Genomic DNA, 58,039 nt, shown 5'->3' with positions numbered 1-58,039 from the left:
ATGAATATTCAGACACAGCTGTCTGTGACATGGAGATAGCAGCTGGTGTGCTTGGGCCCCACAGATATCCCAGTGCCATGCCTGGACAGAAGCCGCTGCATCTGGGCCAAACCAGGCCCAGCCGGCCCTGGCAGGCCCACCCAGGCCCAGAATATCCCCAAATCCCACCAGCGACACCCACTACTCAAGAGTGGTCAAAGACACTATAAACACCGTTAGCAGCTTGCCACAGATACATGATGACATTTTCATTACGTCCCAACTATGGTGATGAAGTAGATAGATATATGGCACCAACATCATATCAAGCTTACAGTTCAGTAAGACTCTGCATATGGTTGGCAACATGGTTTTCATATAACTGCTGTTAAAAGCAGGTGTTGAAACAGATGGCATTTCTTTGTGTATCGCATTTAATTTACCATTTAGGCCTTTGTTGAGCACTCCTGACAAAGAAAAGTAGTTGAAATTGAATTTCATTTTACTCAATCATACAGACAGGCACTTTACTTCAACCAATAATGGGACAGGGTACAGAGAATGTAACACCCCACCAATAGCTTCTTAATATAAACACATGGTCAGATTTTTCATTACGGTTAAATGTCATAACCGGCTTATTTTAGAATGACATTATACATTCCCCGATGACATGAATGTAATTTGCCCTTTTTAATTACTCAATTTAATCTCATACTAATCCAGCGATATTGCCATAACAAGCAATGCAAGTATGGCAAGCTGGTTGCAAGACAAAGCCTGCTATGGTGAAAGAGTTTGTGTTTGGTGTGTCTGGCGTTGCCGCTTCCATAACAGTCTGCTGGTCGGCCCTGACAACACCATGCCAAAGTGCCAGGCTGCCAGCGTGCCAGGCCCAGAGAGCAGCTGCCAGGCAAAACCAGCGGGCACTAATTCAGCCAGCCACAGGGAGCCCCCTCCACCGCTTCACTTTCTAGGCCCTCCCTGTGGCTACAACTACCCCTCATCCGTGCATGCACACACACACACACACACACACACTTTACACAATGCAGGCTGTAATTATGACAAACTTGCCAAAAGCTAATCTCTCATCTTTTTAATCAAAGACATTTATAGATGAGGAGACTGCCAATATTCTAATTACTAATTACCAGAAATTCTGGTGAATAAACACGTTTTCCTTTGACCAACAGTGGCCTTTCTCAATCAAGCAAAGCCTGAAAATCTCTCAAAATCAGAGATGAAAAAAAAATCTGGAGGACAGATTTTGTACTGATGCTGTTGCAGAAGATTAATTATAGCCACACGGACACTTTTTTAGATATCCAAAGTTACCATATAGACAATAATTTAAACCCCAAACTGTTATAAAAATTGAAATCAGCATTATTTCTGAACATTAGAAGCTTTCCAGGGTGAGTTTGGATCATTAATTTGAAACATGTCCATGTTCATTGCACAAATCATTAACATCCCGCTCGTTTTATCATTATCTCCTATGAATGTGAGTGTAGTTGCAGAGCCCCAGGGACTAAGGTCGAGCCAGTTACTCTGTGGTTGGTTAAGTGATAGCCAAAATGCTCAGAAGCGTTCAGCTGCTATTCTGATGTGATAGTTTCAATGGTTAAATCCTGCTGTGTCCTCACACTTCTGCCCTGAGCTAAGCTTTTGGTTGGAAGGACAAACTTTTTCTTAAAAAAAAACAACTAAAAAGGATGGATTAAAACACTCTGGTGTCTCAGGCCAGCTGAAAGCCTGACATTCCTAAGAACTGCTCTCTCCGCCTCTAACACATTCTCATCTCCTTCCTCCACTGTCACTCATCCACTATCTGAGCTCATCTGTTCCAGCTGAAGGTCACAATATGGCTGATTCCTTTGGAGAGGCCCTGTAGGTCCCGATGCTCCATGCTGCCTGAGTAAATATGGCACAGCAGTTCATAAAGATGCATATTGTGTGCCCGCATCTGTTTGGATGCATGTGCACATTTTTGGGCGTCTTCCTGAGTGGGGTTTCCTGACTGCAGGGATACATACATACATACATACTGTTAGTAAAGGCCGGCTGAAATATGGATGCTGTGTTTTGTTTTCATTTTTGCTGTACTTGAGAGGCCATCTGGATACGTCTGCCTTTCTCACGTTAAATATTCATTCTCCTGTTGAATATGACCAGGGGAGAGTAAAGAGGGTCATTTTGTAATGTGAGAGAAAGAAATTGGGAGGAGGTGGTGAGGGTGGGGGTGCTGAGTAGGATTCAACAATGGGTTTTTCCTAACAGATGGAAGATTGGCTGCAGGGATATAGTTCAGTGTCACAGAACAGAAGAACCTGATATCTGATTATATTTCTCCCACCTCATAAATACAAAGGGATTACATGTGGTTACATGAATAATGAAATTGAGATTATTTTGTTGACACACGCCTAATTTGTTGTGCCGAAGTTGTGAATTGCTGAATACTGCCCATCACTCTGTCTCTTTGTACAGGCACTACTCAGGTAAGATCATGTTCTTCCAACAAGTCAATCAAATAAGTCACCTCTGGCCAAGTCTGCCACCTAAGGCCAGAGCAACTCCCAGATGAAACAAAGCGATTAATTAACTGAGAAATGCCGATGTGGCAGGGCTCAAAGAACTCATGAGTACAAATTTAAGAAGTTCACAAACAATGTGATTATTGATGGTCCAGTGGTCGAAACCGTGCTCAGCTTTTCCTTCCCTAATAGAGAAATGTACCGTGATGTGAATGTGCATACATGGTCTGCAAACTCAGCAATTCATTTTAATGATGTGCTTCGCTGTTCAAACCAGCAAACAGCACAACAACTCTGACAAGGTGCCATTAAAAGGGACCGGTTTTCAGGTACATCATCCCTCAGTTCTTAATAATTAACGAAAGCCTATCAATTATGAACAAATCTGTAGCCTAACACTCATCAAGAGGAGGGATGGTTGCCTAGGAGCATTGGCCTGTTCTCAATACCTTGTCGCTTTGGTGTTGTTGGTAACTGGAGACCCTGCAGTATGACAGTAATATGGCGGAAAGTAAATAAGGTGGTGGAGTAGGGGGACACAATACTTTTGTTTTGGATGCTGTCACATGGGTGCCACAAATCTATGTGATCAATAATGCAGTTTTTTGTATAGTGCTACTGACATGCTTGTATGTGGTTTGATAATGGTACAGAATTTAAACTTTTATTGATAAAAAATATCTGTCTTTGTGTAGTTTAAAACTGTCAATAGGAAAACCTGTGAGTCATTTTAAAGTGATAATAATTGTTTATATGTAACCTATTTTCATTACACCTTGAGCAAACAGCAGGTCTCCTCGTTCCCACTGTTCAGTCAAAACAATAATTGGCCTTACACAGTCAAACCTCCATTTTCAGATGCTAAATCAACACAGCTGGACATCCTAAAGTTTGTGTTTATGTCTGTACACTACCTTTCCGACTTGCCTCTAAAAATAGCTCGGCAGCATCCTGCTGTGATGCTGAAGGTGCAGTCATCTTTCCCCCTGAAGGACACAACAGTGTCTGAAGTTTGGGAGCGGGGGGGAGCGAGAGGGAAGAAGGAAGCCGTGACTACCGTGTGACAAGCGCCCTGTTCCTTCCTCCCAGGCCTGAGAAACAGGAAGTGCTGCACATAAGGCATTATTGTGACGGAGAGGAAATGCAAGGTCCTCTAAAATAAGCGCCTCAATCTGGTTGTCAATGACAGGGGCCTGTCCTCCACAGCCCTATAGAGACCTGTATCCCACACACATTGCCCCCCTTCACCACGTCACTGTTGAGTGACGCAGATATAAATATAAAAAAAAAAACAAGACCCATACGGAAATGTACATGTGACAAATTGCAAAACACAATACACACAACACAAGTCTACACATAAAGTCACTCTAAAGGCATTGACTTTGGGTAGATTTGTGTGCAGCAGCTCAAAAAGAGCGTGAAGAGAATCAGCTTTAAGATGATGTGTAAAAACCTTTGTTCCACACTGAACCCACCCACATACAGACTATCAAAGGGTTAACGGAGGCATATGGGTAGGATCCATCCTGCTTGTGTTTAGCAGAAGCTGAGGAGGAGCTGGTTGCTAAGAGAGATGCAAGGCTTTGTGCCGGGTTGCCTCCCAGTTAATTAAAATCCTACTTTATCTGTTTCATGCTTTCAATTAGAAAGCTCTGGAAAGGGCCCAAGCCTCTGCATGTAGATAACCATAGCAATAAGATGTGATTAATACAGGAGGCCCATTTGCGCTGCAGGCTGCAGCAATGCCCTGCTGTCTGCAGCAATGCCCTGCTGTTGTGTCCATGCCTTGTTTTGATCTGAGATACCACCTCTGATGATCCAGGCAAAATGGCTGTGCAGTAACCCCCTTTTACCCTGCAAATTCTGCAAGGCACCTCAAGCAGCAAATTAGATGGATTTGCTTTTTGTGCCTGTGTAAGACATGGCAGGTGTTGGCCACCTGTGATCACTAAACTACAGCGATGATTGAAGCTGCAGAGGTTCAGTTTCACTTTTCTGCCTGTGCCAAGTCAAATGTTTTTTTGGTCATCAGTAATAAAGAAAATGTTTTTGCTCAATTACCAGCAGATCCATCAAGGGTCATCTCTGCTTTTCACAATCAATTAACTGCAACACGGGAGTCAAGCTGTACAGGTAATCAATCACGCTAAGCTTAGCACATTAAGGTTTAATGGGCATGTGGTGCTGTTTTTGGTTATACTTTGTGTTCCAACAGTCAAAGCTTATTACTTGTTGGCACTCAGGCAATGTGATAAGCTATCAAAATAATTTCCATGTCAAAATGGATGCTTCTTTTTCATCTCAGAATATGATTTGAGTTGATATGTTTTAATTATCTAGATTGAGAATACAATCAATTACCACTCAATCAAAACAAAAGCGAGTAGGGTTTGATGTGATAGAAGTAACATAATACAAATACAGGAACAGACATGAAAGCTTTTAGTTGCAAACAATGCAAATATATAACCTGTATACAGAAAAGTAAACTGTCCAAAGTCAAAACAGAATATTTTTTTCAAACATAAATGACTTTTGTTAAACAGCTGGTATCAAACAAACCTTTGCACAAAACACAAGATTTACTGCCATCTACTGGTCACTTTAGGAAATCATAAAATGTGGAACAGCAAACATTAATAAGGCATGCCCTCATAGGTTTAGTGCAACTTTCAGTATCTGAAAGACCTGAATGAGGATAAGAGCAACTTGGAACTCTCTGAGGAACGGTCTCCTCTCAAGCTAAAAATGTCCTTAGGTAAGTCAGTAGCACTAGTGTGAGGCTGGGGCATTCCTGCTTGGGAGGGCTTGAGGCTATGGCATGAAGGACCCACTTCCATCCTACCAGCAACTTTCATGTCTCTATTGCGCTCTATGGGGATCTGAGCTGGTGGTATTTGGAGAAGAAAGCCTCTTCCTATGGCAGGCAAGGTCTGAATGCATGACTGCTCTTTCCCAAAGGACCTTCCTCTACCTACTGTTTCCATCACTACCTCTGTGCGTCCTCTGCCTACACCCAGAGACAGGCCAGACACTTTTTTACTGAGGTCTGACTCAGTGGCAGGGACTGGATCCTGAGTTGTTGGGGCATCCACAGACTGGGCAGAGGAAACATCAGTGACCCTCGAGGGCCTCGTGGGTGGCCGTTGAAGGAGAGAGTCCACTTGTGTTGAAGGTGACTCCACAGTTGCAGGTCCAAAGGAGTCTGGCTGTGCATCTCCTGCAGGCGAGGTGTGAGATGGAGTCTTATTGGTTCTGGGATAGAAGCGAGCCAGCAAACCCTTCTCAGTGACAGGGTATTGGTCGGCAGCCCACTCCTGGCGCTCACAACGCATCTGCTCCAGCTGCCGGAGCTCTCTGGGCAACTCCAACACACTTTCCTGTGGATCCAAACAGGTGGACATGATGCTTCAGAACTTCTGTGTATTATTTCAGACTGACCATAAAACAGTTTAATTGAATATTCATGAACCAAAAATGAGAAGTTAGTGTACTTAAATGAGCTTCAGCAAGATTTTTATGAAAGCATATGCCATTTGTAATCATACTCAGTAAACACGCACATTGAAGGCCTTATTATAAATTAGAGCTGCAATGAATAATAACTTATTCAATCAACATAAAATTAATCACCAAATATTTTGATAAGCGATCACCGTTTTAAGTCATTGTTTAAAAAAAATCTCGTTCCACCTTCTGAAATGTCAATAGCAGATTCATCTTTTCTCTTTTGTAAAAAACACTGTGAAACACTTTTAGTTTGTCAGTGTCCAACAAACAGTCAGGATTAACATTTGTGGGGTGAGGATTACAAATTCAGGGAATGTGTGCATTTTTATGTGTCACAATATATCAATATCACATATTTTTGTTCACGTCTCAACGGCTAACTTGTAAGTGAACCCACCATGCTTACGTGCCCCAATTCATCAGGCGCGTAGTGGCTGCTGTTGAGGTAGGAATCCACCAGCGCCATGTAGTCCATCATCAGAGCATCCAACAGCACCAGTCTGAGTGGCTGCAGGTGGATCACTGATAAAGCCATCACCTTCAGCAGGGGTATGGGACACGGACGTGTGTACCACATCTCCATTTCCTCCTGCAAAACCGTATCACACCACATCACAGATACAAGTATACGATTAAAAACCTATCCCATTGTCCCCCCGAGGAAGAACCTGAACCATACCTTGGTGAGTTGTGACTTCATCTTCAGGGATAAGAGCTGAGAGGAGGGTACCTTCAGATGGAGACTCACCACCTCCTGGAGAGTACTGACTCTATCGGGGAGGAAACCTCCCGTCTCTGAGTAGAAGCACATGACATCTGCCACCTTAACATGTGCACAGACAGAGAAAGAACACATGAGTACTGTAAGTGAGGCATATGACATGAGCGATTGTAACTTCTGAAATGTACTCTGCAAACATGTACCTGTGTGTCAAAGACGTTGGTTAACTTTACTCCAAACTGGGTATTCAGACATCCAGCAATTGCTCTGCAATCATGAATGACCTGCACCAAATGTATAGTGAACAAAGACATAATGGTAATATCCATCTGTGTGACTGAACAGAATTTATAATCTATTTGCGCTGCTCACCTTTAGTATGTGCTTACTTTCCAGGATCATGGAGAGACCGTTCTTAAAGGCTCGGGCTCCAAGTAACAGGATATCAAATAGGTATACCTTGTTTTTAGTGGCAATCTGCATTAATGAAAATAAGTCAGTCATTTATCATTTTTTAGAAATGGAAGGAAGGACGAGAGGAAGAGGGAAGTAAAGGAGGTCAGAAGAAAGAAACCAACAAAGCAGGAATTTAATTTAAGTGTGTGTTTCACAGCTGTTTCTCACCTGCAGCCAACACAGTCTCCCATGCTCATACACCTCAACTCCATCACATCCAACACACATATGTTGAGCCAGTTTGTGACAAGGGCGAGCCCCCACTTGTCACAAACTGGCTCAACATATGTGACATGGAGGAGAGACAAGTGATGCTGCACACCAGCGGTTAAACTGGGAAGTCAAATCACGGGCCAATTCAGTGTAGGTCTGATCATCCAGTCTCTTCCTAGATCTGAAACGCTGGCGATATGCCTCTGGCACCAGTTCATACACTTTTAACACCGCTGCCTTCACTGTGTCATAAACCCTACTTTCTGATACACTTAAAGCAGAGTAGGCCTCCTGAGCCTTTCCAGTCAGAACACACTGCAGCAGCATTGTTCTGTCTGAGTCCGGCCAGTCTCGAGCATCTGCTATCCTCTCAAACAGAAAAAAATGAGTCTGGATCAGACTCACTAAACCTGGGAAGCAGGCGGAGATTATCCAGGTCACACTGAGAAGACTTGCCCCCTGAGGCCTCGAAACTATCAGCTCTGCCCATACCTGAAAGCTTACCCTCCTTTACCAGCTGTAATTGATGCTGTTGCACTTCTAACTTTGCACACTCAGTTTTATGCTTTATCGTTTCCAACTCTACTTCCTTTTCAAATTTCAACCTCTCCAACTCTAACTGCTGTTTTAACTGTAACTGCAGCAGCTCCTTCTGCTGTTCGAATGTTAGAGTTCCAGGATTAGGCACTACACTGGACACTGGACTGCTAACTTGTTGCCGGCCCAAAACTCCAGCCTCAAACAAACCATCCCTTAAGCATGCCTTCACACTCTTTTAACTTCCTATCTGAAATGTCAACTTCATAGTGCTCTGCTATCCTGAGAAGCTGTTCCTTTGTGCACTGCTCCAGCAAAGACTCTGAAGGATCCTGGATGAAACTCTCCACAAGGGAAGCCATCCTCAAAACAATCAGCCTAACAAGTTACAAACCTTTGACTGGGACACACAGAAAACCCAAACCTGAGGTAACAGGTGAACAGGAGCCTCGCCCCTATACTGATGTTAACTACAACCATTAAACTAGCTAACTAACTCTTCCCTAGTCTTCGTGCAGTTAATGGTGGGGGGTACTTATGCACGCTAAACCAGCGGTGTGAAGAAAGCAACCAGAAAACTGGCCACCCTCTCACAACCACGGAGATGCTCCCGAGCTAAAAGCTCTACCCACCTTCGCCGCCGCCTAAAGAGATCACCAAGAGCCCCCTAGAGGAACCCGCTGCCAAACCTAACAGGGGAAGGAACTCCTGCTCAAACACACAACATACCCCAGATAGGTTCTACTGCAAAGCCCCAGTCAAATCCAATCACATTTACAACAAACAGATGGACCAAATACCTCTCCCAAATCTCCTACAACCTTCTCATACTGGAAGTAACCAGCACTAACGACCTGACATATCCCCTCCCAGAACCGTTGGTGAACAACCACAACACAGTCAGCTAGTAGTACACTTCAACCAGGCAAACCAAAGACCATTGTCTGCAATAGGAGGAAACATCCACCAACCTAAACCGAGTCAATTTACCAGTACAGACCAAATTCAAGCTAATTTAATTCTCATACTGGATCCCGGACGAGCCCCCACTTGTCACAAACTGGCTCAACATATGTGACATGGAGGAGAGACAAGTCAGGTGCCAAAAGAAAATGTTTTATTGTAACTAAAACAACATGTATACAAAAAGCATGAGGTGTGGAGTGTAGTGGTGTCAGTGGTGAATGTAGTGTGTGGATGAGTGAGATAATTGTGTGTGGCTGTTGAGTGTAAAAGGAAAAACGCCAAACGAACCCAGAATCTGTAGCAGCGTGGAGCCTAGGAGAGAGAGAGAGAATGAGACCAGGCTGGCATTTATCTCCTTGCTAGAGGCCTAGCCAGGTGTCAGCACCTTGCCTTAACGACCCTCCCTGACTACCAACTCCTGCAGGAAGTAATCAACTGCATGATAGAGAGCAGAAAGGGAGGGGTCGTAACAATGTGCTTAATTTCCAGGATCATGGAGAGACCGTTCTTAAAGGCTCGGGCTCCAAGTAACAGGATATCAAATAGGTATACCTTGTTTTTAGTGGCAATCTGCATTAATGAAAATAAGTCAAAGTCATTTATCATTTTTTAGAAATGGAAGGAAGGACGAGAGGAAGAGGGAAGTAAAGGAGGTCAGAAGAAAGAAACCAACAAAGCAGGAATTTAACTTAAGTGTGTGTTTCACAGCTGTTTCTCACCTGCAGCCAACACAGTCTCCCATGCTCATACACCTCAACTCCATCAACTCCAACACCAATCACACGCTGCCTCTTGATGTGCATCACCTAAAGGACAGTTCCAGCATTACAGTTTTTAAGACTACATGTCTCTGTACACGCCTGTCTTCGCCTTCCTCAAAAATATATTCCAAGCATGTGTGCCAACATGAACTCTAACTTACAGCAGGTCCAAATTTCTCATGAAACTCGTCGATGACTACAAAATTGATAAATTCCTCATCGTCTTCATCATCATCATCTATAAAAAGAGAGATCATTTCAACAAATATTACGGATTTCACCGTTGGAGCATTATAGAGAAAACTATGAAAATATATCCCATGATGACTCACCCAGTGTGATTGTGTTCTTGTATGGCTGAAACTTTTTCACAGTCAAGTGGTCTTCAAGTGTGTGCTCATGAATATTTCTGTGCAATATATTACATCTTACAATTAGTGATTCAGAGCTGGCACATTGTGTTGTTGCTAATAGCTGACAACAGACACTATAAATAGTTTGTTGATAACTTACCCACTGTCAGAGTTAGCTTCACTGGTAAATTCCACTGTAAATAAAGTAAGAGATAAAGTTATTTCTTATACCAAAACATTATGTGTAATACTTGTACATTTTAATATAGCTACAGTATGGTGTGTTACAGCTGAATGTGTAAATGCAGCCATAATTTCTAATGAGTGAACTCACCATTGAGAATCTCATGCCCAAAGAACATTTTGGATCCAGGACATTTGCACCCATTACTGCCACTTACAACTGAAACACAACACATTTAACGTGAGGAGACTAGTATCAGTGTGTGTTTTAATAAGGCCTTTTGACACTCCCAAATATGTACTGCGCAGTTTTACATTTTTATGGGGAAAGGATGGTTAAACCATATACATTAAGATAAAAAAGTATATCTAACCGTCCGCCAATATCAGCGTTTTGTTGGGGTTGATACGTTGGACAACGCCGAGGTAAGATGCAGTCTTAAGGGTCAGTTTGATGCGTTTCCCCTTCAGGATATTCAGGAACTCGACGTCGCTCACAACCATTTTATAAACATGTAACTGTTGTTTCAATAAAACAAAACCCAACAACAACAAAGCAAACAGTTAAAGTGCTAGCTTTGATAGCAACATTCACCAGTCTACACACTCGTCCGTTGGCCACGGCAGTCTCTACCTACCGAGGCCTGTCACGTCAGTCAGGGAAGCGGCCTAGATTAGATATGACGTCATCACGTAATTAAAAGTACATGCATTTTAAATCATCTAAAATTTAACTAAAGGGAGGCCTACAGCCCTATGTTCCCCAAGCCTTATGTTCCCTCAAGGATTTTCCACCAAAATAGACCTCATGGTTCCTCTGTGTGTGTGTGTGTGTGGGTTGGACAACACAAACTATTGTCATTTTTTTCAACTTTATTTATTTAAACCTCCACTCCATTTCTCCTCTAACCTCTTACTCTAATCTGAATTTGAAATAATTGATTAGAATAGATTATATCAATTTAGATTATGTTATGATAGATTTAAATCTAGGCTATAATATTTGATTTTGTTAGATCTGTAAAGATTGTGTTTAACAGTGTACTCCGTATACTTCTTACTGTTATGGACAGTAGATCATATTACATCAGTGTAGAACATGTGTGTGACCTGGTAATCAGTCTGACTGCCTGAGGGAAGAAAGGGGAGTTCCAACTATATGAACCTCTGAAGCAGAGAGTCAGGATGTCTCGGCTGTGCATTGGCAGAGAGAAGATTAATGTGTTTTGGTGCCTCAATGGTTATTTTCCCAGCCAGAGCTGATGGATCAAATCTATCTATCTATCAAAATCGACATGGTAGAAAATAAGATTTTAGAAATACAAAGATGATTGCTGCATGTAGATTCACCTGTAAACAGTAGCCCAATTTTTCTGGTTTCCAGCAAGTTGCTTTATTTCTCAATGCTGAAACTGTCCATATAGCTGTCATGGTGTTGAGGGTAAAGGCCATATGTTCCCGGGTGGTCAGTAGATAACTCAAAATATCCACAGGTGAGGCCACAACCCCAGGTTTTTCACTCTTTTAGCTAGAACTCAAATGTCATGAAAATGACAGTTTTCTGACAGTATTCATCTGATGATAACGATCTACATAACATGCCCATTAACTCTATTCCACAACTGTGAACATATGAGCATTATCCAACCATACACTGCCTGTATTTATGTATGTGTGCTTATTGTGAGCCTGTGGGTGTTGTCAGTGCACTATGTGTGTATGCCTGCAGTACATTCCTAGATCAGTATACTATGACTGTAGATGTCTGAATGCAAAATAAAAGACAATGACTTAAAGATTATTATGTTAAATAATGAGACTTAGAATAGAAATGTTGAAATTAAAACTCTATCACTCACACAGAGATGATTGACTTTGCACAAAGGACTGCATGAAATGCTGAATAGGATTTACAGAGTGATATTACATGAGAGATAAGATTAACAAGATTGGAATATGTTGAATTAAATCTCTCCTTGAACAGAAGTACAAGTCATTTCTCCTACTCTACCATTAAATTTTCCTTATCAGACTGGATTTGTTGTTTGTTAAAGGTGCGGTGGAAACTCACTCGTCACAAGAGGAAATGGTCAAAGGTACACAAACCGAAAGTGGTAATACTGTTTTACTGTATCTTTTGAAAACTCATACAAAATGTGGCAATCTTTATTTTGACTTCAGCAGTAGATTTCTGTTAGCCTCCTGGGCTGGGGCTCAATGTCATGACAAAAAAACATGATCTCAGATTTAGATGTGCCTGTAGCCACATGGGGGCAGGCTTAAGGCATCACTGTCAGGCCTGATAACAACAGTGACACAGAGAAGGGAGCAAAACAACAGAATATTTTTTTCAAACATAAATGACTTTTGTTAAACAGCTGGTATCAAACAAACCTTTGCACAAAACACAAGATTTACTGCCATCTACTGGTCACTTTAGGAAATCACAAAATGTGGAACAGCAAACATTAATAAGGCATGCCCTCATAGGTTTAGTGCAACTTTCAGTATCTGAAAGACCTGAATGAGGATAAGACCAACTTGGAACTCTCTGAGGAACGGTCTCCTCTCAAGCTAAAAATGTCCTTAGGTAAGTCAGTAGCACTAGTGTGAGGCTGGGGCATTCCTGCTTGGGAGGGCTTGAGGCTATGGCATTAAGGACCCACTTCCATCCTACCAGGAACTTTCATGTCTCTATCGCGCTCTATGGGGATCTGAGCTGGTGGTATTTGGAGAAGAAAGCCTCTTCCTATGGCAGGCAAGGTCTGAATGCATGACTGCTCTTTCCCAAAGGACCTTCCTCTACCTACTGTTTCCATCACTACCTCTGTGCGTCCTCTGCCTACACCCAGAGACAGGCCAGACACTTCTTTACTGAGGTCTGACTCAGTGGCAGGGACTGGATCCTGAGTTGTTGGGGCATCCACAGACTGGGCAGAGGAAACATCAGTGACCCTCGAGGGCCTCGTGGGTGGCCGTTGAAGGCGAGAGTCCACTTGTGTTGATGAAGGTGACTCCACAGTTGCAGGTTCAAAGGAGTCTGGCTGTGCATCTCCTGCAGGCGAGGTGTGAGATGGAGTCTTATTGGTTCTGGGATAGAAGCGAGCCAGCAAACCCTTCTCAGTGACAGGGTATTGGTCGGCAGCCCACTCCTGGCGCTCACAACGCATCTGCTCCAGCTGCCGGAGCTCTCTGGGCAACTCCAACACACTTTCCTGTGGATCCAAACAGGTGGACATGATGCTTCAGAACTTCTGTGTATTATTTCAGACTGACCATAAAACAGTTTAATTGAATATTCATGAACCAAAAATGAGAAGTTAGTGTACTTAAATGAGCTTCAGCAAGATTTTTATGAAAGCATATGCCATTTGTAATCATACTCAGTAAACACGCACATTGAAGGCCTTATTATAAATTAGAGCTGCAATGAATAATAACTTATTCAATCAACATAAAATTAATCACCAAATATTTTGATAATCGATCATTGTTTTAAGTCATTGTTTAAAAAAATCTCATTCCACCTTCTGAAATGTCAATAGCAGATTCATCTTTTCTCTTTTGTAAAAAACACTGTGAAACACTTTTAGTTTGTCAGTGTCCAACAAACAGCCAGGATTAACATTTGTGGGGTGAGGATTACAAATTCAGGGAATGTGTGCATTTTTATGTGTCACAATATATCATTATATCATCATATCATTTTTTAGAAATGGAAGGAAGGACGAGAGGAAGAGGGAAGTAAAGGAGGTCAGAAGAAAGAAACCAACAAAGCAGGAATTTAACTTAAGTGTGTGTTTCACAGCTGTTTCTCACCTGCAGCCAACACAGTCTCCCATGCTCATACACCTCAACTCCATCAACTCCAACACCAATCACACGCTGCCTCTTGATGTGCATCACCTAAAGGACAGTTCCAGCATTACAATTTTTAAGACTACATGTCTCTGTACACGCCTGTCTTCGCCTTCCTCAAAAATATATTCCAAGCATGTGTGCCAACATGAACTCTAACTTACAGCAGGTCCAAATTTCTCATGAAACTCGTCGATGACTACAAAATTGATCTCGTCTTCATCATCATCATCTATAAAAAGAGAGATCATTTCAACAAATATTACGGATTTCTCTGTTGGAGCATTATAGAGAAAACTATGAAAATATATCCCATGATGACTCACCCAGTGCGATTGTGTTCTTGTATGGCTGAAACTTTTTCACAGTCAAGTGGTCTTCAAGTGTGTGCTCATGAATATTTCTGTGCAATATATTACATCTTACAATCAGTGATTCAGAGCTGGCACATTGTGTTGTTGCTAATAGCTGACAACAGACACTATAAATAGTTTGTTGATAACTTACCCACTGTCAGAGTTAGCTTCACTGGTAAATTCCACTGTAAATAAAGTAAGAGGTAAAGTTATTTCTTATACCAAAACATTATATGTAATACTTGTACATTTTAATATAGCTACAGTATGGTGTGGTAGAGCTGAATTTGTAAATGCAGCCATAACTTCTAATGAGTGAACTCACCATTGAGAATCTCATGCCCAAAGAACATTTTGGATCCAGGACATTTGCACCCATTACTGCCACTTACAACTGAAACACAACACATTTAACGTGAGGAGACTAGTATCAGTGTGTGTTTTAATAAGGCCTTTTGACACTCCCAAATATGTACTGCGCAGTTTTACATTTTTATGGGGAAAGGATGGTTAAACCATATACATTAAGATAAAAAAGTATATCTAACCGTCCGCCAATATCAGCGTTTTGTTGGGGTTGATACGTTGGACAACGCCGAGGTAAGATGCAGTCTTAAGGGTCAGTTTGATGCGTTTCCCCTTCAGGATATTCAGGAACTCGACGTCGCTCACAACCATTTTATAAACATGTAACTGTTGTTTCAATAAAACAAAACCCAACAACAACAAAACAAACAGTTAAAGTGCTAGCTTTGATAGCAACATTCACCAGTCTACACACTCGTCCGTTGGCCACGGCAGTCTCTACCTACCGAGGCCTGTCACGTCAGTCAGGGAAGCGGCCTAGATTAGATATGACGTCATCACGTAATTAAAAGTACATGCATTTTAAATCATCTAAAATTTAACTAAAGGGGGGCCTACAGCCCTATGTTCCCCAAGCCTTATGTTCCCTCAAGGATTTTCCACCAAAATAGGCCTCATGGTTCCTCTGTGTGTGTGTGTGTGTGGGTTGGACAACACAAACTATTGTCATTTTTTTCAGCTTTATTTATTTAAACCTCCACTCCATTTCTCCTCTAACCTCTTACTCTAGTCTGAATTTGAAATAATTGATTAGAATAGATTATATCAATTTAGATTATGTTATGATAGATTTAAATCTAGGCTATAAGATTTGATTTTGTTAGATCTGTAAAGATTGTGCTTAACAGTGTACTCCGTAAACTTCTTACCGTTATGGACAGTAGATCATATTACATCAGTGTAGAACATGTGTGTGACCTGGTAATCAGTCTGACTGCCTGAGGGAAGAAAGGGGAGTTCCAACTATATGAACCTCTGAAGCAGACAGTCAGGATGTCTCGGCTGTGCAGTGGCAGAGAGAAGATTAATGTGTTTTGGTGCCTCAATGGTTATTTTCCCAGCCAGAGCTGATGGATCAAATCTATCTATCTATCAAAATCGACATGGTAGAAAATAAGATTTTAGAAATGCAAAGATGATTGCTGCATGTAGATTCACCTGTAAACAGTAGCCCAATTTTTCTAGTTTCCAGCAAGTTGCTTTATTTCTCAATGCTGAAACTGTCCATATAGCTGTCATGGTGTTGAGGGTAAAGGCCATATGTTCCCGGGTGGTCAGTAGATAACTCAAAATATCCACAGGTGAGGCCACAACCCCAGGTTTTTCACTCTTTTAGCTAGAACTCGAATGTCATGAAAATGATGAATGAATGTCATCTGATGATAACGATCTACATAACATGCCCATTAACTCTATTCCACAACTGTGAACATATGAGCATTATCCAACCATACACTGCCTGTATTTATGTGTGTGTGCTTATTGTGAGCCTGTGGGTGTTGTCAGTGCACTATGTGTGTATGCCTGCAGTACATTCCTAGATCAGTATACTATGACTGTAGATGTCTGAATGCAAAATAAAAGACAATGACTTAAAGATTATTATGTTAAATAATGAGACTTAGAATAGAAATGTTGAAATTAAAACTCTATCACTCACACAGAGATGATTGACTTTGCACAAAGGACTGCATGAAATGCTGAATAGGATTTACAGAGTGATATTACATAAGAGAGATAAGATTAACAAGATTGGAATATGTTGAATTAAATCTCTCCTTGAACAGAAGTACAAGTCATTTCTCCTACTCTACCATTACATTTTCCTTATCAGACTGGATTTGTTGTTTGTTAAAGGTGCGGTGGAAACTCACTCGTCACAAGAGGAAATGGTCAAAGGTACACAAACCGAAAGTGGTAATACTGTTTTACTGTATCTTTTGAAAACTCATACAAAATGCGGCAATCTTTATTTTGACTTCAGCAGTAGACTTCTGTTAGCCTCCTGGGCTGGGGCTCAATGTCATGACAAAAAAACATGATCTCAGATTTAGATGTGCCTGTAGCCACATGGGGGCAGGCTTAAGGCATCACTGTCAGGCCTGATAACAACAGTGACACAGAGAAGGGAGCAAAACAGAATATTTTTTTCAAACATAAATGACTTTTGTTAAACAGCTGGTATCAAACAAACCTTTGCACAAAACACAAGATTTACTGCCATCTACTGGTCACTTTAGGAAATCACAAAATGTGGAACAGCAAACATTAATAAGGCATGCCCTCATAGGTTTAGTGCAACTTTCAGTATCTGAAAGACCTGAATGAGGATAAGAGCAACTTGGAACTCTGAGGAACGGTCTCCTCTCAAGCTAAAAATGTCCTTAGGTAAGTCAGTAGCACTAGTGTGAGGCTGGGGCATTCCTGCTTGGGAGGGCTTGAGGCTATGGCATTAAGGACCCACCTCCATCCTACCAGCAACTTTCATGTCTCTATCGCGCTCTATGGGGATCTGAGCTGGTGGTATTTGGAGAAGAAAGCCTCTTCCTATGGCAGGCAAGGTCTGAATGCATGACTGCTCTTTCCCAGGTTCAAAGGAGTCTGGCTGTGCATCTCCTGCAGGCGAGGTGTGAGATGGAGTCTTATTGGTTCTGGGATAGAAGCGAGCCAGCAAACCCTTCTCAGTGACAGGGTATTGGTCGGCAGCCCACTCCTGGCGCTCACAACGCATCTGCTCCAGCTGCCGGAGCTCTCTGGGCAACTCCAACACACTTTCCTGTGGATCCAAACAGGTGGACATGATGCTTCAGAACTTCTGTGTATTATTTCAGACTGACTATAAAACAGTTTAATTGAATATTCATGAACCAAAAATGAGAAGTTGGTGTACTTAAATGAGCTTCAGCAAGATTTTTATGAAAGCATATGCCATTTGTAATCATACTCAGTAAACACGCACATTGAAGGCCTTATTATAAATTAGAGCTGCAATGAATAATAACTTATTCAATCAACATAAAATTAATCACCAAATATTTTGATAAGCGATCACCGTTTTAAGTCATTGTTTAAAAAAATCTCGTTCCACCTTCTGAAATGTCAATAGCAGATTCATCTTTTCTCTTTTGTAAAAAACACTGTGAAACACTTTTAGTTTGTCAGTGTCCTACAAACAGCCAGGATTAACATTTGTGGGGTGAGGATTACAAATTCAGGGAATGTGTGCATTTTTATGTGTCACAATATATCAATATCACATATTTTTGTTCACGTCTCAACGGCTAACTTGTAAGCGAACCCACCATGCTTACGTGCCCCAATTCATCAGGCGCGTAGTGGCTGCTGTTGAGGTAGGAATCCACCAGCGCCATGTAGTCAGTCATCAGAGCATCCAACAGCACCAGTCTGAGTGGCTGCAGGTGGATCACTGATAAAGCCATCACCTTCAGCAGGGGTATGGGACACGGACGTTTGTACCACATCTCCATTTCCTCCTGCAAAACCGTATCACACCACATCACAGATACAAGTACACGATTAAAAACCTATCCCATTGTCCCCCCGAGGAAGAACCTGAACCCTACCTTGGTGAGTTGTGACTTCATCTTCAGGGATAAGAGCTGAGAGGAGGGTACCTTCAGATGGAGACTCACCACCTCCTGGAGAGTACTGACTCTATCGGGGAGGAAACCTCCCGTCTCTGAGTAGAAGCACATGACATCTGCCACCTTAACATGTGCACAGACAGAGAAAGAACACATGAGTACTGTAAGTGAGGCATATGACATGAGCGATTGTAACTTCTGAAATGTGTAGGCTACTGTGCAAACATGTACCTGTGTGTCAAAGACGTTGGTTAACTTTACTCCAAACTGGGTATTCAGACATCCAGCAATTGCTCTGCAATCATGAATGACCTGCACCAAATGTATAGTGAACAAAGACATAATGGTAATATCCATCTGTGTGACTGAACAGAATTTATAATCTATTTGCGCTGCTCACCTTTAGTATGTGCTTACTTTCCAGGATCATGGAGAGACCGTTCTTAAAGGCTCGGGCTCCAAGTAACAGGATATCAAATAGGTATACCTTGTTTTTAGTGGCAATCTGCATTAATGAAAATAAGTCAAAGTCATTTATCATTTTTTAGAAATGGAAGGAAGGACGAGAGGAAGAGGGAAGTAAAGGAGGTCAGAAGAAAGAAACCAACAAAGCAGGAATTTAACTTAAGTGTGTGTTTCACAGCTGTTTCTCACCTGCAGCCAACACAGTCTCCCATGCTCATACACCTCAACTCCATCACATCTAACACACATATGTTGAGCCAGTTTGTGACAAGGACGAGCCCCCACTTGTCACAAACTGGCTCAACATATGCGACATGGAGGAGAGACAAGTGATGCTGCACACCAGCGGTTAAACTGGGAAGTCAAATCACGGGCCAATTCAGTGTAGGTCTGATTATCCAGTCTCTTCCTAGATCTGAAACGCTGGCGATATGCCTCTGACACCAGTTCATACACTTTTAACACCGCTGCCTTCACTGTGTCATAAACCCTACTTTCTGATACACTTAAAGCAGAGTAGGCCTCCTGAGCCTTTCCAGTCAGAACACACTGCAGCAGCATTGTTAAAAATTAATCACCAAATATTTTGATAATCGATCACGGTTTTAAGTCATTGTTTAAAAAAATCTCTTTCCACCTTCTGAAATGTCAATAGCAGATTCATCTTTTCTCTTTTGTAAAAAACACTGTGAAACACTTTTAGTTTGTCAGTGTCCAACAAACAGCCAGGATTAACATTTGTGGGGTGAGGATTACAAATTCAGGGAATGTGTGCATTTTTATGTGTCACAATATATCAATATCACATATTTTTGTTCACGTCTCAACGGCTAACTTGTAAGCGAACCCACCATGCTTACGTGCCCCAATTCATCAGGCGCGTAGTGGCTGCTGTTGAGGTAGGAATCCACCAGCGCCACGTAGTCAACATGATTTTACTGTACAGCAGACCCCCTCCCCTCCCCCACCACCCCTTGGCTTTACTATGCTGTTTTGATTTAGTGGCTGGCAGCCATTTTGTGAAACGCTACTTTACTGTACTGTTTTCACGTTTTTCTACTATACTTCTGAATAAGTTGGTTAAGTTACATCTCAGCAGACTTTTGGTTAAAATAGAACACACTTGTATTGAAGTGAGAGTTTATTGGTTTAGTTTTAGGACATAAGTTTGTATCTTTCTTTGTTACTCACCATTCTTACATGTGCTCAGGAAACAAAGGGAGGAGGCGGCCTATGTCTCCTGAATTTATAGACTGGTGACATCATTAGTGAAGTCACTAGGGAAGAACCATGTGGAGGGGTGGCTGGTGAATTGTTGTGTTAATATGTTAAGACTGTTTATGATTTGATTAGGTTTTTGGTGGCAGAGGTAATGGAGATAGGCAGGATAAAAGTAATGTCAAGTGAATGTTGTTGAACTGCTAATCTTCTTGTTACTTGTTTCAGGAAGGGCTCAGGACTTACCTGAGGAGTGGTATAGTCCACTCTCATTTGGAGGGCGGGCTAATGGAGGGCTCTATAAAGGAAGGAGCTGTGAGACTGTGCAGAGGTTCTTTTGTTCTGCTAGAGTGTAGCCGTGTACACGTCATTTTAATCTTATTTCAGTTATACTTATGAGTTAAGTTGTTTGTTTTGTTCTTTTTGTTTGTACAACTTTTTGTTACCTTATATAATTTATAAGAATAAAAACTCCGGTGGCCATCTGATTCAGCCTTCTGTGTCTGCCTCCTACTTTGATTAGACCACTTTGGTCGGCCTGTACCACACACCACATCACAGATACAAGTATACGATTAAAAACCTATCCCATTGTCCCCCCGAGGAAGAACCTGAACCATACCTTGGTGAGCTGTGACTTCATCTTCAGGGATAAGAGCTGAGAGGAGGGTACCTTCAGATGGAGACTCACCACCTCCTGGAGAGTACTGACTCTATCGGGGAGGAAACCTCCCGTCTCTGAGTAGAAGCACATGACATCTGCCACCTTAACATGTGCACAGACAGAGAAAGAACACATGAGTACTGTAAGTGAGGCATATGACATGAGCGATTGTAACTTCTGAAATGTGTAGGCTACTGTGCAAACATGTACCTGTGTGTCAAAGACGTTGGTTAACTTTACTCCAAACTGGGTATTCAGACATCCAGCAATTGCTCTGCAATCATGAATGACCTGCACCAAATGTATAGTGAACAAAGACATAATGGTAATATCCATCTGTGTGACTGAACAGAATTTATAATCTATTTGCGCTGCTCACCTTTAGTATGTGCTTACTTTCCAGGATCATGGAGAGACCGTTCTTAAAGGCTCGGGCTCCAAGTAACAGGATATCAAATAGGTATACCTTGTTTTTAGTGGCAATCTGCATTAATGAAAATAAGTCAAAGTCATTTATCATTTTTTAGAAATGGAAGGAAGGACGAGAGGAAGAGGGAAGTAAAGGAGGTCAGAAGAAAGAAACCAACAAAGCAGGAATTTAACTTAAGTGTGTGTTTCACAGCTGTTTCTCATCTGCAGCCAACACAGTCTCCCATGCTCTGAAAGGACTGCATGAAATGCTGAATAGGATTTACAGAGTGATATTACATAAGAGAGAGTCATTTCTCCTACTCTACCTTTAAACTTTCCTTATCAGACTGGATTTGTTGTTTGTTAAAGGTGCGGTGGAAACTCACTCGTCACAAAAGGAAATGGTCAAAGGTACACAAACCGAAAGTGGTAATACTGTTTTACTGTATCTTTTGAAAACTCATACAAAATGTGGCAATCTTTATTTTGACTTCAGCAGTAGATTTCTGTTAGCCTCCTGGGCTCGGGCTCAATGTCATGACAAAAAAACATGATCTCAGATTTAGATGTGCCTGTAGCCACATGGGGGCAGGCTTAAGGCATCACTGTCAGGCCTGATAACAACAGTGACACAGAGAAGGGAGCAGACATCTTATCAGAACTAGACAGCAACAAATACATGTTCTCATGACTTTACTCTGCCTGGAAACAGATGAACCCAAACTGCTGTTCATGTGTGGCCAACACCCAATCAAAAGAGTGCACTGTGGAATTTTATCTCAGACTGTATGCACCTTATATGCTTTGGCCTTCGGTGGGTATTGCTCTCCCTGAGGTTATACTCAATAGAATAATGGAAAAGGGCAAACATAAAGCTCCAGAACCAATTTCACAAAATTTCCCTTTGGGTAATCTGGACGTTTAATGGCCAAAGAAAAGCTGTATGTCCAGTTCCAATGGTGGGTTTAAACAGTTTTACAGGTTTTTACATCTATTGCAGCAATTAGCTACAGGACTGCATTGAAACTAAACACACACACACACACACACACACACACACACACACACACAAAGAAGAAGAAGAAGAAAAATCATCTAAATCCCATCATTTAATCAAAAAATATTATTTCTAAAATTGTGTTTCAGCATCTTTCCATCCTCAGATATATACACCAGCAAAAGACTCAGCAGATTCCATAAAGTAATTGTAAGACTAAAAAAAAGAAAAAGCACCCCTATGTGGACCACCTATGGTACAGTTTATCTCTCATAATGGAAACTACATCTTCAGAGGAAGGTCCACCCTTTTCCTGTTCTGCAAAGTGAACAGAAAAAGTAAACTACAGAATGAATCACATTTCAAAGTTTTACACCCCCCAAGAGCCCCCTGCATGATTATAAGTGAATTTAATGGAATATTTGGTGAATATGATTTGATATGGGACAACATAAACGTTAAAATGTGGAGTAGGGAGTTAGAAATATGATCAAACTAATAATCCAAAGTGGGGTAAAATGATGATAATAGTTATACTTTTAACTGCCTCTCATTTTATTGGAACCCCCCACAAAAAAAAAAAGAGAGAGAGAGACCAAACCACATTCCTGATTACAGGTGTAAGAAGAACATGTAAGAGCATGATTTGAGAAGAAAAAAGGTGACTGCTGGTGAAGTACATAACCCATTCTGAGTGACAGAGCCCGACAGCGCGGCCGCCCACTCACGGCCAAAACGGTGTGAATCTTAATTGTGTAATGTTCATTGACGAGTCAGCACAATGCTAGTGAGACCGCGGAGGCGCACCGAGCAAAGCAGAACGATGAAATGCTCCCATCGAGGAGAACACAGATGGACAGCTTAGTTCAGCCGCTCGTCGCCCAGTACCTCGCCATGGGATGTCAATCAAAAGAAAACAGCCAAAATGAAAATGTAACGACTGACGAAAAGAGAAAGGACGATGCGTAAGTAACAATTTCTTAATGTGTTTTTTTTTTTTTACTGGGGACTTTCTGCTTTGGTTATAGGAAACACGCGCATACTCGGGCTGCTGATCAGTAACTTGGTTGTTTCAGCTGTCAGAGTTATGTTATTTTGTATTTAGCAGAAAATATATAAGTGTTTGTCTGAATTCGTGTCAAAACGGTAAAAAAAAATGAACTGGTGTTATTTTACGTACAACAAAAATAATCTACATAACCTAATTTGTCGTTATTTTCTAACCTGCTACACTTAACTGCATGTGTTTAAAACAAAGTGTTTACTGGTCACTCAACAGAATAAACTGGATGTCCGCAATCAACCGGTATTTCCTTAAATTAAAGGAAGGAAATGAGAACAATGAATACCACAATCCAAGGGGGGTTTCTTAAATTCAAACAATAGCGCTACTTTTTTATGACTATTTAACAAATACATTGACATTGATGTGTAAAAATGTAATATGTTGTCTTGAAAATGACCTGAAACGCTAAAGAAAGCATAAAAAGATAAATCATTATACATAAACTGAGAAGTACACACTTTCATTAAAAACAAGCCCTCCTGTCAGCCCCTCCTCCCCCCTCACTCTTCTTGTATTGGTGTTTTCTAAAGGAGAGTGACTCCAGGATGCAGCTCCAGGTCTAGAGTTTCTCCACCAGGCCGTCCTCACAGGTTCCACAAACCCAGTTCAGCCCAGACCACCCCTGGTAAATCCATGATGTCCCTGGGACCCCTCACCAAGGGGGCAAGCTGGGAGGAGCTCATCCAGGCCTGTTTACGGGTCTTCGGTAAGTCCACGCTGACCTGCCTTGGCACCACAGTTCAGTTTGAAAAGGTGAAATACTGAAGTACACAGTAGGAGCACAGATATGTTTGTACTGATGCTGCCTGCTGAAATCTTGGAATGATACGGATGTGAATTGATTTTTTAAAATAGATTTTTGCTGCTAATCTGTCACTGGGAAACAATAAGATTACAAATAGAAAAGCCAAACCTTAGTTGATATAAGATCACATAATTCTGTTGTAATTTCTCAGAAGTCTCTGGTGTTTCCCCTTTTCTTGATATTTTCCTGCAAATCTCTAGTTTGCATAGGCCTCTTAAAAAATTGATTTTTGAAACTGAAATGGATAGTTGATGTTTAATGTATTTTGTGATTTAAAGATGAAATCCATCCTATTAATGTTTGACACTCTGGTTTTGTATTATTGCTTCATATGATTTAAAAATGTGGAGGATTTCTTTGAGGATTGCTTATTTTATAATTGTTTCCACAATCATATGGTGCACCAAATATGTCAATCAATGCAATAATATTTCACTGCATGCAAGCTGTAATAATTTTCTCATATTGTGGAGGGTGTTTTTTAAGAAGAAAAAAAAGAACAGCAGTGATTGAGTAGGCTGTAGCTGTATCAATCAAGCAAAGATCATTGGCTTCATCAAGTTGTCTGGAGTGCTCTCAGAGTTATAGTGATTGCGTCTCTGAAGAGAGAAGCTTTCAAATTGCAGTTGCCTGGTTACACAAATGGAGCAGTGGAGAGGTGTTACAATGGGCTGCACATAAAATGACATCCCATAACTACATTTATCAGTAGAGAGCTAGAACTGGGTAGTAATGACAGCCTGCTGCTCATTTCAGATGTACGAGTCATTGTGATAAAATGAGGAGAATAGAATTCACCAGAAGAAGATCTAAAAAATTGTATAATGCAGGCAATATCATACAGTGGTCTGAACACTTGGTTTAAAAAAGTAATTTTAGTGTCACTATGCAAAACATGAGATCAGTGTCCACATGCTCCAGATGACTGTCAGGTTTTCCTTGAATGGCTTGTCCTGATAAAAAGGAGCACACTCTAGCTCCTCCTGGCCCACATCACAAGCGAACCCCTAAGGTCCACAAGTCCTGCCACCTTTTCAAATGTGAGAGTGCACGTAAGAGCTATTTGAAGGATTACCTGATGGCAGCTTCAAGCATGGCTGCACTGAAAGGTCAGCTCCCCGAACAGTGGTCCTTAGATGCTGACCAGCCTTTGAAATGCAGAGCACTATGAGGTATGGATCAATAGCTGTTGACGTCATCCCTCTCCCTAGACCATGCTGCACTGGGCTGTTCAGCACCGTTGCAATGTGCTCAGTGTCAACTGCAGTCATGTGGTTACATTTCATTTGTATTTGTGTTTGTATTTGTGTAAAACAGTAGGCCTATGTAAGTTATAGCATTGCGCTTCTAAATATAAAAACTTTTTTATAGTGAAAACTATGTGGTAAATTTTTCTATTGACCACATAGAAAACACTCTAAAGCAGCTGTTTACCCACATTCTGCTGACTCAAGTACACCTTCAACACCTGCCATGTCCAGATGTGTTCATTTGAATGGATTTGAGACCATTGTTTAACAATTCAAGATATAAAAATGTGATACAACTACTAGGCTACATGGAATGGCAACTAAAAGCCAGAAGATTCAATAAGTTTATCTAACTCTTGAAGCTAACTATGTCAACCATTTATCCATTCCTTTTAGCTATTTAAACAATGTAAATATTACTGTAAGTTAACTGTTTCAACAGTTTATTCATTGCTTTTAGCTAACAATTTCACCTGTTAATCAATTACTTTCATCAACTGTTTATTACTCTTAGCTAACAGTTTCAGCTGTTTATGTTTTTAGCTAACTATATAAACAGTTTATTCATTACTTTTATCAACAGTTACAACAGTATATAACTTATTGCTAACAGTTTCATCCATTCATTTTTGCTAGCATTTTCAACTGTACTCTTAACTAGCTGTTTAAATTATTATTCATTAAGTTTAGCTATGTATTTTAACCATTTCCATTATATAGTCTATATACATTAATTGGCTTATGTATTACTTTTAGCATTTTCAACATCTCTGCTGACTTGCTAGTAGTTTCCTCACAGCCTGTGTATTGTCTCTGAGTGCTACAGCTGATTCAACATATGGACATATATATATTTTAATCAAATTTTAATTTTAATTTAAAATTAGTTGAGCTACAATTTTCCCATATATCCTTAACCGCAGAAGTATCCCTGATGTGGCACTACTGCTTTAAACCCTTGGATGCAAACAGTGCTAATCATAAAATTACAGTGAGTCGTGAGTTATTATAGAGAAGTTTGTTTTAAGTATAGAGCGATAACCATCATCCTGTATCTGACTTGGATTCCTCTTAAACAAAGGAACCATCCAGTCTGATGGCTTCTGTCAAAACAAGGAAAAGCGAAACGCACGCTTGGAGCAACTGATGAATGTCTGAGATAACCTCCAATGTAGGCCAGGCGCTGCGTGCCCGTGGCAGTGTTTATAATCATCCAGTATTGTAGAGTACCAATGTAGCAGTCCACAGCTTTCCTAATTTTCCAGTCAGTAACAGACAGTCCAGAGGGGATTTCCTTCTGCAATTAACCCGCCTTAGGGAGGGTTAGTGGTTGTGAAGTTGTGAAAAAAAGGATTGAGCAATTGTTTACCTGATGGAGTCATGACTTCCTGCTGTGCATTTGCCATAGGTCTCACTTTGGCTTACTTACGCTATAATTGTAACCGTATTGTAAACTAAAACATTAATGTATAAGTAAAAACAAGCTAATAACTGGATTTAGAAGATGAAATGAGTAATGCTTTGTGTTACTACACAGAAGCTTTGATACTTAAACAGCTGTTTCATTTTGAATATACCACATATTGTTTCACTTGTCTCTTTTACTCTCTCATTGACTTGACTGATGAGATCATTGACATTCGCTGAGTTTAGCTGGTGGTGGCTGTGTGTTTCAAACAGAAACACACCCCATGCAGGATATGAGGGCTGGATTAGTCAGCTGCAGCTGGAGCGGCCAATTGCTTACAGATAACAAAGATTAGAAAGCATGTTGCCATGGCATCTGAGGTATTTCCAAGGTGATATGGTTTAAAAGTGGGTCCACAGATGCCTGATGTCCTTGATGGTGTTAAGAAACCTTGAAGGCAAATTCAGACTTCAGAATTCATACATGCTCTTCTTCAGTGTGAATTGAACAATGTGTGAACACTGAAGTGCAGTCTCCTCAGTGTTCATTCTTCATTGGCTGTGGCCGTGAAATAAAGAGATAAAGAGCCTACATATTCCCATAGTATATAAATAATAGTTTCAAACATGAAATCAGATGCCCTTCCTCTTTATGTCCACTCATTCAATTCATCCAGCAGTGGTATTAGTCTTACAGAAGATGACCATTATGTTACTTAATTTAAGTGGGCAGAAAAATATATTTTCTGCAATTACAGGTCAGCATTGGCATTGTGACATTATGGAATATTTTGTGTACTGTAGTTCTTTTTTCTCAAGTAAACTGTGTGGGTATAAAGATGTCAGCTGTATTAGTGTAGGAAAGGTGGTCTGGTCACAAAGAGAGGAAGTGATATATATATATGCAAGGAAAAAGGAAGCGAATAAGGTAGTGAGACAAGCCAGCCGCAGAGGTTCACACACTCAGAGGAAAAGGCAGATCTGTAGAGATGGGGTCTGTGGATAATATTACTATTACGTAAGTATATACATAAGTTGGTGTTTGACCTTGTCAACTTACTCCTCTGTCTATCGATGGAAATATCTACATTATGGTTTGCACAGACAGCACTGAGGTTTTTAAAACAACTAGGTCGTTCTTTACTCTTCTTCTCCTCAGTATACTGTATACAAAGCACTATGTACATAAACATTAGTGTTAGAACAGTCTGTCCATCGCAGTAAATCAATCCCTGTCTCGATCTATCTGTTCTGGTCCAAATTAAGACCAATAAGCCTCCAGTTCACTGATACCAAGAATAGACTTTACAGTGACTTTACAGCATTAAACTTCTATGTTTGCATATTTATAGATGATGTCATTTTTAATTAGAGAGAAGGAGTGGATGTCACTTTATTTTAATATGGTAATTATACTTTTTTGTGGAAAAAACATAGTTCCAAGCAGAGTATTTGATGTCTTCACACATGTCTGGAGAGGATCTTTAAACATACTCTTTTAAAACAATACTGAATGTCTGGTATGATAAAACCACTTATACAGATATTTTTTCTTTTTCTTTTTCCTTTCTCTTCTTTTTCTATCTTGGTATGAATTTGTCAGTGACGCTTAATATTTTCCTTTTCATGTAAGTGTACCCCTTTGACCTTGTATAAAACACACAAAACAAAACACCTACAAGGGAAACCACATGTCACTGCTAGACTTATTTTAAGGGTATGACATGTTTTCTAATAAGTAATGTCTCTCCACATTATAGCGATGATGGTGCACTCAACATGTCTGTCCCTTTTTTTCTTGCAGACTCAGATGGTTGTGTATGTGCGAACAGCCACTTGTTGAACATCACCCTGACCATGCACCGACTCCTCATCTCCTCCAGTGATCTGCTGGAAAGACTGATCACTCTATATCCTTCAGTAGTCCAGCATAAAGATCTAATACAGCTCAATGATTCAACAATGCATTGGTTATTTGTTTTTTACAGTTGGCCAGTGCATTCAGATCACTGGATCTGCTGTATGCTACTTTCGTTTGGTTGTCAACAGTAACGGGTAATCAAGCTGATACTTGGCTTACATGCAGCCTGTAGCTGTCCATGTAAAATATGATACGCAAGTGGCAGTTCGTGTTTACTACTGCTGTCAGTTGCTGTAGACCTTTTACATCTACTTCTACATCTCGGCCATTTTTAGCTGTATGTTTTCTTCTCTCTGGACCCGATGTATCATAATAGGGAGTCAATTACGGTTGTGTATCTGGTCTCTTTCAAAATGTTTGATTCCATCTCTTTCATTTTCCCCCAAAAAAGCATGTCTTTTTCTGGTGTCTTGTGACTTGAGTGGAGGGCCTGTAATCTAGGCTTCCATTCAGGAAACAGCAGTGGCGTCATGAAGCCTCTCAGAGGAGCTCACTGGCCTGGTGAGCAGCCTTGGGGCGTCAGGTGTTAATTACCTCTGCCTCATTCACATACAAGTCCTCTTCAACTATATATAAACGCAGACCCTCTATTGCTTAAAGAGGCCCCTGCTCACACAAACCCACGTCACAGTGCACACAACGCCAAATGCCCCTCTGCTATTTTTAACTCTCTCATTCTGAGCCTAAGACCCAATAGGATACATAAAATAAATTCAATGTGTCTGTAAGGATCAGGAGAAGAGACAGGGGCCATTAACAGCCTTCATCACAGTCTGGCCTTGGGATTGCGTGGGCACCTCTTCTGCTCCCATGACGCAATTAGCCTTTTTATCAGCATCATTTAAAGTGATTTCTGCCCATGGATAGCCATAGTGTCAGTCTGTTTATAAAATCTGCTACGTATAACAAGGAAATGCTTTTGGATGTACTGTATTCACAGGCCAGTGATTTGTGGTCAACGTGCAAACCATAGTGGTACTAAATAAATATGAATCTTTTGGTCTTTTAACACTGGTTAAAACATGATCGATCAGAGTGCTGCCAGAAACACATGGATATTAATCAACAGTTGTTCTGCAGTATATTTGTTTTCACTTACTCCTGTACACCAGAATGATTCATTCAGTGATACTCATCATAGTTTTGCTTCATGCACCCGCCTCCTCCCACATTACCAAATGTCACTTCTGTTTGCCTTTTAGTTTAGTTGCTGGAGGCTTTTTATTAATGAGAAACTCTGTGGTCAAATCAACCATATGTTAATTTTTCTTTTTTTCACTCTCCTAGATAATATTGTAGATCGGCACGTTTACTGACAGTTTGTTGCCACCAAAACCAAATTGCAATCATTTCCTTAACTAAAGTCCTTACATTTAAAACAGCAATGGACAATGAGCAGCCAACAGAGTGCCAGAGGATATGCTACCTCATCAAGTAAGTTCAACACATTGCATATAGTTTTAGAGTCTCACTTCAGTTGTATGTATGCATCATTGATGTGGTCTCATCTCTGATTTCCAGGCATTGGATCCAGGAATTCTGGGTGATGTTCCGGTTACACCACAGCTTGTCAGACAGCCTGGACCAGTTCCGGGAGCTGATCAGAGAGCAGGGACAGGAGCATCTCTGCTCTCTGCTAGAGACCAAATGGATGTAAGTGTTAATCTCTGACCAGCTGTCAACTGAGACATTAGGCCTACACATGACGTTTAGTTCAGTCATGGAAACTATTAAGTAGTCATGATCAAGAATACAGAACTGAAAAATAACTGTGAAACCTCTAAAGTAGCTTCAAAGTTAGAGCATTTTTTCCCACACTGTTTGATATCACATATGCAGTACATAATATATAAAATTTATAGCTGTGCTGTTAAATCATTGATATCTTTGGAAGTATTGGAATTGTTTTTGTTCCTCTTTAAGTTTTATTGGCAAGACATTTACAAACTGGTTTGGGAAATATATTTTGAACAATATGTCTGTTGTTCATGCAGTGCTGTTGTTGCCTACCCATTTCCTCATTTTGAGTGTTGAGATCTTGACTGTTGAAATGTTCACATGTAACAGATCAAACAGTTCAAACATACCTTTGAGCAATGACTGTCCACAAACAAATGCATATTGTAACTTAAGTCTAAAGCAGTAGTAATTTACTACTACTATATCACTTATAACATTTTACATTGCTAATAGGGAATGTGGTCATATTATACTTTAGAAATGAGCGGGACTGGTCGTGGAAGGCCAGCCAGAAGATCAAAGCTCACAACAGTAAAAAGAGGAAAGTCTCTCTTCTTTTTGACCACCTGGAGCCCATTGAGTTGGCTGAGCATCTCACCTTCTTGGAGTTTAAATCCTTTTGTAGGATAACAGTGAGTACACATAGTCATGTCAATATAAAAGACAGTTTAAATCTTTTGCACAATGATGATTTGTTTATTTGACAAGCTTCCTCATGAACTTTGAAGAACTATTAGGTTATTTCCTCCCCAAGGGAAATACCTCACAGTTTCCATGCATCTATTTACCCTACTCTCTCTGCTTTCACCACCAGTTTGCAGACTATCAAAATTACATTCGCAGCTGCTGCATGAAGGACATCCCTGTTATGGAGCGTTCCATCGCCCTGTGTAATGGTATCTCCCAGTGGGTTCAGTTGATGGTGCTGAGCAGACCCACAGCTCAGCTGAGAGCTGAAGTTTTTACCAAGTTTATCCACGTGGCACAGGTAGTGGTTTGAATAACCTCTTGCTTCTATCTTTAACCTTAACCTTTCTGTTCAATGTTTAGCTTTAAAAAAAAGGAACCATATTTAGCACATTTCCTCTTTCCTTGCATGTACGTGCTATTGTTCCCACACATTATTCAACTAATGACATTCTATTGTCACATTCTGAACAACACTATAGATGCTGCATAATTGTCAGTTGCATAATGCATATTCACAGAGAGCAGGTAGTGATTCTCAAGAGCTCCGCTGCAGGCTTTTAGCACATTGAAAGATTTTACCAATCGAAAAAATATTAACTGAATGAAGCTAATGGAGTTATCAAGTTGAACACACTTAGATTTTGAGGAGTTTGTGGAAGTGGAAAAGAGAGAAATGACTCGTGAGTGCAGTTGCTGATAAGACTTTGCTTGTTAAACCAGTCCAGTGTGAAGCTGCATGCAGCCTGCTGGGAAGTGATGTGCCGGCTTCAGGGAGCCGTTAGGCGGGCTTTTACTCTGGAGGACCTCTTGCACTGTAACACTAATGCACCAGTCTGCTGCTGCTCACTGCTGTCAACCTCAAAACCCATGGGTGTGGAAACGAATTTCACACCATAATGCTCCAGTAACAGCATGAATTACAAAACTGAAAAGAGAGGGAAAGGCACTTCCAAAAAATAGTGAGATATCAGCGCGCTGTAAGAAAAAGCCAACAATATAAGTGGCTTATGTAACTGCAGTGCTGTGGATTATATAACCAGGGTTACCTGAAACAAGTTTAATTGTGTGTGTTTATATGTGTGTGTGTATGTGGATGTACTGATATGTGCGTTTTTTGTGTGCATCCACCAGAGTCTACATCTTATGCACAACTACAACACGCTAATGGCTGTGGTGGGAGGCCTTTGTCATAGCTCCATCTCCAGACTGAAGGACACCACCTCACATGTGCCCAGTGAGGTCACCAAGGTAACAGACAACTAGCGTCATAATATGCTGATTTTAGAGCCAGAGCTAAAGATGTTATCACATGAATTATTACAGGAGAGAACAAAATATTTCATTTCTATGAAAACTCTTAAGAAAACTAAGTGAAAGCTGTCCTTCTGACTCCTCAGGTACTGAATGAGATGACAGACCTGCTGTCCTCCTGCAGAAACTATGACAACTATAGACAAGCTTACAACAGGTGTACAGGTTTTAAAATCCCTATCCTTGGCGTCCACCTTAAGGACCTGATTTCAGTCAATGAGGCCATGTCAGACTATGTGGAAGACAACAAAGTGAATGTCCAGAAGCTCCAGTCACTCTACAGCCACATTAATGAGCTGATCCAGCTCCAGCAGATCCCACCCAGGCTGGATGCTAACAAGGACTTGGTCCATCTGTTGACGGTAGTGCACCTTTCAGTCCAACTCTTTATGTCGACACCTTTTCAATTGTCATGTAGCCTCGTGTGATTCATTGAGATTGTTTTGAACACAAGCACAGATGCAAATGAGCGTGTTACAGCATGTGGATTGTCTGCGCTTGTGTGGGTGTAATGAGAGTCTATGATCTATGAGTGTGTGGGTGACGAACTGAGTGTGAATGAGAGTGAGTTCAGATTTCTGTATTGTTGCATTATCTGTGTGTGGTGTTCATACTTGAACGGCAGAATGCCCATGAAGAGAAAATAGTTACCCTGTGACCTCATTTTTCCCTCATCAGGAACATGTTTCAAGGAGATGTTTGGGGATACAGAGCTCTTTCTCTTTTTGTTTCCCTCTCATGTACCAACACTGTTCTCTTTTTTCTTACAGCTGTCATTGGACCTTTACTATACTGAGGACGAGATCTATGAACTGTCTTACACTCGGGAACCCAAGAACTGTAAAGCTCCTGTGAGTGATAGAAGCAGACACAAGTTAACACCTGTTTAACACCTTTTGTATGCAAGCAATAGTTTGTCATAAAGGGAACTATGCTTATTTTTCATAGTTAGGTGAGAAGAGTGATACCACTTGCATGTCTTTATGCTAAATATGAAACTTCAGCCCGCAGCCAGTTAACTTAGATTAGCAAAAAGACTGGAAATAAGGGGGATGTTAATAATCATTTTAATGTTATTTGACCCCCTCAGTAGCATCTGAACAGTGATTTGTGCATGGGCTTTGTGTGCTATATAATATTTTACATGTTTATCTGCCTGTGCAGGCTTGTTTTTTTGAATGTGTAATTCATTTTATATCAGCCAGCCACGCCCTCTAGACCTCCAGTGGTTGTGGACTGGGCACCAGGAGTGGCTCCTAAACCTGACCCCCGAACCATCAGCAAACATGTGCAGAGAATGGTGGATGTAAGTGCTTCCTAGCTTCCTATTTAAGTATATCCTCTGCATAGCTACTCAGTAATGCTGTTATATAACCATAATCATTTGTTTTAACTATTCTTCAGGATGCCGCCATTCTGACAGCTTGCTCAGGCAACTATTGTTCACTAATAGTCAAACAACAATGGGGTTTGTCTCTTGTTTCCCACAGTCCGTGTTTAAAAACTACGATCACGACGAGAACGGCTTCATTTCTCAAGAGGACTTTGAGAAAATTGCTGCTAGCTTTCCTTTTTCCTTCTGTGTCATGGACAAAGAGAAGTGAGTGTTTGACAGGTCACAAGCCGAGTTCATTTGTGACTTCAGAGGACAGGAAGTAAAAGTGGTATATGTAGTGACAAGCGTAGGAAGAGGAAACATAAAAAAGCTGCACTACTAACCATAAGCATGCCACAAAATATTCACACTTTAATTTCTCATGCACGTCCAGTGATGCATAAAGCTCACAGACCATAGAAAAGCATGTGATCCCTCAATTAGATCTAAACATGTAAACCACAATTGATGTTTCCAAATTTTTTTCATTATACTCGTGGTAAGTGTATATAACATATTGGGCAGGGCAGTTGAGTGGGTGCAGTCAGAAATAAATCAGCCTTACTATACTAAACATAAAAATATCAAGTTCTGAATTAGCCTGTTGATTTTGCATGTTTTCTGTATCATTTACAGCTCTGTTTTCTCTTTTAAATTATTCTGTATATGTGCTCTGGTTATCCAGGGAAGGCCTTGTCAGCAGAGAGGAGATCACAGCCTATTTTATGCGGGCAAGTGTTATCTGCTCCAAACTGGGTCTGGGCTTTGTCCATAACTTCCAGGAGACCACATACATGAAACCCACCTTCTGTGACAACTGCGCAGGATTTGTAAGTCATCACACAAACTGAAAGATGACGGTGTGATGTAATCATACGGATTTCAAAGGGATTTATTATTGTCACTATCTGAATAATCTACAATAATCTTGCTTTTAGTTTTGTTTTCGCTTGTTGATATTCAGTTATGTGAATGTGAATGTTTTTCTCCATATTGTCTTTCACAGTTGTGGGGTGTCATCAAGCAAGGCTACAGGTGCAGAGGTAATTATCGCACTTTTTCTTCTGCAACTTTGGCAGGTCTATCCTGGGCCAAATGTCAGTCAGCATTGTGCATAGCTTAAACCAACGAGTTTATACTGAATAGAGGTGCACACAGTGTATTGTGGAGAGCAGGTAAAGAGAAGCTATCTTAAGAATGTGTAGTGTGGTTTTCAGTGTTGCATGTTGCGAGCTGAACCTTGCAGCACATGAAAAAAAAAGACGTTCTGCAGTCAGAACCACAATTTTTCCCCCTCCCCCGTCCTTCAAAAGATCAGAGAACTATTTGTTTGCTTGACAGTAAGCATGCAAAGGTCTGATAGTTGCACTTGCAGAACAGTTAGTGTTCAAAGAAAAGTCAGTTGTTGGAGTTAGACTAACTCGAGCTCCTGTTCTGACATGTTTTGCATTCTTTTGGCCTACTCAGACTGCGGGATGAACTGCCATAAGCTGTGCAAGGACCAGGTGGCATTTGAGTGCAAGAAGAACACCAAAATGGCCACAGACAGTCCAACACCGAGCTCCACGACTGTGACGACGGGCACTTCAGAGGGTGGGTTGGGTTGACAAAGGTTCATCACCACCACATACATTCACACAGAAACAGACACACTCAGTATGCATCACATTCATCAAATCTGTAATGATAAATATTCACTTCTGGCACTACACAGGTGTCTACATGTCAGTGTGTGAAATACAGGGGAGCTCAGGGGGTCTGTTACCCATTAATTGACAGCGTGGACCCTGAAAATCACAAAATAATATTTTAGGTCTCAGCAATGGATCTGTTATTTTCTATTTATCTGCACAGTAAGGTTTATTTTTGTGTAACTATTGAAATCTTGGATAATTGTATAATAAAACAAAATATATTATTATTAATAATGTATTTATCACAAAGAAAACATTAAAAACAGTCCAGAACAAACATAAGTAGACCAATGAACAAACACAACCAAGCTTATTCTTGTATAGTTACTTGGATCTAGTGCTCTATTCTGTTTTGGAAGCACTGCCCACGGAACCAGGACCCCCCAATTGTCACAGTATTTCACACACTGTCACATGTACACTTACAGCTATAAAGACAAGTGACATGAACCGATGAAGGTCATCAATAAGTCTGTATGGAATGTGCCATCTGGTGGCAGCACATGTTGCAGGCATGCTGTATATGGTATTTCCTGTAATCACGGCCTGCCACACTGTAAGAAAACTGTAAATGCCAGTATTTACAGGATTTCACTTTAGCTTGCAGTAGACACAAGAAAGCAACTGCAGAGTGCAGGGCCTGCTGTATAGGTGATTTCCCTCCAGTTGTCACCAAGAACTGTTTCACTTACAGTAATACTAAGGCTGCCCACCTGCTGCCAGAGAGTTACTGCAACTCTCGATTTTACTGAATATGGATTGACTTATCAACACATATCATAAAAACATGGGGGCTTTATTTGCACAACACCTCTCCAAGTTATTTGACTGGCTTGTGTTTAAATACGCATGAACTGAGTCATTTTGTTTTGTGGTCATTTGTTGCTTAGATCTTGCGAGATTCTTCTCATTTGCGACACACTTGTGATGACAGGATGCAAAAATAAATGTAACTGAAAAATGGAAAGTTAAGTACGTAATGACTCACAATCTGGATTTGCAGTTGGTCTCATTTAAATGATTTTTGTTCCCCTCTCTAGGTTCAGACGAATGTCCTTTCACCTACGCCTCAGATGACAGCAAAGACTGGAGCCCAGACTCTCCAGTCACCTCACATTTGAGGACACGGAAGGTCCACAGTGGCACACAGACAGAAGGACCCCAACTATTTTCTGCAGCCCCTGAGGCCAGTCGCCCTCAGCCTGCTTTGCTTGTCCCAACGTCTCCTGCTCTCTCCTCGTGTCCCAGCCCGGTGCCCCAGAGAAAGGTGCGACACTGTGTCAAGTGGGAAAACAGAGCTTCTGTTGTGCAAAAGCCCAAAGAGCCAGATGAAGAGAGCAAACCTGTCTATGAATCTCTGGAAGTGGTCAGTTTTTTTAGTTGTTTTCTTTTTTTACCAAAGCAGATAATATTCCATCTTTACTTTTGCGCATGAATGCATTATATAAATCTCATGTGTCTCTCTCAGGACAACCAGAGGCTCTGTAAAGACAACGAGACACTACGTAGGAAGCTGAAGGAGACTGAACGGGAGGTGGAAGTTTTAAGGACATTGCTGAGAAGGCATGCTCTCCACCGTGTGGAGGACTCCTCCTCCTCCTAGACACATTCATATGCTGGAGCTGCCCTGTATGGCAGTGTGTATAAATCTGGATCCAACTTATTGCTCATGAACAGTGCAAATATTTTATCAGGTTAATGACACCCTGACATTTTGGCATTACTAAGGCGGGATAAAACTCACCTAGACACTCAGTGTGTCACCAATAATGAGGTGAGGGTCCTTTTTGAGGTGAGTATGGATTTATTTAAGTAAAACAGCAGCAGTGAATTCTTTTGTCTGTTATTAATACAGTAAAAATCGATTTTTACTAGATGATTTTTAAAAGGAATGACAATGGAAATGATTTCATATTGTGAAATGCTAAGAAAGTCAATTTAGAGTTGGGGTGTTACATCTTAAAAAGTAAATATGTTTATACACACACACATGTATATATGTGTGTGTGTATGTATATGTATATATATGTATATGTGTATATATATGTATATATATATATATGTATATGTATACAACATGAGCATTACTCAATTTACTGAACCATTAAGAGTAGATGCAATCTAATTCAAGTTTTCTATGTTAAAGTTATACAAAAACAAGGATGATTGAATGAAGGGGTTCAGTATTTTAGAAGAAGAGCAGAATATGCTTGATCAGCCCTTGGTCAATAATGAGGTTAGATATTTATGTTAAACATAAAATGGAAATCAGCTAAATAGCTTTTGTGGAGTATATGACAGGTGAATTAATATTAGTAGTCATGCTAAGATTTCTCTGATAACTGCAGCAGACAGATGACTTTTCTGCAGTCAGGATGGCCTCCGATTTATAGACCTATTATTGCTCTATATCAATGTCTCCATTCATATCAATGCATAAGATGTTTTGAGTGCTTCTGTTAATATTTATTGTCTGAAACACTACACAGTTAATACAAAGAGTGATATAATTGCATTTTGTATACTGGTACTTTCAATTAATTATTTATGCTTGTCATTTTTATGGTGCATTCATGTTTTCTGTATTGTTATGTGGTCCACTGTAGCAGTGCTGTACTGGAGTCATGATTGCATGTATTTGTAATATGTGTGATGTGCTGTAAATACAGCAGTGCCATCATAGTTATTTCAAGGTCCATCCTTTCTCACAGTATTGTTGTTATTGTGATAATAAATTCTGAACATTCTGTATAAAACCTGTGTTACACTTTTTGACCGCTAGGGGTCAGTAAAGCCTCATAATATTACTTCAGCATAAATGCTACATAAATGTTACATCCTAATTAGGTATCTGTGTGTTAAACTCAAGCAATTTCTGTCAAATCAGAAGGCAAAACATCACAATTAGATTATTCTTTAATTGGCTGTGGTTAATGAAACAACATTGAGATGTGTTTTAACTTTTAACAAGTTTAAAAAACATTTCAATAATATCTTGGACGATTAGGAAAGAAGAATTTCATGAGAAAAAAAATGAAGACATGTTTTAAAGATAAATAAAGATGCTCTGCTTGGACCCATAACTTGTCTCTGTGTTTGGATTTTCTACAAAATAGTTCAGTAAACCAGTTGAAAATTCATAAAATGATGCCTACATCTTCTTCCTCATTAAAAATCAAGAAGTTATGAATATGCTAATATTTTTGGTATTTCGAATGTTTGACTGTTGGACACAAAATGTTTACTACTTCACTAAAATGTCAATGTAGTGTATGTAGCTGTGTTGTCTCACATCTTGCTTGTAGGTACATGTCTTAGATTCAGATTTTCAGTGAGCACAGAGAAACTTTCCCCCTTCAGAAGATAGAGAAAAAGACACCTGCACAATGAGACTGAAACATAGAAATGAAAGAATAATAATGAGTGGAGAGGACTTTAACAGATAAACTTGTATATCAAGTCTGTACAGCAGTCTATATAGTTTTGGAAATATCAAAAAAAAAAAAAAAAAAAAAGATGGGTGATGGATTCATCAGACAAGACAGGCTGTGTGTCACACTGGAGACTGTGCCAATCTGTCCTGTCCCAGGGGCTTTGCTGCTGGTAATGAGTCCAGCTCCACAGTCAATGTTGGCCTGTAGATAATGAGAGGGCAACTGTCTGCTGTAGCAGAAGCAGAGATTCAAACCAAGTGCGTAATCCTTCTGCTTTCTTCAAACAAGACTGCAGCAGGTGATTCTTACACTGGTACTGTGATTCAATACATACATTTCTATAGTGGTAATTAATCTACAGATAAAGAAAACCATTTGGCTCAAATTATATGGTGCCTTTTTGATTTCTTACCGCTGTAATGACATGTTGTCTTACATAGGTTGGGCAGGGAGCAGAGACCCAGTGTAAAAGGATAGTCTCTGAGGCATGGCAGCAACCCCCAAGCCGAGCATTGGTGACAGCTAATTTACCTCTATTTGAATGTGACACCCAGCTGCAGGGAGAGTAACACCCCAAGTCTACCAGGCTCCATGCACACTAATGCAGAATAATTTCCAATATCATGGCTGGCTGAGAGAAAGTGACAGAGGGAACATGTGTTAAACTTGAGGGACGATGCCCCTGAAAGAGCTGCTGTTTCCATCAAGGCTGTAATACAAGCTTGAGAGAATAAATGTATTTACCTCCAACATGTTAAAGTAGTCATCATCAAGATAAATATATCAGTTCAAAAATCCATTTTACAAACCCAACAGAGAATGCAAACATGATTAATTGTGAAGCATTTAAACCTGACAGAGATTGCAAGATACATGTTGGCTAACAGATACGGTGCGTTACACAACTCTTCATACATTGAGAGCAAAATACAATACTTCAAAAGTCAGCCTATTTACAGCAGGCAGACAGATTTGATTTATCACCCAGACATCAGTGTAGTTGAGGGAATTGGGGCTTTGTGAGATACCCATAAGTTAACTCAATCTGTTAAGTCCACTGAACACACTCCGAACTAATTAGGGGAAAGATGTGGAACATCCCATTATGTCCCCCTGATAGCAGAGTGTGGGACACAGAAAACCCAATGAGAACACAACACATTTCACACACAGGCGATGCTCATTTCAAACACGAAAGAGAGCCACCACAATGCCTGTAGGATACGACAAAGCCACTGTCGAACACAACTCCACTAATCCCCTTGATTATTAAACTGAGTTCATTAAGTTCTAATGATGGCCAAAGGACCCATGTGAAAGGGAAGAACAGAAAGTGACTGTTGGAAACTGTAGGGAGAGAGTGTTGAGGATTAAAGAAGAGAGAAAGATGTGCATTTTGCAAAAAAAATTCCGGAGGTGGCTTGAAAGCCATGGTGAAAATTTTAATTAACCTTGATGAAAGTGGAGGAGTATAACAAGCGATGGGCTTCACAGGAGTTTGCCAAGAGGAACATCATTGCTCAGCTGTGTCCTTTTTTGCCTTTAACATAATGTAGTTTTAGCTTCATAACAAGAGTAAATTCACATATCAGTTCCCAGTAAATGCAGAAGAGAGAGAGACAGAAGTGAAGCCTGAGGCTGATAAAAGGGTAATGAATTTATGAGAAACGTAGTAGGCTGTGAAAGTACTGATACAGAGACATGAGTCTACATTTCTGCCTCTGAATTCCATAAAATTAAGCTGTGAATGCACATAAAGTATCTATGGGTGCAGATATTTATATCCTGAAAATACCCAATGGAGTGTTTTCATACAATAGTATTTCTCTTGCAGGCATACCAGAGAATGCAACTTCTTCTCTAGTAATGGCTCCCTGCTGGGTTTAGCACAGGCTCATAATTTGGCTGGATCTAAAAAATACAAAAAGCCAAACCAAAACATAGTTAACGACACTCGCAGGATGATGCATTTAAAAAGCCAGAAAAACATTCTGTGTTTTTGTTGTTGTTTTTTTCATCCTGTTATAGTTACACTGTGTTTCTGTGACCTTTTTAATCATTGCATCAACAGTAACGCCCAATGAGAGAGAAAACAGGATGCAGCTTGCAGTTACATGTTGTTCAGGTAATATGAGATTTATGTTAATACACGATTCACCAGTGTAGCTTTGAGAATGGTTTGTGATGGATTTTCATGACTTGTTGTTGCTCCTTTGGTGAAAAGTGATGAAAATAAATAATGAACAGAATGCCAATTCTATAGTTTGCAACTGCGCTGAGATAACAGCTGCTCTTTGGATCACATGTGAGCTGAATTAAAGAGCAGATTGTTACAATATCTGATTGTGGTTTGATGTTTCATGTGGTATATATAGCCAGGAAGTTGTACAGTCACATCTGCCAAATTACATCATGACGTTTGATGTGAAGTACTCATCCATGGCAAGAAATGAGAGCAACGGTATCTAACAAAACTGCAAAGACAGACGGCTTAAGAGGAAAATGCACTGATGAAAAAGTGGAAGCAAGTTTGTGGAAAAAAGACGGAAAAAATGAGGAGCTGAAAGAAGATCATATGCTGCACTGCTGAAGAAGCCAGAGCACTATTGACGATCTGCGGAAGCCTCTGAAACAACACATTGCCAAGATCAAGGAAAATGAAGCAAAGTAAAGGAACAGATACATAGTCAGAGTGGGAAGAAACAGTAGGATAAGAGTGAGTTTCCCCTACTGAGAACTGCTTATGAAGGTGCGCAAAACAGAGAAAACCAAGCACTCGCCTGAGCTGGTCTCTATCTGAACCCTCTGAACTCTTCTTCTGTTTCTACCCAGCAGTGGGACACATTTGGACTCCTCAAACTGCCTAATAGGAACCACAGTCTGCTGCACAAAAATAGAACATGTGGTACTCATCACTGAATCAATTGCCATGGTGATGTGGTGATGTGCTAGACAGCTTGTTTATTTATTTTAGTCTAATTTGGATCAAATATCATCTAGAAAAGAGAGACGTGATATACTTTAATAATTGTTTCACAGTATTCTAACATTATTGCATTATCCCTTGTGTTTTCTTGATATTGGCTTTACTTTCTCAGCATTTAAAGTCCCACAGACTCCACTGGTAAGAGAAATAATAATTCCAAATTGACTATTTTCTCCCTTTAAATGTATATTTCTTTTCTTCTCACTTTATTAAACCCAATATGTAGAAGAATATTGACACAGTAAACATTTTCCCTTTGCCACAAACATGGTTGTCTCATTTCAATAGGGTGATAAAAGATAGAAAAGAAAAATAATAATATAAAAACACACATAACCTTTTTTTTCTCGCTGTCTGACATTATAGCAGATGAAACTTTTCCTGTTTTTAGTCTGTTATGATTACCAAAAATATTTATATTTGCTTAATGCCAGAATAATAAGAAAAATATTTTTTTAGACATTTTTTTATTACTTTCTTCAAAGTCAGAAGTTTACATACATTTAATTAGTACTTGGTAGTATTGCTTTTAAACTGTATGACTTGGCTCAAACGTTTTGAATACCCTTCCACAAGCTTCTCACAATAGTTTGCTGGAATTTTGGCCCATTCCTCCTGACAGAACTGGTGTAACTGAGTCAGTCCAGAGTCAGTCCTTTTCAGCTCTGCCCACACATTTTCTATAGGATTGAGATCAGGGCTTTGTGATGGCCACTCCAAAACACTGACTGTGTTGTCCTTAAGCCACTTAAGGTATGGCATTATGCTTAGGGTTATTGTCCATTTGGTAGACCCATTTGCACCCAAACTTTAACTGCCTGGCTGATGTCTTGAGATGTTGCTTCAATATTTCTACATAATGTTCTTTCCTTATGATGCCATCTATTTTGTGAAGTGCACCAGTCCCTCCTGCAGCAAAACACCCCCACAACATGATGCTGCCACCCCCCGTAGTAGGCTTGAAAGCTTCCCCCTTTTACCTCCAAATGTAACAATGGTCATTATGGCCAAACAGTTAAATTTGAGTTTCATCAGACCACAGGACATTAAGGTCTTTGTCCCTGTGTGCATTTGCAAACTGTAATCTGGCTTTTTTATGTCGCTTTTGGAGTAAAGGCTTCTTCCTAGCTGAGTGGACTTTCAGCCCATGTCGGTACAGGACTCGTTTCACTGTGGATAATGACACTCTCTTACCAGTTTCAGCCAGCATCTTCACATGGTCTTTTGCTTTTGTTCTGGGCTTGATACGCACATTTCGCACCAAAGCACATTCATCTCTGAGACACAGAACCCATCTCCTTCCTGAGCAGTATAATTGCTGGACATTCCCATGGTGTTTATAATTGCGTATAATTATTTGAGCAGATGAATGTGGCACCTTCAGGCATCTGGAAATTGTACCCAAGGATGAACCAGACATGTGGAAGTCCACAATTCTCTTCCTGATATCTTGGCTGATTTCTTTTGATTTTCCCATGATGTCACACACACAGGAAGCAGTGTGAGGTGTGCCTTAAAATACATCCACAGGTGTGCCTCTAATTAACTCAAACGTTATCAGAAGCTTACAAAGCCATGACATAATCATCTGGGCTTTCTCAAGTTAAAGATACAGTATAGTAATCTTAGTGTATGTAAACTTCTGACTTTGATGAAAGTAATAAAAAATTCTCTAAAAAATTATTTCTTTAATGAAAAAACAAAAACTATTAGAAATGGTAAAAAGTCTAATACAGGATGTAATATAATTACTGATACATGACGCACTCTGAGTGAAAAAAAACACATACATAATGATGATTTGTTTTTGGTGGCTTTGCATCACTTTATAATTATGTACAAGCTTGTAGATTTTCCATTTCACTTATCACCAAGTCATACAAGGTACAATAAAACTGAGAACATTAACTTTATATTAATTACTCTACGCACATTCTTCCTGTACTGGAAAGATTTTATTATTTTCCTTGAGGCAAGACCTCTACAGTTGCTGCAGCTCATTTGCATACACCAGCCTGTGTAGACAGTATATTTGCAGAGTGTATCTTCAAACAATCAGTTTGTTCCAATATGTACGTTACAGTAGGAGCAGATTCATTGTGGACTCCAGAGAAGAAGATAAAAAATGAAAACTGAGGGAAAATTTAATAACGAGAGCAATGTTTGTTTTTTTTGTTTTTTTCACATTAATACTGAATATTCCTCTATCAAAAAGTGAAAATGATGTACGTTGATACACAGTGACAATGAGCTGCATATCATATTCAGCTATGTCACTCTGATGGATTCATTCTCTAATTAGGCCGTAGTTTGATGTGGGCCAATATTTCCAGGCTTTTGATTTAATATTTTGACCCAAGAACCTCACTGAGCTTGCAATATTCACCTCAGCGCATTAACTTTACAATTAAACTGATTGTAATGCTTAGATTTTAGGGACGACAGCTTTAGAAACACAATCACTGTGCTGTCACTGCAGAGTTGTGATCATTTGTTAAATGGAGCATCATTTTGCCTCTGCAGTGCAAGTGTGTATAATGGTCAATTGTTTAAAGCAGCAATAAAGCAGCAAGACTGCACATTTACTCACACCAGCAGTCCACCACCTCTCCATCATGGCTGGCAGAAATAGCTACAGGACTTAAATGAGGGACAGCAGGCAGTTTAGAAGTCTGCTGGCTCCTGTTGGTCTACCACCCTCGGCTGCCTTCTCCAATGATCCTGGACTTTAGGACATGTCTATGTGTCTACCAAAAATGCCTCAGGACACAGTGACATATGTACCTGGCACATCATAACAGCACAAAACCATTCATATCACTTACTGCTCAGTGCTGATACATCACTTAAAGGTCAGAAGCAGAGACGGTTCTATCATTCCTTCGAGGCGTCTTCTCTACTCTCTTTGAAGGTCAGATCTCAGAGGAAAGTGGAAGTAGAAGCTGTATAGCCACTGCATGATGAAAGAAGCAGATTGTAATGCTGCACCTTCTCTGTTTTATTTTATTGCGTGGCCTTGGTGTAGCAGGTAAGGCACACAGAGGGACACTTGTCTACAGAGATTTAAAACAACTGGTGTGTACTGATTTGTACTGAAAGTGTAATAAATTCCTACAATGGTGTACATGAGCAAACATGTTACTGTCAAACTCACTGTGGACTCACAGGAGACTTGTATAAGACAGCAAAAGGAATGCTTACAATGTTCACTCCCTTGCTGTGGATAGCTTTTTTTCATCATTTCCCCTCTCTATGCTTAGCTGAACCAACCGTTTCTAGGCTGTAGCTTCATATTAAACAGACAGACATGAGAGTGGTATCGATAATCTGCTGTTACTCTTGGCAAGAAACCAAATGTGTATTCCCTTATTCCTTAAAGTGGGTGCACTTGCATCAATTGGAGTTTAACAGGTTTAGCCATAGACTGTGTATAAAGAAGGAAGCACTGGAAGTGACATCACCCATTCCAGGACCTTCCAAATAAGGAGTGCTATCTTTTGCATTCTGGAAACACGCTTCGCTTTCGTGGACCGAAGCTAACACTAGCTTACTGGAGCACAAGGCAGCAGAACTTAAACAGGTTTCTTTCTTGTTTATGCAGACTGTCTATCATAACTAGCAGTGGGGGTAGGGGTAGAAGCTTCACTGGGGTCATTAGGTGGGCACCTTCCTTCCTTGGTGTTTCTTTGATGAGCCCACAACACCTCCAGATGGCCCAACAGTGACACCTAGCATCTCAGGTGCACTCACCTCCAATTTCACCCCTCCATCTGGGTCATTTTTGCGACCCAGTTCTTGTCCTCTCTTTTCAGCCAGAGCCGGTTGCCACTAGACCAGTCCTAAAAAAGAGCAGACACAGGTAACATATGTTCTCAGCCCTGTAAGCTGTACAAAATAATGAAGCAATACATAAGGCCACAAAATGCCTGGAACAATACCAGAAGTGTAAGGAGTAACCTGTCGAAGTTATTGGGCAGTGTATTCAATTCATGAAGTCTACACTTCTTCATCGAGCACAATGTCTTAAGAAAAAGTCAGATTGGATTCCTTCCAAATTATAGAACAGCTGACCACACTTTCACCCTACACACCCAAATTGATGAGTATTGTAAATCAGAAAGACACAGTTCATCCATCCTGTGTTGATTTCAAAGAGCTTTTGATTCAGTTTGGTATGAGGGATTATTTTTTAAACTAATAGAAAGTATATATGGGGTAAGTCTTTGATGTAATTAAATCAATATATGAAAAAAACTAATTGGCTGTCAAAATTAGAGATACACATACAGATTTCTTCTCACAGGGTAGATAGGTGAGCAAAGTGTCAACCTCACCATCATCTCATATTCATGGTCTTACGTTTTCAAGATGCAGAAATAAGTACCCAACACAATCCTTTTTATCCATGGTCATACTGTCTCCAATGTGGTTGTCAGCACACCCTGGACCTTCTCCATCAGTACTGTCAGACCTGGGCCCTGACAATTAAGATGAAGAAGACCAAAAGAGATCAAGGTTACAGAAATGACCCAAAATTTAAAATTGGTTGGACCCAAATAGGAGAAACAAACACCTATACTTAACTAGTTTAACAAATTAGTTCCACAGGAAACTTCTGCTCTGCTGTGATGAACACGAAGAGAAGGCAAACAGGGCTCTGTATGCCATCAAGAATTCAGTTCAAATCAGTTATAGAATCAGTTGAAATTGCATGGCAGTGAGGTAGCTATGTGAGGAATGATGTTACACACTCACAACACAAACTAGAAATATGTTTGACCCTAAACAGACAATATACTTTGGCAGACTTTCTCACCACAATAACTGATGAGAACCTGAGAAGGACATTGACAGACATTGTGTTCAGACTGAATGACCAATAGAGAAGGGCAGATACAGGCAGACCTGGCTGCCCAGAGAGGACAAGCTGCACTGTCATTGTGATATGAGAACTGCATGGACAGAATTACAATTTCTAACAGAGTGTCAAAACAACAGAAATAAAATAGAGGAATTCTTTCCAAAAATTGAGAAAAGTTATCCTGGATTCTGAGATGTGACAGACAGGGAGAAATTACAACTTCATTCTGGTGGAAAAGAAAGAATGTGCTGTGTTGGCTGTCAAATATGTCCCTTCCTGCCAAAACAAAAGATAAAACTAGTAGGGGAGGTAGACATTTAGAAATGTACTTAGTATATTATACTCACCACCACTACTGTCTGTTGCTGTTCACATTGTTTTTGATAACTTAATTTCTTAACATTGTATTTTATAATGCTAATCGTGCTTTGGCAACACATGCCAATGTCATGACAATAAAGCCTATTGAATTGAATTGAATTGAATTCACATGGGACATACACCGTTATTATCTGAGTCTGCTTTCAATCAACATTACCTCACTACTTATTTTTCATTGTAATCATAAAGTATCACCTTTCTGATCCCTGCAGTCAGTTGTGTGATGGGCACAAGTTAATTTGGGTCAACTTGAGAGAAGTTGAACACATCACACACAACTCACCACCATCTGTGAAGAGCCAACCCACTGGGAGCAGCCAACTGTTCTGATTAATGTGATTTGATGCTTTCCTCTCTCCAAGCATCCCTGGAGAGTGACCATTAGCATTGTACCCACCTCCTTCAAAACAGGAATGGATGGGAAGTGAAAGATGGCCCTGCTTTGTATCTTTATGTTTAAAGTTGGAATAAATTGGATCAACAGACAAAACAGAGACATAACTCTCCTGCACATCAATCTTTTATCTGAAATTGCTGCAGCAAGATAATGCCTACACGAATCAGGGAGCCACTCACAAGGTTTAATCTTTATTTTTTTTCAATCGACCCACAAGGTCTAGAAATATAACTGACTCCTGACCTTCCACATGCCTCACTGACTGCATGAGTGGAGGAAACCCAAAGATAATGTGAGTAGACAGTTCAGACTTGTGCAGCCACAGCTCTTCATTTATACATCACATTGCCTGGGAACCTCTCTCCCGGCATGTCAGGATACCTAAAGCTCTCAGTGTGATTCAGTGAATGCTGCAATATGCTGCACAAACTCAAGGACCAAACATGTCGACTCCGAAGTTGGGGGTATTTTGACGAGTCAAGATACATGAGTGAACACAGCTAGGAATACACTTGTGCATTCCCAGTACTTTGTCTAGTTGCCTAATGACATTTTACCAGTACAAAACTAAATTTAGGTTGTGTTGGGTAGTGTTGGGCATTGTTGCAATTAATTGCAAGAGTTGCATACAAATAAAATTGGAGAGTGAGAAAGGAAGAAAAGAAACAACAGAAATAATGAGCAAAAGCAAGGTCAGTGTAGCCACCACAATTCATCGTATCATTTAAACACTGTAAAAAAACAACTTGCTGTAAATCCTACATTTCAAATCATCTATAATATAATGGTAGTATGTGTATTGACAATAGTTACAAAATATTTTCTACCTGATAACATACCTTCCTTTCATATAAAACTTCCTCAATTAATAAAATGAACAGGCTGAAACTGAACTCCAAAGTGAAAGTATCTCAAATTAAATGCAAATGCCAATGGGCAATCCTGCCAATCCCAATGCATATGCATAACCTTTAACTCTGCCATCACCCACAATCTCCCATTTGTCTGATTTGGACACTTGCTAAAAGCAATGTGGACAGTCAGGCCTAAAAATCGGATTTGAGAAGGAATCATTTTTGCCTGCAGCGTGAACGCAGCCTTCCACTTTCCCAAGCTTTCAATATCCCTTTATTCTCAATTGTGACAATGAACTTTGTCGCCATGTTCTTCTTGCCAATCAGATTGTTCGCCGCTTTGTTAATTACTACTGCACCACCCACCTCTTCCCATCACCACCATAATGTGTATTTTGTCAAAAAAAAAAAGCCTTACTACTATAAATTGATTTACAGCAGAGAAAAATGGCATAGTAATAGGAAATGTTTCCCATAATCCTTTGCTATTTACAGTAATATACTGTATACATGTTTTAGAGCATCCTTCTGTGTATATTATGATACATACTGTCCACTTTCCATTTTGGATATACATTCAGTATATCCCTTCACTCTGTAATTTACTGTTTCCTTGCTTGCCAGTATAGTGAGCAAGCCTGTATAGTACACACATACACTGTACTTTATATGGAAAATACATGAAATACATGAGCTGGGCATAATATTGGAAGCATCTCTAGTGAGTTACATGTACCTAGATAACCCATGTATTTCCTAGACAGGTCTGCCCTCTCCATCTCTCCTCCCCCTTTCTCTACCTCATACTGGTAACCATGGCTACCCCAGGTGTCACTTTGTCAACCTATTTTAAGAAACTATCATCTCTTATATAGTACCCCACACACACGCACACGCACACACACGCACACACACACACACACACACACACACATTGTAGGAGGAAGCTACTCTATTTGTCATGCTGATACTTTGTTCAGTTATATAATGTTTAACTTGTGCTAATCTCTTTATAGCACAGGCAGTGTAAACACAGCACTAAGGCAAGTTATGTTGACAGTGCAAGTTGCTCATGAAGACTGACATTTTGTAAACTGATGAGTGAAGATTTAATCCATGGAACTGTTTTTACTCCCTTATCTATATATTTTTTTGGTTGGCAATGTTGGTTTGTCAGTCAGCCCACCACTTTGGTCCAGACTGAAATGTCTCAACAACTATTGTATGGATTACCATGAAATCTGACATCAGTGTTTCCAACAGGATAAATCTTAATGACTTACTTACTCCCTTACTTTTCATCTTCAATTTAAGTATTTCCAAATACAGGCAAAACTAATCCCTAGTCCCATCAATGTGAGCTGTATGTTTTGTTTTGTTTGGTACTCATTAGCAAATGCTAACACACTAAACTGAGACAGTGACACTGTCATTGTGAATATGTTCATGTTAGCATTTAGCTTAAAGCACTGCTTTGTCTGAGTGCAACCTCACAGGGTGGCAAGCATGGCCACAGACTCTTAATTTAGTTTTTAACTAAATCTTTAATAACGTCATCTAAGGTATTATGTAAGAATAAGATCTAGTTTTTGTCACGCAGTACATGTCTGATTGTGCAAAACTGAACTTGGCCTCATTTTTTTTTATTTCAATAGTTGAAGTCCTTGAATTTTCCAATAATCAATAAAAAAATCGTAGTATCTCATATTAATAATTGTATATTCCAAAGGGAAAATTAACGTGGAACTTTCTCACTGACAGTTCATATTGCCACATTAAAAACGCACAGCCACCTCTGACTCAATGTCAAGTGAGAAATAGGTCATTATGAAATGAATGAGAGATTAAAAGGGAACTGATTAAATCTCCATCTGAGCCATCACTCAACATAATGAGCACTTCAATAAAATATGGATATGCCAATAAAATATGTATACTTCCCGTAGTCCCGAGAGTTAAACTGACCTAACTTTTTAACGTCCAGCATCTCTGGAGTCACAGTTAGTTTTTTTATGGGCCTTGTTAAGCGGGTGCATAGGTCAGTATTGCATGAGTTTATATTCAGGCACGAATGATCAGTTTAGAATTTAGACACATATTGCACAAAGCGCGACACCCCTCGCTTGACCTGATTGCTCCAATTGTGGTTGTGATATTCTCATTAAGTCCTGCGGATAGCCTCTGTTCCTCTCTTGATGACGAGAATAAACAGCCTTGAATTCAGGGAAAAGAAATTCACAAATACTGCATTTCAAATGAATTATGCATAACAGGGCATCTATTATTCAGCTTAACAAGGTACATGTTGTCAAGTATCATCCATAGTCAGATCAGCTCATGCAGAAGCTTTCAGTAGTCACTCTCACATTGGACACATTTTCTTAGACAGTGTCAACGTCATGTGGATTTCACTACCTATCAACTTAACTATTATTCTTCTTAAAGATCATGAGAATATTGATGCCATGAAATAAGACATGATGACCATGTTGATCATGACAAAATATCAGCCACAGCTTGCCCTGCTGTACAGCTTTTTAGAGGATCACTCTATTGCAGCAGACAGCTGTCCAGGGATAGATGACCAAACTAATATGGCACAGCAGAGTGCTCATTTTAGGACCTTGGACTAGCATGCTCAAATGGATGAGTCTTTACAAGAATTCATCTCTCTTCATCTTGGATCCTGATGATTGCTTCTCTCCCAGGGGTTACACATGTGATCATTGATTCTCTTAAAAGGCTGCCCATGTCAACACATATCCTGTGGAGCAGTTGTGAGCTGTCATTGACGCAGAAAACGATTGTGGGGCAGAACATCATAGATTTGTGGCAGGCTGTAATTATGTCCAGATTGGTCTTTCACCATGGAAACAAGAGTTACATGTCCTGTGGGTCCATTAGAGGCTTTTGAAAATTAGAGGTAAGATGGCACACACAAACAAGTAGTCCTTTCTGACCTTTTGACACTACAAGAATCCCAGTGCACCATATGTTGTTTACTAGTCCCACAATGAGGCACACTGGCATTGCATTGAAACTAACTTTTTAAATAAGGGCACCAATGTCAGCCTGCCAAGACTCACATAATAAACTCACCTGAAATAACAGCTCAGAGAAGAATATCAAAGAGGAACATTGGGGAATGTGTAACTATCGATTGATGGAGCAAATCAGTCTTTCAGTGCATACATAATGCAAGCTTCATGAAGTGAATAATTAGTTTTACAGTTTTTGTTTCCACAGAATATAATTTTCAAAGACATAAAACTGCAGAAGATTATGCAATCTACTATAATCTTCACATCAGCATTTTGGTTGTATTTTTTCACAGCGTACCAAATGATTTTGTACATGACAGAAACCTTAATATACGGATAAAGAATTTCTGGGACAGCCTTATTTCCACAGCTGCTGATTGCACAAAAGCATCAGACTTCTGTGAATAAACCCAATCTTTATCAGGACTTACAAGTGTGAACAATACAATGAATGCTGCAGAAAGTACTTCTACTCTGTTTCACATTGTTTTGGTAAAGTCATTGTGTCCTTAAAGTCCAACTGAAATTAAACTGCCTTTTTAATGTCTGCTACAGCTTGGTGTACATGTTCTGTAAACCATTGTTCCTATCTTCTCTTTTCAGAAAAACACAGAAAGCACAATGAAGAAATTCATATTTTAAATTCTTTGATTTCATGATTGCTGCCGTAGTTTTACATTATTTCAATGAAATACCATTCCATCATTTTAAGCATTAATGTGGCTGAGTAGATAGTCATACTGTACCTGATAACAGTCACAGACTCTGAACAACAACCCACATTCATTTTTCTGCTAAAGTCTCTTTCTTATCCAACTCAAAACATGAACACATATCTTGTCCTGCAGCTTCTTCAATGACCCACTATATCAAGATTCATCAGGGCGAAGTGCACCGCTAATGTCAGTTTGCAGGATAGTTAATTAGTGCACTCTGCAGCACATTAAACAGCATGTCAATCGGTCCAGTTACATGCTGGTTTGGTTAACTCTTCAAAATCTCTGGTAGGAACACTGGCCATGACTTTGTCTCAGTGTAACACTGATAGCTTGCCAGCTAAAATCATACAAACAAGGCTCCAACTCGCCACATCAGCCGTTAGAGACATAAAGGAGTATTTCTGATATTTCCCCAAAGACCATGTAATTATTGACATTGACATTACTTTTGACTGCAAGGAGAGATGATTACATGTGATTTCAGTTGGACTTCAAAGCTGTGAACAGAACAATGACATATTACCACCACAGGTTGTTAATGCCCACTCAATAAGTCTATATACAATATTCACCTCACTTATAGCCTTACTTAGAACTCCACTAACTCCTTAGGGAAATGCAGTATCAGTTTCTTTAGTAATTACTCTATTAAGCTCACCAACTGACTGTTAACTTGCTTTCTCACTGTAAACAGCAGCCTGCTGCTGGTAGAAACAATGCCATGAGAGTAACAGTGAAGTTGAGGGCCATAAAACTAAAACAATGAGCTGAAAGATGGAGACATGCTCTGCTAAAAAGCTGACAGTTAAATGATAATTCTCTGTGGGTTCATCATTATGTGACACCTTTTACATTACACAGTCATTTAATCCATTGTCATTATGAAAGTATGGAAATGAACAGCCTTATTAGATTGGGGAAAATGTTACTATAGTACATTACAGTAATGCACTTTCTCCAATGGGTTCTTGTTATTGCGTGCAAGTCAGAGGTTCTGAGGTGGTGGTAGGGGGTACAGTGACAGGTGCAGACATCAGGTAACTGACATGATGCAAAGAGACAGGCCGATGAGTCACCCTGAGCTCTTGGTGAGCTCCGTTGCTTAACCTGCAGCGGCTCCTAAATGATTACCTATTTATAACTCTTCCACAGCAGTCCCACTAAAATCCTGCTTCGTCTGAGCTCTGTTTTGCTCAGAAGCATATTTAATACATATTGCTAAATCCTCTGCTGTTTAATACGTGTTATAATAGGTTTAATGGGAACTCTTAAAGCAGGAGCTCTGACATATGCAGGCTGTTCCTGTGAAACATCAGGGACAGCAGCTCTTGCAGGGTTGAGCATATTTAATTGTTAATTCTTCTTATTGGACTTATGGGATTCACTGTGAATAAAACCATATCCCAGCAAGTCACACGGCAGACTGTCATGCCTGGCTGACTCATCACCTGGTATACCTGCACACACATTTAGGATTATCTGATTAACTGGATCAAAAGCATATTGTTCATTAGCACTAATAATAATGTACTTTGAGGTATTATTTCTTTAATAATCTTTAATCTCTTTAGAAAAGGAGAAGCCTCAGTATCAAATAATGACTGTGTTCATTCTACAAATCAATAATGTAAACAATGTACACAGTTGTTATATTTTTCTTTTTTACAGCTATGACTTCTGGCACAGCATCTCTACATTAGAGGGAATCCATCATATTAATGATCCTGAGGCCACTTCATTATTCACAGAGAAGCAGCTCGGCTGTCCAAATAAATTATCATTGGTGTTCCATTAATGGAAGTTTTCAAATCTCACCACAGAGGATGCCATTAATCTGCACACAGTGTCTCTCTGGAGTGGAACGGTTGGCTACTGTACCACTGCCAGCGATCTGTGAAGATGAGAAGCTCCCCACTGTCCTCGTTCACTTTCCTTCTGTGGGAGGAAGTCCAATTATGATTGACGTTAACTACTGCAGCTCCAGACTGGATTTCTCCCAAGTTGCACACTTTGCATTTTTTATGCACTGCTAAGGGGATGTGTGCTTACAGGTGAAGGGTAGAGCTCCAAAGTGCTGCTTCTTTCTGAAATTGTGGATGAAAAATTTTGACCTTTCCCCTCCTGATGGAGTGCCTGTAACTAATTCGACACATATTGCATTTGTGTGTTAGATAATTGCAAAGCCAAAAGCCTTTGCGGGTCCCTCGGGACTCCCTGCATATCCATTCTCTTTGCACTGGCACACAGACTAGGGCCAACTTCCACACACCTACTGTTAATATTCTGATTGAACATTTGTACAAGGACCTTGAAAAGTCACATACTGTGCAACTTTCTAACACTTTAATGAAATTGCTTCTCATAATGTTGGCATTCACAGACTATTATGTTTTTCATTATGACAACCTACTGTAGGAGTCAAACTCATTTTCATTTTCTCTGGACATGAGAGGGCAATAAATCCATTTCCTTTAATGCCCCCAGACTGCCAGGCTTTTCTATCAGACCTTAACAAATAACTAAAGTAAAGTTGTGTAATACAGCACTCAGAAATTAATTCTGTGGGAGCCTGATAGCAGCATTTTATGGTAAACAAACTGAGCTTTATAAGAGCTTTGATTGTGCTTGTCGGCTGTTAAGCTCAATTTGCTACTTTGGAAGAAGTAGCGTCTGAAGGTGAACAGCAGGACCTGTTATTTATTTCCCCACCTACTACCTTATTCATCACCACCTCTGATTTATATACTCTGCTCACCCGCTTCCCGCCCATAACAGGACATGACGCCGTCATCTGCTTCCTGGCCAATTCATTGTACACTGAGTCAGGTGGTGAATATGAGGCAGTATTTGGCTGCAGCTCTCTGTTTTCAGTTTGAGGTTTGCAGCATGCCTCCAAGTCTGGCAGGTCTGGAAGGAGCTCCAGCTTCTGTTCCTGCCAAATTCTTCCCATATGCCCGAACCTCCTCCTGCTCTGCACCTGAACCTAGCGCCGCAGGGATTGAAATCTCACTGTTTTCTGCAAACTGACCTCTCTGGCCAAATGGATGGGCTCCTCACGCAACACCTGATGTCTGCAATGAACACCAGCAGCAGCATATAAGAATTGGTTGACTTATTTTGATATAAAAGGGTGGGAAAGAAATAATGTTGGTTTAACAATCCTGCCTATTCAGATTGATTTAACAGTGGGTTTTAGCTCTTTTTCATCAGTCCCAAGGGTTGTTTAAGGGGTCAAAGGTGCTCTATTGGCATACGCTTTCTTAAAGTGTTTTTAATCAAACAGGAAATAATGCACAGAATGGCCTTGTGGGAAAAGCTGCTTAAATCCCCTCTTCTTTGCAAAAGCTGCCTACGGCAGATCAAATTAAGTGGTTTGATACTTTCTCTGCCAATCAGATTAGGCTGATTAATTCCCAAAAGTGTTTAAATGATTAAAGCTGTTTAATGGGCCTTAGGAAAGTTCATGGTGTCAGAGTTGGCTGTGATATCAAACAGGGTGGCAAAGTCAATACAAATGGGTAACTATAGAAACATTTTCTGCGTCAGTATTGCTTTTTGTCAATTGACAGTTCATGAATACCACGCAGCTCTAATAGTCTATTTGTTTGTGAAATTACTTTGAGAGAAAAAAACTGCTTGACGAATAGTGCATCCGCTATGTAGTGACACAGTGCCTAAATATAGAGTGGAAAATGGAGCAGAAGAAAGGGGCACAGTGAGGACCATAAATATTCACAGTCCATCTACAAAAGGGTGGCAACAGACTGGTCCAAAGAGAAACCTCGTCTGCTTATAAACCTAATATGGGCACCACTGAGCCATATTGTTTTTGCCTCTGTGCTGATATACTTTAGATCTGGATGTTTCAGGCACTGGATGTTCTGTGCCAATTTGACATTGATCTTCATCAGAAAATGCTACCCTGAAGTCTGCTATGAAGGCTGACAGAGAGAGAGGGAAGGAAAGCAAAGGGAGAGACGGGATAAATGGTTACAGGTTCTGGTCCACATCTCGCCCCCTCCTCTAATATACTCATCTCCTGAGGGAGTGGGATCCATCACAGAGATGGCAGGGCTGTTATTCCACGTTGCCTCATACATGTGAACACAAGGTGACTCTGGGAGAGACGCAGCTCACGTTTCGCCAGTCTTATAAATGCAGACCCATGTTTCCCCCATAAAGTGCCCATCAGCACCTTAATGCATCTCACAGTGAAAGTGACAGAGCCTGGGCTTGCACATTATTAACTCCAGACATTTTTATGAGCCTGTGGAACAGAGTGCTCCTTCTGAATAAGATATGTGTCCAGTGTTCAGAGGCTGTATATCAGTCTTTTACTTTTTGGCATAGCATTACAACCTGTGATAGACAGTGTTTTTACTGTGTGTTTAAATGAGTCCAAATCACAGACTGTGTCTCTTTAAATGCTGTCATTCTGTCTGATTATTCTCCACTGGGATCAAAATAAATTAGGCTTAATTTTGTTGTGTGTAATCTGTTATGCCACACATTTGCTTGCATAGGAAATACATCTATATTAATGTTATGTAAACTGTGTTTACAATGATAAATTGTGACATGAAAGCATAAGCAGCTTAGCAGAGTGGAGTTAAAGGCACAACCAAATTGGCAGGCTCATGATAAATGCATGGGATTTATCTAAAATATTAATCAAATATAAATGTGCAATGAATTTAATAGTGGCTTATTCCTGAGCTATATTTTTGGAGCCAGCTCAGAGGAATGCACATTGTAGGGGCTGACCATTTGTTGGAGAGAAAAGAAATAGAGGTGGAAATTATGTGATTCAGGGAAATCTTCAAAATCATGTAGCAGAAAGACAGCTTTATAAAGAAAAGCAATAAAAAGCAAAAACAAAGTTGTTGTTGTTGTTATGTTGTGTGTTTTCCACATTTAGTGTATGTCCTTGGTGAGGAAGAAGACACTTAAACTGCGTACAATAAAACAGTGTATGTACAAATATGAGTCTGCAAAGTGAGAATGCTGCTTCATGTTAATCTAAAACATATTTGGTGGCATCCTCAGGAGGCACTCAACCTGTCCTCTCAAAAGACTCTCTGCTTATGCAGCAAGGCAAAATAGCACCACTGCAGGGGGTGGCGTAAAAACCCAGTCAGAAGAAGCCAACACCAGGATGGAGGTATGGGATGGAGGAAGACGCCCAAGCAAGAAAAGCAGATTTTGGAAATGTCGAATCCGTGGTCGGCAATAGAGTTTACAGCGCGCCTCACACAGCCAATCAGTTAGCTGGAGTCAGCACAGCCTCTACCGGAGTTGTTTTGAGTCTGAGCTCAGTGTGATACTGTGCGTAAAATCTACCTGTCAGACGCAGCGGAGGCATGGCAGGCAGAGTTCAGCGAGCAAAGTCCATTCTTACACACACACGGAATAACTTCCTTTAATCGGATGTCGTGCGTTGTACTAGGATGACAGCTTCCCAAAACTGATAATATGAAGTAGAAAGGTTGGTCCGTCTCCGTCCGTCTCCATCGAGTCAGTTGCACCGAGGAACGATGCTGAACAAACCTACGGAAGGATTGTCCACTACAGGTAAGATTCAATACTCATTATTTATGTTCCGCTAATAGTATCCAAGAATTTTACCCTAGATTGTCATTCTTGGGTAGATGTGGCATTTCTCTACAAAACTAAATAATCCAAAAATCTGAAAATTATACTCATGGCGAAGCAAATAAAATGTGTAAATGTAGGCTATTATTTCCTATATTAATGTGAAAGGAGAATCAAATAGTGTGTTTGAGAGAGGGGGAGAGATAAAGAGAAAAGGAGAGGGGGAGAAAGAGTTGTACATTTTGTATCCTGTAAATAAACAGGAGAGAAGATAGAGAGTCCTCATGGTAATTAATAATAGTGGAGTCCGACTACGCGCGCACGCACACACACACACACACACACGCATATGA

At 40.2% G+C, this 58,039-nt stretch overlaps 3 protein-coding genes and 1 long non-coding RNA gene across 4 annotated transcripts; 1 reads left to right on the top strand and 3 right to left on the bottom strand.

Moving 5' to 3' along the window:
• Positions 1 to 5,194: 5,194 nt before the first annotated feature.
• LOC128374948 (piRNA biogenesis protein EXD1-like) lies at positions 5,195 to 10,726 on the bottom strand. The gene is made up of 11 exons (XM_053335168.1): positions 10,597 to 10,726; positions 10,374 to 10,442; positions 10,200 to 10,233; positions 10,019 to 10,095; positions 9,848 to 9,924; positions 9,645 to 9,731; positions 7,126 to 7,230; positions 6,957 to 7,037; positions 6,712 to 6,855; positions 6,430 to 6,621; positions 5,195 to 5,902 (listed from the first exon to the last, which is right to left on the bottom strand). The coding sequence occupies exons 1-11, from the start codon at positions 10,724 to 10,726 to the stop codon at positions 5,195 to 5,197; spliced, it is 1,704 nt and encodes a 567-aa protein (XP_053191143.1).
• Positions 10,727 to 12,876: 2,150 nt separating this feature from the next.
• Positions 12,877 to 19,433, bottom strand: LOC128374947 (piRNA biogenesis protein EXD1-like). Its single transcript, XM_053335167.1, has 7 exons — positions 19,228 to 19,433; positions 19,062 to 19,110; positions 18,808 to 18,912; positions 18,639 to 18,719; positions 18,387 to 18,530; positions 18,105 to 18,296; positions 12,877 to 13,437 (listed from the first exon to the last, which is right to left on the bottom strand). Exons 1-7 carry the CDS (start codon positions 19,431 to 19,433, stop codon positions 12,877 to 12,879), a joined length of 1,338 nt encoding a protein of 445 aa, XP_053191142.1.
• LOC128375211 (uncharacterized) lies at positions 14,456 to 14,800 on the bottom strand. Its single transcript, XR_008323072.1, has 3 exons — positions 14,762 to 14,800; positions 14,588 to 14,621; positions 14,456 to 14,483 (listed from the first exon to the last, which is right to left on the bottom strand). It is a non-coding gene; the product is annotated as an uncharacterized LOC128375211 (long non-coding RNA).
• Positions 19,434 to 22,958: 3,525 nt separating the features above from the next.
• LOC128375198 (RAS guanyl-releasing protein 1-like) lies at positions 22,959 to 37,363 on the top strand. Its single transcript, XM_053335483.1, has 17 exons — positions 22,959 to 23,127; positions 23,759 to 23,934; positions 28,495 to 28,602; positions 29,985 to 30,045; positions 30,133 to 30,264; positions 30,830 to 30,983; positions 31,166 to 31,339; positions 32,173 to 32,289; positions 32,439 to 32,714; positions 33,123 to 33,203; positions 33,554 to 33,658; positions 33,843 to 33,952; positions 34,413 to 34,557; positions 34,734 to 34,770; positions 35,195 to 35,320; positions 36,462 to 36,787; positions 36,890 to 37,363. Exons 1-17 carry the CDS (start codon positions 22,991 to 22,993, stop codon positions 37,022 to 37,024), a joined length of 2,400 nt encoding a protein of 799 aa, XP_053191458.1. The 5' UTR covers positions 22,959 to 22,990; the 3' UTR covers positions 37,025 to 37,363.
• The last annotated feature ends 20,676 nt before the right edge of the window (positions 37,364 to 58,039 follow it).

This window comes from Scomber japonicus, chromosome 16 (genome assembly GCF_027409825.1).
Source record: "Scomber japonicus isolate fScoJap1 chromosome 16, fScoJap1.pri, whole genome shotgun sequence".
In the NCBI taxonomy this organism is placed as follows: Eukaryota; Metazoa; Chordata; class Actinopteri; order Scombriformes; family Scombridae; genus Scomber; species Scomber japonicus.
The sequence above is the reverse complement of the archived record's forward strand: the minus strand, read 5'-3'. Positions and strand labels throughout refer to the sequence as shown.

What these genes read in the sequence shown, in the direction of transcription:
- LOC128374948 (XM_053335168.1), bottom strand. Translation starts at nt 10,726, where the DNA reads ATGGTTGTGAGCGACGTCGAGTTCCTGAATATCCTGAAGGGGAAACGC. An exon ending in GAAGCTAACTCTGACAGTGG is followed by an intron (nt 10,096 to 10,199) that starts GTAAGTTATCAA and finishes TATATTGCACAG; the next exon opens with AAATATTCATGAGCACACAC. An exon ending in ATGAGAAATTTGGACCTGCT is followed by an intron (nt 9,732 to 9,847) that starts GTAAGTTAGAGT and finishes ACTGTCCTTTAG; the next exon opens with GTGATGCACATCAAGAGGCA.
- LOC128375198 (XM_053335483.1), top strand. Translation starts at nt 22,991, where the DNA reads ATGCTCCCATCGAGGAGAACACAGATGGACAGCTTAGTTCAGCCGCTC. An exon ending in GTGACAACTGCGCAGGATTT is followed by an intron (nt 34,558 to 34,733) that starts GTAAGTCATCAC and finishes TGTCTTTCACAG; the next exon opens with TTGTGGGGTGTCATCAAGCA. An exon ending in GACGACGGGCACTTCAGAGG is followed by an intron (nt 35,321 to 36,461) that starts GTGGGTTGGGTT and finishes TCCCCTCTCTAG; the next exon opens with GTTCAGACGAATGTCCTTTC.
- LOC128374947 (XM_053335167.1), bottom strand. Translation starts at nt 19,433, where the DNA reads ATGCTGCTGCAGTGTGTTCTGACTGGAAAGGCTCAGGAGGCCTACTCT. An exon ending in GGAGACTGTGTTGGCTGCAG is followed by an intron (nt 18,913 to 19,061) that starts GTGAGAAACAGC and finishes TCATTAATGCAG; the next exon opens with ATTGCCACTAAAAACAAGGT. An exon ending in TGAAGTCACAACTCACCAAG is followed by an intron (nt 18,297 to 18,386) that starts GTAGGGTTCAGG and finishes ACGGTTTTGCAG; the next exon opens with GAGGAAATGGAGATGTGGTA.